This window comes from Phyllobates terribilis, unplaced genomic scaffold (assembly GCF_046119375.1).
Source record: "Phyllobates terribilis strain yellow unplaced genomic scaffold, ASM4611937v1 Scaffold_11__3_contigs__length_659146591, whole genome shotgun sequence".
Taxonomy (NCBI): domain Eukaryota; kingdom Metazoa; phylum Chordata; class Amphibia; order Anura; family Dendrobatidae; genus Phyllobates; species Phyllobates terribilis.
Window position 1 is genome coordinate 634,756,603 of NW_027362771.1, and position 72,089 is coordinate 634,828,691.

At 45.0% G+C, this 72,089-nt stretch overlaps 1 protein-coding gene and 1 pseudogene across 1 annotated transcript; one reads left to right on the forward strand and one right to left on the reverse strand.

Annotated features, from left to right (window-relative positions):
- Positions 1 to 424: 424 nt before the first annotated feature.
- LOC141167541 (olfactory receptor 10A7-like) lies at positions 425 to 4,064 on the forward strand. Its single transcript, XM_073654934.1, has 2 exons — positions 425 to 583; positions 3,138 to 4,064. The coding sequence occupies exons 1-2, from the start codon at positions 425 to 427 to the stop codon at positions 4,062 to 4,064; spliced, it is 1,086 nt and encodes a 361-aa protein (XP_073511035.1).
- A 35,115-nt stretch (positions 4,065 to 39,179) lies between these two features.
- LOC141167542 (olfactory receptor 1M1-like) lies at positions 39,180 to 40,108 on the reverse strand (annotated as a pseudogene).
- Positions 40,109 to 72,089: the final 31,981 nt, after the last annotated feature.

Below are 72,089 nucleotides of genomic sequence, written 5' to 3' on the forward strand. Positions count from 1 at the left end.
GGGCTTCCCGCTGGAGAATTCTCTTATTCCAATCTCCCCTCCTGATAGACTGTTCCACAACCTCCAAAGCTCTAAATGAGATACATTCAACGTCACCCCCATGCTTTGAATTCACATGCCTGGCAAGTGGTGTGTCCCTGCCGTGTCTTATATCTCCAAGATGTTCACCAATTCGAACACGTAGTTCACGTTTGGTTTTCCCAATGTAATCCATTGGACATGTACACATACAGAGATATACCACTCCTGACGTTCTGCAGTTCGCAAAACCTCTCATGTCGTACACCCGGTTTGTCACTGCACTTTTGAAGCTCTTTGATGGTGTCACAAATTTACAGAAAGAGCAGTGCCCACACCTAAACGTTCCATTAGACCTGTTTTGTAGCCAAGTATCCCCCCTTTTTTTCCTTGGAGTAAAGTGGCTATGTACAACGGCATCCCTAACCGATCTCCCTCTCCTATACGTCACCGAGGATGTTTTGGAGACAAGGCTCGCCACATCTGGATCGACCTGCAAAATACTCCAATGTCTTTTAAGGATATCCATGACTCGTCTCGACTGATCATCATAGGTACCGATCAGGTGTGTCATGGATTCAGAGTCAGGTCTATCCCTTGGGGTAAGAAGGGATGATCTATCTATTTCCTTTACTTGCTGATACGCCCTGTTAATTACTCGTTCAGGGTACCCCCTCTCATGGAATCTCCCTGATAATTTACATGACTCAGACTGGAAATCATTCCACGTGGAGCAGTTCCTCCGTATTCAAAGGAACTGCCCCTTGGGAATGCCCTTCTGATAATGGCCTGGCAGGTGGTGCAAATGGCCTTTTTGGGGTTTTTGGCAGAGTCTTTAAAAAACAACCATACTCGGGAAGACCTAACAGTTGTACTGGCAACTTCTTTTGTGTTGGTGTTACGGGGAACGGCTGCCTGCCTTCTGTCTCCGGCCACCACACTGCTTCTTCCTGCCTGTTGGGGTGCTCTGCTTCCCTCCCCCTGTGTGCTGCTGTCCTCGCTCTGCATGTCCTCCTGCCAGGTTGTGTCAGTTACTATATCATCCACCACCTCATCTTCCACTTCCACACCCTGGTCCTCCTCCTAACTTTATGGCAATTGTGTCTCATCATCGTCCACCTCTTGTGACACTTTCCCACTGTCTCCTTCGTGTAACCGTGGCTGCTCAAATATTTGGGCATCGCTACATGCTATCTCCTCTTGACCCGCTTCAAGTGGACCAGGCGGGAGACCCGAATCTATAAATGAAAAAATGAACAGCTCTTCAGAGTATCCAAGAGTGGGATCAGTTGTCTCCGGGCACTCGGAATGGTGGGAGGAAGGAGGATCACTGTGAGGAATATGCGGTCCAGACTCACGGCTACTGAGACTTGACCGTGTGTAAGACAGGGTGGTGGTGGTGGTGGCTAAGTGACTGAAAGCATTATCCGCTATCCAACCAACAACCTTTTGACACTGCTCTTGGTTCAATAATGGTGTGCTGCGGTCCCCTAGAAATTGGGACAGGAAACTCAGGCGAGAAGATGTGGGTGTTTGTTGTGACACAATTTCGGCTTGCCCATGGCCTTGTCCTCGGCCTCTGCATGCACCATTACCCTCACGTCCAGTTTCCCGTCCCTCGCCACGTGCCTTGCCCATTTTAAATGGAGGACAGTTTCTTCCACGCTCACTACAAATTACTGAGTTTGGAGTGAATTTATATGTGATCCATGTGAAGTTGAAAACATAGTTTTAAATGCCTGGCCTTTAGGTAAGTAGTTTGACCAGCAGACTGCTGTGAATTATTTCACTGACACACAGAAAGAAATTTTTAATGGAGGCCAGAAATGGCAGTATTTTCTGACAACGTATATGTGATCCGTGTGATGGAGAAAACATAGTTTTAAATAGCTGGATTTTTAGCGATTTAATATGGAAAGGACCTGGCTGTATTCTGCAGTGCCAACAAGCAAATGGTGCAGAAAAACGGTGTTCTCTGGATTTCTTTTTAAGCGAATAATGAGGATTAAGATGTAAAAAAAAGTATTCCTGGCCCCTGAGACCTGGGCCTATTTCCAGAAATGTCTAACATCAGCAGAAGGCAGAACTGGAATGGAGCCTCTTGTCCTATGTGCACTGCAGTCCGCTATATACACTGCCTGACTGCATATATACACTGCCTGCCTGACATCTCTGCAGATGGATGAGTTAGTCCTCAAAAGGACTGTTTGTTAAGATGAATATGTGTAATGTATGGTTTTTCTCCCTACACTACCTAATACACAATCAAATCTCTCCCTAGCTCAGCAGCACCTCTCCCTACACTGTCTGATCTGGAGTGACTGTGACGAGCATGGCGGCGCCAGGTCTGATATAGACCTGATGACGCTGTGCGCCCAGCCTATCACTGTAATGCCCACAACCAACATGGCTACGGCATTACAGTGCATGGCAGGCAATCCCTGCATGTTCATTGCCTTTCTAAAGAGCGCCAAACATGTAGGGAGGGGCCCGAGTTCCCGCCCGAGCAACCCGGAAATACTCGGCGAGCGCCGAGCTTGTTGAGCACGGCTATGCTCGAGCGAGTACTGAGTAGTGGCGAGCACGTTCGTTCATCACTAGTAACTAATAAATTAGATTACTTTAGAAAAGAATCAAACTTTACACATTCTGTTAATACAGTTTAACAGCACCTGATAGGGTATACAGTATTGTGCTAAGCTTTTCTTTATAGCTCACAAGGTGTGCACAGACATATATGTCTCCTCTCTCTTTCTTTTTTAACCTAATGGTATTTCTCTAATACTCCTTTTTTCTACATATAGAAATATTAGTTATTAAGTGAGTATTAAATGGTTTCTTTTACTTGATTTGTCACATGAACACTATAATAAATAGCAGACAACTTGCTTAAACCTATAATCTCAAGGTATTTTGCCATAGATTAAAGATCAGAAACACATAAATGTTCATTGCTTCACAATGTATAACTACCGTAAGTATGTTATGTCCCGTGCAGTACAATATTTATGTCCAGAACATGAATTAGGATAATTTAAATTGAGTTATATGGAAGTGAAGAATAAATGTAGCGTACTTTTTGCCTATTTTACTATAACTACTGTTTATTCTACACACAGGAGAACAATCTGACTGCGGTCACAGAATTCTACATTTTAGGATTTCAAGTCAGTCAAGGTTTAAGAATTTCGTTGTTTGAGTTTTTTTTAGTGATTTACTTGGTGACATTATGTGGGAATCTCTTGATCATCATCCTGGTGTCCACCAGCATGAACCTCCACACCCCAATGTACTTCTTCATCTCACAACTGTCCATCAGCGACATCTTGGTGATCACAGATATTGTCCCTTACATGCTTCATATTTTACTGATTAATGGGGGGACCATTACTTTTATTGATTGCTTCACTCAGTTTTATTTTGTATGTGTTTCAGAAACATTTGAATGTCTTCTCCTCGCTGTGATGTCTTATGACAGATTTGTGGCCATCTGTAATCCTCTCCGTTACACCTCTATTATCACCAGTGCATATTGTGTGACATTGACCATCATCTCTTGGGTATTTGGATTTTCTATTGTTTTGATTTACATCATTACAACAGCAAAACTAAACTTTTGTGGTCCTAACATCATTGACCACGTATTCTGTGACATCATCCCTTTACTAGAACTTGCATGTTCTGATACTTTCATTGTTCACTTGGAGATTTATTTAACATGTATTCCAATTGTCTTCATTCCAGCCACAATCATTGTAGTGTCCTATACTTATATTGTGTTAGCGGTCTTAAAGATTTCATCCAGTACCGGTAGACAGAAAGCCTTCTCCACCTGTAGCTCCCACCTCATTGTGGTCTCCATATTCTTCTGGACTCTATTTAATGTTTATATCATCCCAACAAAAGGCCGAACACTGACCACAAGTAAAATCCTCTCACTGATGTACACTGTGTTTACTCCGTTAGTCAACCCTATAATATACAGTCTGAGAAATAAAGAGATTATAAAAGCTGTGCAAGAAGCAGTTTATAAGTACCAAGCCTAGTAATTTATCTGTAATATTGTCCATATCTCTAAGATTAGACCTGAATGTATTCTAACCCTTTAAGGATCAGGGAACTTTTTTACTTTTGCGCTGTCATATTTTCATCTCATTCTTCCTAGTGCAACAACTTTACTGTTTTATTTGTCAATAAAGACGTATACAGTGGGTATGGAAAGTATTCAGACCTGTTTAAAATTTTTCACTCTTTGTTTCATTGCAGTCATTTGGTAAATTCTAAAAGGTTAGTTTTTTTTCTCATTAAAGAAAACTCTGCACCCCATCTTGACGAAAAAAAAACAGAAACATAGAGATTTTTGCAAATTTATTAAAAAAGAAAAACTAAAATATCACATGGTCATAAGTACTCAGATGCATTGCTCAATATTGAGATATTGAGTAGAAGCCCCCTTTTGAGCTAGTACAGCCATGAGTCTTCTTGGGAATGATGCAACAAGTTTTTCACCCCTGGATTTGGGGGTCCTCTGCCATTCTTCCTGGCAGATCCTCTCCAGTTCCGTCAGTATGGATGGTGAATGTTGGTGGACAGCCATTTTCAGGTCTCTCCAGAGAAGCGCAATTGGGTTTAGGTCAGGGCTCTGGCTGGGCCAGACAAGAATGGCCACTCCTTCGCTATTTTATCTGTGTGCTTAGGGTCATTGTCTTGTTGGAAGGTGAACCTTCAGCCAAATCTGAGGTTTAGAGCACTCAGGAAGAGGTTTTCATCTCTGTACTTGGCTGCATTCAGGTTTTTCTTCAATTGCGAACAGTCATCCTGTCCCTGCATCTCAAAAACCCCCCCATAGCATGATGCTGCCACCACCATGTTTCACTATTGGGATTGTATTGGGCAGGTGATGAGCAGTGCCGGATTTTCTCCACACATACCACTTAGAAGTATCACCAAAAAGTTCTATCTTCGTCTCATCAGACGAGAGAATCTTATTTCTCATAGTCTGGGAGTCCTTCATGTGTTTTTGAACAAACTCTATGCGGGCTTTCATATGTTTTGCACTGAGGAGAGGCTTCCATCGGGCCACTCTGTCATAAAGGTCTGACTGGTGGAGGGCTGAAGTGATAGTTGACTTTGTGGAACTTTCTCCTATCTCCCTACTGTATCTCTGGAGCTCAGCCACAATGATCTTGGGGTACTTCTTTACCTCTCTTACCAAGGCTCTTCTCCCACGATTGCTTAGCTTGGCTGGACGGTAAGGTCTAGGAAGACTTCTGGTGGTCCCAAACTTCTTCCATTTAAGGATTATGGAGATCACTGTGCTCTTAGGAACCTTGAGTAATACAGATATTCTTTTATAACATTGACCTGATCTGTGCCTTGCCACAGTTCTGTCTCTGAGCTCCTTGGGCAGTTCCTTTGAGCTCTTGATTCTCATTTGGTCTGACATGCACTGTGAGCTGTGATTTCCAAATCAAGTCCTATCAGTTTAAATAAACACAGCTGGACTCCAATGAAGGAGTAGAACCATCTCAAGGAGGATCACAAGGAAATGGACAGCATGTGACTTAAATATGAATGTCTGAGCAAAGGGTCTGAATACTTATGACCATGTGATATTTCAGTTTTTCTTTTTTAATAAATTTGCAAAAATGTCTACATTTCTGTTTTTTTTCAGTCAAGATGGGGTACAGAGTGGACTTTAATGTGAAAAAAAATAACTTTTTAGAATTTACCAAATGGCTGCAATGAAACAAAGAGATAAAAATGTAAATGTGTCTGAATACTTTCCGAAACCCACTGTATGAGTTTTTTCTCTGCAGGACAAGTTGTACTTTTGAATGACATCATTCATTTTAGCAGATAATGTATTGAAAAAGCGAAAATAATTCCAATCGAGATGAAATAGTGAAAATAATGAAACTCTTTTTTTCAATCTAAGTAATGAAAAATATTTAGAATATGGTAAAATCATTTTCCGAGACCCATAACATTTTTAGTTTCAACTGATTTTTTTGGAGGTAACACAATTCTGGCGTTTTGATTATTTTTCTCTTTATATTTTTTATCATTCGAGTTTATTAATACCACTGATTAAATGATTAATGGCAGCCTCCTGAGTTGTTGGAGACAGATGACAGCCTGTTTCTTACGTGTGTGGAGGGAGCTCAGGTCCTAAACCCCCTTTATAACTGTAAACCCCTTCCTAGGACATTCATTCATGCTTAAATGCAGGAAGGGGATAAGGCAAGCTTAATTTTTGTCTGTTATTTTATAAGATTTCGCTACAAATTACATTAGTGAAAAATGTGTGTACTACCAATAGGTTATAATTTGTTATGAACCACTTTGACAAATCAGTGACAAACCGACGTCAATATTGTTTGAATATGTCGAATAACAAAGAGCTTTATTTGCCTTGCTCCACTGATCTTCATATTAAAGACCTCATGCTCCTCATAGTCTTAAGGCTTATTTTTTTTAACCTGGTTGAGTTGCAGTTTTATATAAGATTATTCACTTTATCATAAAATGTTAAGATGAATGGGAAAAACAACAAACAAACAAGTTAGGTGAAATGAAAAAAATTCCATTTGTCATTGCATTTTTGGATTTTTTTTGTCATCTTTCAAAGTGTATAATAATTATGGGGTAGCATATTGTTTCAGGTCAGTGCATTTATGGAGATCAGGTAAAAATACTACTGAAATTTGATAAAAAAAAATTAAAAATTGGTGTGTAATCAGGGCCGGGTCCAGATTTTTGTGGGCCTGGGAGAAAGAGTCTCCGTGGGCCTCTTTAACACATATTATGATTCAAGATGCAGCCCTGTGCATGCAACATCAGTCAAATTCCATGTGCAAGAGGAATGAAATGCAACATCACCCCCTTACATATGCAAGTCCCCAACATGCAACATAAACTCATTAACTGAGCAAGCCCCCACAACATGCAGCACATGCATGCATTACTCCCTTCCCTGTGTTAAACCTTCAACATCACCCACTTAAATATGCCAGCCCCCAATGTGCAATATAACTCCCCTATACAATTCCCTACAACATGAAGTGCCATGCATGCATCATCCCCTTCACTGTGCAAGCTCCACAACATGCAGCCCTGTGTATGAAGGATCAGCACATTCCATGTGCAAGACCAATGAGATACAACATCACCCTCCTTCCCTGTGCAAGACCAACAACATGCTACATTAAAGGGGTTGTCCTCTACTAGGAAAACCCCTTCTCATACCCCACACTTGGCCGTGATAAAAAAAAAGTTTATACTCACCTAAGGTGCCATTCCAAATTGGAATACTCGGGTGCTCGACCCGAGCAACGAGCCCAATGTAAGTCTATGGGAAACTCAAGCATTTTTCAGACGGCTCCCCCAGGCGGTCTGCAGTGGGCCTAAAAATTGCCCAAATCAATGGGAACAGTCTCTAATGACATGGGAACAGCATTAGGTAGACCCATGGAAACATTTCTGACTCCCAGATCACTGCTGTCAACAACGTTGTCAGAGGTATTACGCCATTTTTTCGGACTCACAATAAAACATACAAAAACGAATCCAAAATGGATTTTCCTGGGAAATATGTTAAGGAACATCCTTTCCAGGGTAATGACTTGTATATAAGGCAAAATGAATAACCAAAACCAAAAATACTCCTCCACACCATGGGCTATGTTAAAACATAGCGTTTTTGATGCGTTTTTGCACTTTTGCATTGCTTTCAACCAAGACAAATGCATTCACTGTAATTTTAACATTTTACAACCTTATCTGGCCATGTAGTGTGTGACACATCATCAGACACATGCACACAGTGCTGAAAAGACAAGGGAACAGCATGGGGAAGACCTCTGGAAGCATTTCTTACTCCCAGGTCACTGCCTAAAAATGTGCCCATCATAAGTGATCCTTGGCGCATGCGAAGATGCCTCACGCCATGCACCTGACGTTGCAGACTTGCAACAGTCACCATCCACGTCCTTGTCCCAGTGCAGCATTCAGTTGTCCCTATCCCATTCCTTGGAATGCAAGCGCAAGTATGCAGCCAGCCACTCACCCACCCACAGGCTGCAATACTGTACTGCCAAATTTTTGATAGCTGCTTGCACTTGAAATCTGGCCTTTTAGGCTCGTGGAGGTGGAAGCTGTTCACAATCTTATGGTGGCGGCGACCGGGTATCCATACTCGGTCCCCAGCTGCCACTATTTCTCCCGGCATAGTCTCAGCCTTCCACAAGTATGAGTCCCACAACATTACCCGTGCCCTCCCCAGTGCACTTACTGGGAAGGACCGCCTAATGACAAACACGTGGTCAAGTTAATGTGGCCAGGGACGGTGCGGAGCCAGTCCACAGGTTTATTTGCTGGGTTGTATTTCACCATGGCCATATTCTTTAGCTTGGTTAAAGGACTTGGGAAACCATATCTACTCCAGCTGTCATTTCTCCCAGGAAGTCCTTTAAAGCTGCTTTCACTTGAAATGTGGCCTTTTAGGCTCATGGAGGCGGAAGCTTTTCACAATCTCATGCCAGCGGTGGTCGGGTGTCCATACTCGGTCCCCAGCCGCCACTATTTCTCCCGGTATCGTCTCCAACTTCCACAAGCACGGGTCACACAACATTACCCATGCCCTCCCTAGTGCACTTAGTGGGAAGGACAGCCTAACCACAAATGCGTGGTCAAGTGAATGTGGCCAGGGACGGTACGGAGCCAGTCCACAGCTTTTTTTGCTGAGTTGTATTTCACCACATCCATATTCTTTAGCTTGATGAAAGGACTTGGGAAACCATATCGACTCCAGCTGTCATTTCTCCCATGTAGTCCCCTAAAGCTGCTTTTATTTGACATGTGGCCTTTTAGGCTCGTGGAGGCGGAAGCTTTTCACAACCTCTTGCCGGCGGCGGCCGGGTGTCCATACTCGATCCTCAGCCGCCACTATTTCTCCCAGTATCTTCTCCGCCTTCCACAAGCATGGGTCACACAACATTACTCGTGCCCTCCCTAGTGCACTTAGTGGGAAGGACAGCCTAACCACAAACACGTGGACAGGTGAATTTGGCCAGGGACGGTACGGAGCCAGTCCACAGCTTTTTTTGCTGGAGTTGTATTTCACCACAGCCATATTCTTTAGCTCGGTGAAAGGACTGGCATGGAGGGAAACTGTATCTACTCTGGGTGTCATTTCTCCCAGGAAGTCCTTCAATGCAGCTTGTTGCAGAAGAAATGGCAGCCCATCCAACATCAGCTCGCACTTGTTGGTGGTGCTTTGACACACAAACATTTTTCTTTAATTTCATGTTGAGCAATGGCCTGATCTGCAATGCGGTTTGAGAAATAATATGCATAAGCACCTCCGATCCACATTAAAAAAGCTGCCATACAGTGTTCGGGAACCTTCCACCACACTTTTCTTAGCCAGGGCTGCTTCTCGGCAGGGTTGGATGGGCCTACCAGAGAACTGGAGACTCTTCCTGTGGGCCCTGGCATCTCCTTCAGGAGAGTTCATAGCGCCGAGGTGAGACCATGATGATGATGATAGAAGCCAACATCTATTTAGTTTTCTGGAATGCAAGCTCAAATATGCAGCCAGCCACCCACCCACAGGCGGCAATGCTAAACTGTCAGATTTCTGGGCAGCTGCTTACCCTTGAAATGTGGCCTTTTAGAGGCGGAAGCTTTTCACAACCTCATGCAGGCATCGGCCGGGTGTCCATACTTGGTCCCCAGCCGCCACTATATTTCCCGTTATCACCTCCGCCTTCCACAAGCACGGGTCCCACAACATTACCCGTGCCCTCCCCAGTGAACTTACTGGGAAGGACCGTCTATCCACAAACACGTGGTCAAGTGAATGTGGCCAGTGACGGAATGGAGCCTGTCCACAGCTTTTTTTGCTGAGTTGTATTTCACCAAAGCCATATTCTTTAGCTTGGTGAAAGGACTTGGGAAACCATATCTACTCCAGATGTCATTTCTCACAGGAAGTCCTCTAAAGCTGTTTTCACTTGAAATTTGGCCTTTTAGGCTCGTGGAGGCGGAAGCTTTTCACAACCTCATGCCTCATGCATCTTGTCCTTACTCGGTCCCCAGCCGCCACTATTTCTCCCTGTGTTGTCTTCACCTTCTACAAGCGCGGGTCCCTGAACATTACTGCTGGTACTTTTCTGTGGGAATCTGCTTGCCTCCAACCAGCCTGGAATATTTCCAGCAAACAATGGTATGACGCCATGGTATTAGCCCTGCCCCCAGTAACAGTAGTGAAGCTATCCCAATTTCCTTCTCAGGAATTTTATTTTGTAGACTGATTGGCTGCTCAAATACATTCATTTCTCACAAAGGAGCTGAAGATAGAGTGGCAGTATTTGCAAGTTTCTCCAGCCTGTTAGATATCAGAGGGTGAACGGCAGCACATTGTATCAGTAGTTAGCACTGAAGCCTTGCAGCGCTGGGATTGTGGGTTCAAATCCCAGCAATGACAACACCTGCAAGGGTTTTGTATGTTCTCCCCATGTTTTCATGGGTTTCCACCTCAGTAAAAAAGCAGTCATAGAGTGTCCGGGAACCTTCCCACACACTTTTCTTAGCCAGGACTGCTGCTCGGCAGGGTTGGACAGTTCCACCAGAGAATCGTCTAGTGTGCACTGGATTCTACATCAGGAGAATTCATTATAGCACTAATTTTGCAGCTGCTATGGGGCTCTTGAGCGGGGGAGAAAAAAGAGCCCTCAGAATCAAATCCTCTTGTGGGCCCAATGTTTTTAAACCTGAAACAGCTTCTCAGTGGGAGTTGTTTTTCACCACAGCCATATTCTTTAGCTTGGTGAAAGGACTGGCATAGAGGGAAACCGTATCTACTCCGGCTGTCATTTCTCCGTCACCAGGTTCCGTTCATTGTCACACACGACCATACCTGGCTGTATGTTCAGCGGTGAGAGCAACAGAACAGGCTGCTGTGTTACAGCTTTCAACAACTCTGCAGCGCTGGGCGGTTTGTCACCTAAGCATTAGGCATGTTATCTTCAGCACAGCCTGTTGCCGCTTGGCCAAGGCAGTGCAGAAGTGCTTTCAGCTTGTGACTGATGTGGCCATTTTGGAGATGGAGGAGGAGGTGCAGGAACTGAGCAATATGATTATATTGAGGTTACATTGGCGACTCTGTTTTTTATACTAAAGAAAGATCCTAATGTTTTTTTTTTTTACGTTATTTTTTTTAAGACAAATTCATTCACCGTGATATGTCATTTTAACACTTTACAACCTTATCTGGCAATGTGGTGTGTGACACATCATCAGACACATCCTGTTTCATTTATGATGGGGAGACTCTGAAAGTCACAACAACCTATTTTTATAGCGCCATCAGGTGGCCCTTACTATTCTTAAACGGCCAGCAGTTGGCCCTCGCTATTGTTAGAGAGCCATCAGCCGGCTATGCATTTTTGTTCCCATTATTAACGAATGGGTCTCCTATACTGTTATTGCATATGCAGTGACTGCAGGGGCTGTCAAAATTTATATGCAACCCAATACCCGTTTGAAGAGGATGGTATCAGTAAAATAAATGTTCCCATTATAAAGGAGCGGGTCTCCAATAGTGGTAATGCCCATGCTGTGACTGCAAGGGCTGCCAACATTTGGGAAAAATTCCACTAAGAATTTAAAGACACATAGAGCAGGGCCATAGTAGCGAGTACGACATGTTCCCATTAGAAAGGAGAGAGTCTGCTATACAGTTATAGGGTATGCAGTGAGTCCAATGGCTGACCAATTTGGGAAAAACCCCACTAAGAATTTAAAGACACATAGAGCAGGGCCACAGTAACAACAAATTCCCATTAGAAAGGAGAGAGTCTGCTATACAGTTATAGGGTATGCAGTGATTCCAACAGCTGACCAAATTTAGGAAAAACCCCACTAACAATTTAAAGACACATAGAGCAGGGCCACAGTAACAAAACATTCCCATAAGAAAGGAGAGGGTCTCACATAGTGATGGCTTATGCAGTGAATGCAAGGGCTGACAAAAATTGGGAGGCACTCCAATGCCCCTTGTAAGAGACTTAGAGGGCCTCATAAAAAAATGTTCCCATAAAAAAGGGGCGGGTCTCCTATACTTATAATGCCCATGCACTAAGTGTATGGGCTGGCAAACAATTACCCTGGGGGGGTATACATGAACATACTGTCTAAAAAAATTTTTTTACAGTCATTATAAACACCCTTTATAAAAATTATGTGGTTGTTGCATCACGGACCACGGTCACCCAGGTGATATGGTGGAGGAGGATGAAGATGAGTAGAAGTAGGAGGACAAGAGCAAATAGCCAAAATCAGGAAGCGTATACCGATGTGTGCGTGTGAAAAGGTGCATGGGAATACACCTCCCAGAAAAAGACACTGGATTTGAGTTTATGTTACGCTGTTTTCATTCGGTGGTGTTGAGAAGTCTGGCCCAATCCAGCCCTTGTTCATTTTTATAAGAGTCAGCCTGTCAGCAATTTCAGTTGACAGGCAGATGTGCTTATCAGTTATAAGGCAGGGCAGGCCAGGGCCTCCAAGGCATAGAGACCTAGTACATTCCACGTGTCCAGCTTAGATACTCAGTAATTATAAGGCACAAAGGAATCATGAAGTATGTTGGTACGGTCTGCAAGGTACTCCCTCAGCATCTTCCCAAACTTTGCACTCCTTGTGAGAGTACCTCTCGCCTCAGGGCTTGAGAGATGGGAGGGGCTGAGAAAATTCTCCCAGAACTCTGACAGTTTTCCCCTGCCTCTGCTGTATTGGAGATGTGTCTCTCTTGCCTGTAGTCCTTGGTTGTTCAACAAACTATGACCTCTGCTGCCAGCGTTTTCAGATGGGAATTTTTTTAACAGTTTCACAACAAGTGCCTACTGGTACTGCCCCATTTTTGTAGACCTGTCCGCCTCAGGAATAAGAGATATAAAGTTCTCTTGTAGCGTGGGTTTAGAAGTGTCACCAACCAGTAATGATTGTCACCCAAAATTTTGAGAATGCGAGGGTCATGGGAAAGACAGCGTAACATAAACTCAGCCATACTTGCCAGACTACTAACAGGCAAGACTTCCGTGTCCTCACTGAGAGGACGAGTGACCATGCTCTCCTCCTACTTCTCCTCCTCTCTGTCCTCAGGACATCTATGCTGAACAGACGGTATGACAGTTGTGCAGTTAGTATTGTCTATAGCGCATGAAACTAGTTCCTGTTCTTCCTCCTCCTCTTCCTCATTGTCACCCAATCCACATTGGGATGACATGAGGCTGGGCTGTGTGTAATCACCCTGTAGGGTTCCTTGCTCCATCTCATCATACTCCGCCTGCAATGCATCCTATTTGATTGTGAGCAGAGAGCATTTCAGAAGGCAGAGAAGCGGGATTGTGACGCTAATTATGGTGTCATCGCCGCTCACAATCTTGGTGGAGTCCTCAAAGTTTTGTAGGATGGTACATATGTCTGACTTCCATGTCCACTCCTGGGGTCTTATGTGTGGAGTCTGAACTGAATAGCGATGACTTTGTTGATGCTAGTCCTCAACAACTGCCCTATTCTGCTCACAAATCCTTCCCAATATCTGCAATGTAGAGTTCCAACACGTGGGGACATCACACACCAGTCTGTGAGTCAGAAGCTGCAAATGCTGCTTAAGCACGGCAAGGGTGGCAGAAGTTGTAGCTGACTTTCTAAAATGGGCACACAGGTGGCGTACTTTGACAAGCAGATCTGGCAGCTCCTGGTAGGATTTGAGAAACTGCTGAAACACAAGGTTAAGCACATGGGCCAGGCATGGTACGTGTGTGAGCTCGCCTTGCCTCAGAGCCGCCACAGGTTCCGGCCTTTGTCACACACGAACATGCCTGGCTGTAGATTCAGCTGTGTGAGCCTCAGATCTGCCTGCTCTTTCAGATCTGTCCACAACTCTTCAGCATTGTGCGATTTTTCACCTAAGCATATTAGCTTCAGCACTGACTGTTGCGGCTTGGCTGAGGCAGTGCTGCAGTACTTCCAGCTTGTGACTGAGGTGGTCATTTCGGAGATGGAGGCTAAAGAGGAGGAGGAGGCTGTGAAGGATGAGGTGCAGGAGCTGTAGACTGTGGAGGCAACCCTGATTGACCTAGGGCCTGCAATCCTTGGCTTAGGGAGGACGTGTTCCGTCCCATGGTCCGACTGTGTCCCAACTTCCACTATATTAACCTAGTGTGTCGTCAGCGAGATGTACCATCCCTTCCCACAAGCACTTGTCCACGTGTACATGGTTAAGTGGACTTTCCCGGTTACTCCGTTGTTGAAGGCATGGCTAATGTTTTGGGACACGTGCTTGTGTAATGCGCAGACGGCACACCGGGTGAAATAGTGGTGGCTGGGGACTGAGTACTGAGAAATGGCCGCCGCCATCAGGTTGCGGAATGCTTCCATCTCCACGAGCCTAAAAGGCAACATTTCTAGCGCAAGTAGTCGCGAAATGTGGGAATTTAGTAGTGTGGCCTGTGGCGCGCTGGCTGCATATTTGTGCTTGCATTCCAAGGACTGGGGTATGGACAACTGAACGCTTCGCTGTGACAAGGAGATTGATGAGCTTCCTGATGCTGCTACTTGAGATTGTGCAATGACAGGTGCAGGGCCGGAGGCATCTTCGCATGCACCATGGACTGGGGATTGACTTGCATGCACAATAGTGGAAGAAGCAGTGGTGCCACCCGCAGACACTGTTCCTGAACCTGGGGTTCGGCCCACAAAGTCGGGTGCTTTGCTGCCATGTCCTGATCATGCTGGTTGTGATCAGGCTGGTTGTTTTGCTATCCCTGCTGATGCTGTCCTGGCAGGTAGTGCAAATGGCCTTTGTGGGGTTATCGGCAGAGTCTTTAAAAAACAACCAGACTCGGGAAGACCTAACAGATGTACTGGCAACTCCTTCGTGTTGGTGTTACGGGGAACAGTTGCCTGCCTTCTTTCTCCGACCACCACACTGCTTCTTCCTGCCTTTTGGGGTGCTTTGCCTCCCTCCCCCTGTGTGCTGCTGTCCTCGCTCTTAATGTTCTTCTGCCAGGTTGGATCAGTTACTATATCATCCACCACCTCGTCTTCCACTTCCGCACCATAGTCCTCCTCATGACTTTCTGGCAATTGTGTCTCATCCTCGTCCACCTGTTGTGACACTTTCCCACCATCGCCTTCGTGTTACCATGGCTGCTCAAATATTTGGGCATCGCTACATGCAATCTCCTCTTGCCCCGCTTCACGTAGACTGGGCATGAGGCCTGAATCTATAAATGGAAAAGTGAACAGCTCTTCGGAGTCTCCAAGTGTATGATCAATTGTCTCTGGGCACTCGGCATGGTGGGAGGAAGGAGCTTCAGGGTGAGGAATATGCAGTCCAGACTCACAGCTACTGAGACTTTACCGTGTGGAAGACAAGGTGGTGGTGGCTAAGTTACTGGAAGCATTATCTGTTTTCCAAGCAATAAACTTTTGACACTGCTCTGGGTTCAATAGCAGTGTTCTGCGGTGTTCAATTAATTGGGACAGGAAGGTAAAGCGAGAAGATGTGGGTGTTTGTTGTGGCACAATTTCAGCTTGCCCACGGCCTCGGCCTCTGCATGCACCATTACCATCACGTCCAGTTCCCCGTCCCTTGCCACATGCCTTGCCCATTTTAAATGGAGGACAATATCTTCCACGCTCATTACAAATGACTGAATTTGGAGCCAACTTATATATGATCCGTGTGATGGACAAACCACAGTTTTAAATACCTGGCCTGTAGGTAACTATTTTGAACAGCAAACTAGTGTAAATTGCTTCACTGACACACTGAAACAAAATTTTAATGGAGGTCAGAAATGGCAGTATTTTCTGAAAACGTTTGCTTTTTAAGCAAATAATGAGGATTAAGATCCCCAAAAAAAAATTCCTGGCCCCTGAGACCTTTGCCTATTTCTAGAAATATCTGCAGAAATAACAGCAGCAGCAGACATAACTGGAATTGAGCTTCTTATGCTATATGCACTGCAGTCTGCTATATACACTGCCTGCCTATATACACTGCCTGCCTGATATCTCTGCAGATGGATTAGTCCTCAGAAGGACTGTTTGTTGAGATGGATATGTGTCTCTAATATAGATTGGTACACCTACACTATCTAGAAACAAGAAAATCTGTCCCTAGGTCAGCAGCACCTCTCCTTAGACTGTCTAATTCCAGAGTGACTGTGCCGAGCATGGTAGCCCTAGGTCTGATATACACCTCATGATGCTGTGCGGCCAGCCAATCACTGTAATGCCGCAACCAACATGGCTACGACATTACAGCGAGTGGCAGGCAATCCCTGCATGTTCATTGGCTCTGTAAAGAGCGCCAAACATGCAGGGAGGGGACCCGAGCTTCCACCAAGCAACCCCGGAAATATTCGGAGAGCGCCGAGCATCACGTGCAGCGAGATGCTCGGGCGAGCACTGAGCAGTAGCGAGCATGCTCGCTCATCACTAGTCAGTACTCGTGGTCCCAGCGCTCTGGTGCTGTTGTTGTGACACGTGATCCTGACGCCCAATCAGCACTGGCATCACTGTCCCTACCTTTGGACAAATCGAACGTCAAGAGGAAGTACGGATTGCAGCTGATCTCTGACTTCCTTTTCATGTTCAGTTTGTACGAAAGTGGAGACGGTGACGCCAGCACTGATTGGGCACCCGGGTTACATGCCACAACGATCGCATGGGTGCCTCGAGACCGCTAGTGCCTACACCGCTGGAATGGCAGCAGCACGGGCGGTGAGTATAAGCTTTTTTATTTTGTTGGAGCCAAAAATGGAGTATGATAGGGGTTGTCCTAGTAGTGGACAACCCCTTCCCTGTGAAAGGCCCCTCAACATGCATCACATGCATGTATCACTACCTTCCGTGTGCAATACCCCAAACATCATCCCCTTACTTATATAAGCCCCCACAACCTGCAGAACTATGCACACAGGATCTGCACATTCCGCATGCAAGACAAGCTACATGCAACCCTCCATGTAGTAACCAGGTCCACTTTTTTATACCCCTAAAACACAGTATCAGACCACTTACACTTTTTCTTATACATAAAAACTAAAATACATAATTCCGGTCTCCATGCACACACATTATGCAGCTCCTCAGTCCTTTCAGGATCTGTAGTGAAGTATCACCTCATCTCCAGCAGCCTCAGCAGCACCACGCTGCTTCCTGGTATCAGGTCCACACTCAACTGGAGGATGCCCCGCCCCTTCCAATCACATCATAACCTCCAGGAGCAACTACATTCTAGACGCTATCCAGAACAGCATTGTCTCTGATGGCCAGTGGGCCCCCTGTTATTCCAGGGCCCCTGCACTTGCCCGGGGCCGGCCTTGTGGGTAATAACTATTATATTTTTCTGTTGATGGATCTAAATGGACCTTTTTTCTACATTTTCACCTGTAGTATTAACCCATTCACCCCAACCTGTTTTCATCTTCCTGATCAGGCGAAATGTTTAATTTCTGACCAGTGTCCCTTTGAAATAATTCAACATATCCCAGTGATTCTGATGTGTTTTTTTTTTCATTACACACTGTACTTTATATTAGTGGTAAATTTTGGTCAATATAATTTACATTTACATTTGATGTAAATTTTGAAAAATTCACAATTTTCAAACTTTTATTCTCTTTACGCCCTCAATTTTTATGCCCTTAAAAAAGATGATCATACAACTAAAAATAGTTAAATGACATTTGCCACATGTCACCTTTACAACAAAATAATTTTTTAAACAGATTTTTTTGCTAGGATGTTAGCAGGGTTAAAAGTTTATCAACAATTTTTCCAACCAAATAAAAAAAAACATTTTTTAGGGACCACATCACATTTGAAGTTACTTTGAGGAGCCTATGTGACAGAAAATACCCCAAATTGACTCCATTTTAAAAACTGCTCCACTAAGATTTTAATTTTTCACAAAAAATGTCACTTTATTGTCTAATGTTTCATTTTCAAAAGAGTAACAGGAGAAAATGCAATTTGTTGTGCAATTTGTTAAATACTAATTATAGTTATTCTTTTTAACTCTCAATTCTGTATTCGGTATATTTGTTGATGTTAGAACCCTCCTGTTTTTTCCATCTTGTGTTTTGTGGTCACGTGACCATCTGCCTTTAGATTCCAGCTCCGTCCTTCTGGCTGTTCTGGACTTCAGTGTTTGACTGTTTCTCTAGCCTGGTGCTTCGGTGCCTTTCTCTGTTAGTTCACTTTGTCCTTTTGGGACCTCTAGTACCTTTTGTCAGTTTGTGTTATTGTGTTCTGCAACAACTTCTCTGTTTAGGGGGTGTCCCATTTTTGTCCCAGTCCTTAGTTCTTCTAGGGACCCCTTCCTTAATGCTATAGGTCTTCGTTCAGACTAGCTGAGGACTTAGGCGGGTCTGTTCGCTAGGAACAGACAGCCCGATACATCGTAGGGATTCAGCTTAGTCTTACTGTAGGGACAGCTTTCCCTTATCTTTCCTTAGTTCATGTTGCAGATCATAACAGCTGACATGACATTTAGATTATTCTTATACACTTAGCATGGGTGGATGTATGCCATATGGACTTTCATGAATGGACATTATGGACATTATGTAAGACATATACATTGCTACAGGACATTCGGGGAGAGGCTGGTCACTTTTTACTCAGCATTCTCACCATTCGGGGGTCTCTAAGCTCAGCAACTGACAGGTGCTCCTGGGCCCACAATATCTTAGACTTCGACACTAATGAATAAGCAGCTGACACTTACTCCTACGGTCTACTGTAACTTGGATGGAAACTCATGGACAAGTGGCAGATAAAACTTCTACACAGAATCCACAGAAATAAGGATGAATAAACCACAACCAATTTAATGAAATAACCATGGGAGTAATTCACATATTTAGTATTTTGCTGTAATGATTCTTTTTGAGAATAATACAAATAAACCATTACATTTTTCAATTATCATGATATTTTCTTTGGAGCAATGCATCTGGTAAGAAGTCTTGAATAAATAAATAATTAAGAAATATCCAAAATATGTATATTTAACAATGGCAAGCTGCTGTGATAAATGAATTTTTTTCGAAGATTGCACGGGGGGTGGTGTGAATTGATGACCCAAGCACAAGAATAAAGTTTCTCGTTATCGGATGAACCTAGAATCTTCTGATGAGGACTAACAAGTGCCAGACATACTATAAGTGCCAGATGTGCGGAGAACAGACGTTCTGAGGACCAGAGCCTAAGGTAGTCTAACAAAGGATCTACAAGCTGAGATATCTAAAGGTAAGAAAAATGAATATTACTACTTCTTTTTCTAAACAAACTAAACAAAGATTTACATCTTTAGATGAGTCTAACTTAGAAGTTTTATGGCTCAGCTTATATGTTGAATGGAAAATGGAAAAAATAAAGTTAAATTCTAAGCTGGTGTCCTTTAAAGATAAAAAGAGAAATTGATGTTGGCTGACGTATTTCATAAGTTTGTGTCAGAGAAATCCAAACAAGACTGTGCAAAGATAGGGTGAAAGGATACTCACGATTTTGATGTAATGCAAGTGATTTTGCCTATAATGAAGAAATTCAACAAAATGAAAGTGGCCTTTGTCTGATGCCTTAGGAAATTATATAGGAGGAAATGTGGGAGGAGGCGTAGGAAGTGACCCATGAGGAACTGTCATAGGAAGGCGATAGGAAGGCTAAAAATATAAGAAAAGTTAAAATCTACAGAAGCCCAGCTCCAAATAAAAGTTAGAATTATTTTTTTTTAAATTATGCAAAATCATACCAAAATATGATTTCAAAATGTATGTGTGTAGAAATTAAGAGATATTTGAGACCTTTGCTGATAAGTTTGATTTAACCAATGAGAAGAACAATCAGTTACTTAAAATGTGGCTTCCTGTGACTTTTTCCAGACACCTAATAGACAGATTGAGATATTTGATCTCATGTGCAACCAGACTTTGATATTCTCGAAAAAATTAAGAATTTGCCTGAAATAATGTAGGTTTACATTCATGTCCATATTTGAACGGTTTTACCGAACTCTCATTGAAAATGTCAAATCACAACCGATGATTAAAACATTTGTGAATAAGTTTAGTGTTTTTTTTATTCTGTCACTTGTCCTCCTGTGTCACAAAGAAATTCTCTATTTGAATGTGCACAATTGCTTGATATTGCTAGAAAACATCAGAACTGTGAAAGGAACATAAATAGAGCTACATTTGTAAAACCAGAAAGGGTAAAATCTTATCAAAAGCCAATATCAATCTCTCCTGAATTAAGTCATAAAATCTATGAAAAACGTATCTACAGTATCTATCTTTATCTATTATCTGCACAACATATTTCTATATTTTTTTAGCAATTATTATTTCTTGATTTAGTTAATGTTTTTTCAGGAAGATTAACATTTAGAATCATTTTACCCAATTATAATGTCATAGTATTCAATGTTATTTTTTAATGGTTACATAGAGAGGTACAGACATCTTCAGATAAATTTATGATACAAATTGATATGAAATTTATACAGACATTTATAAATAATTATTTTTCATTTTGGTTTTGATATATGAATAATTTTACAGCATAATATTTTCTAGTATTAAGGAGAAATGTGTTTTTGATCCTGATTACATAATCACATACGATCAATACTTATTCTTCACACATTTTAATAAAGAAGAAGCAGAAATAATGTACAATGGTATAACTATCTGGTATAATAACTTAAAGTAGTATATTAATGAGTAATTCTTTACACTAAAGAATGGTATTACATGCAAATGCGCATACCTTGATTATTTTGTTAATAGGAGGTTAGGACAGATAAGAAATCATCCAGATAATGGAAATATTAAGGGTATGTGTTACGGAGAATATAACTACTCTGCATTTGTCATCAACACATATCAAGGCTTTATTTTTATTTTGATTTTTATTCTTATTTTCTTTCTTACTTTATTTTTATTTTTCATTCATTAAAAAATACATGTTGCTTTAGCCTCATTTTTATAAGGGTAAAAGGAAAAAGTGAACCCTGAAATTTCTTGTGGTGTAAAGCTACTGTTTGGGCACATGGCAAGGCTCGGAAGGGAAGGAGCGCCATTTTAATTCTGGAGGGCAATTTTGGCTGCAATAGATGTGGATGCCATGTTGCTTTTGAACAGCCCCGACATGTCAAAACAGCAGACTCTCCCACAATTTACACCATTTTGGAAACTACACCTCTTGAGGAATTCATCTAGGGACATAGTAATCATTTTTAACCTTCAGGCGATTCACAGAATTGAATAACTTTGGGTTGAGTAAAAAAAAAATATTTTTTCCACTAAAATGTGACTTTGGGCCAAGTTTGCAATTTTTGAAAAGGAATAAAAGGAAAAAATGAATAGTACAATTTGTTAGGCAATTTCTCCAGAGTACGCAAATACAACATGTGTGGTTGAAACTACTTTTGAGGCACAGTGCAAAGCTGAGAAGGGAAGGATCGCCATATTGGAGTTCAGAATTTGCTGGAATGGTTTGAGGGTGCCTGTTCACATTGGCAGAGCCCCTGACATGCCAGAATAGCAGATCATCCATAATTGACCCCAATTTAAAAACAACACCCCTCAATGAATTCATCTAGGGATGCAGTGAACAGGATGACACCACATGTGCCCCACAGAATTTTATACCATTGGTTAGTGAAGAAAAAATAATTACATTTTTTTTACTGCTAAAATGTTGTTTAAGCTCAAAGTTTTAATTTTTTACAATAGCTAATAGGAAAAATGGAGAGTGAAGTTTGTTGTGCAATTTATCCTGAGTGTGCCAATAGCCTGTATGTAATTGGGAACTACTTTTCAGACCCAGTGAAAAGCTGACAAGTGAAGGAACGCCTTACTGGAGTGCATATTTTGCAGTCATGTTTAACGGGTGCTATGTCATATCAGCAAAGCCCCTGAGGAGTCAGACCAGCAGAAACACCCATAACTGATGCCATTTTACAAACTTTACCTCTCAATGAATTCATTGAAGGGTGCAGTGATCATATTGACACCATAGGTGTGTCACAGTATTTTATACGATTGAGCAGTGAAGAAAAAATAATTACCATAAAAATTTTGTATTTGCCACAGATTTTACATTTGCACATGGGAAAGTGGGTAAAAATAGCATCTAAGTTTGTCACACAACTTCTGCTGAATGTGGCAACACCTCATATGTGGCTGTAAAGTACTGCTTAGCCGCAATATGAAACTTGGGAGGGAAAAATTGCTATTTCACTGTTGGTGTGAACAAATTTTCACAGAATAAGGCTCCATAAACTAAGCCTTTAAGTGCCAGAAGAGAAGAATCCCTCCTCAAATGACCCCATTTTAAAAATTATACCCCTCTGGGAATTTATCTTCTTCTAGCAGTTATGGATGTTGTTGAGTGAAAATTGAAAATCTGTCATTGTAGTGCCCAGTACATTGTAGTGCCCATACATTGTGCCCAACTCATGCCTCTGGAGTTGCACACCCCATAAATTAAGCAGGATGAACAAGTATGTGTGGATGTCCATTAAAGACATCAGGTGGAGGTACACATCTGGGACTCTGGGTTCTAGGTGATCTGTCTATATAGAGTTACAACCTCCCTCAGCCCTACTACCTTCCAGTTGGGAGTTACCCCCAGTGTTGCGTTTCCTTAACGTATTCCACAGGTCCTTGCTTAGGAGATTTGACAGGCCTCTGGAGCATATGTCATTACCATCTCTGTCGGTCTGTGTTGACCGTGACCTTGAGGACCAAGGGTCTATGGACATGAAAACTGGTGTTTCGAGGTGTCCCTACCGTACTTCATTTCTGGACAAGTCCAGCCTTGAGAGTCCTGAGGCCCCTTGTAGAAAAGGGGGTACTGTCACAAATCTTTAGGGATTCGTGGCAACTCTGGGTTGCTGTAATTTAAATGTTGTTTTTTTCCCTTGGTCCAGCCAGAGTTGATGTCAATCTCTTGCTGGCAACGTTCATTTTGTCCGATCAGCTAATGTTTGGTGGTAACTAGTAATGAGCAAGCACTAAAATGCTCGAGAAGTCATTGCTCGGCTCGAGCAAATTGGAATACTCGAGTGCTCGGTCCGATTAATGAGCCCAATGTAAGTCTATGGGAAACTCAAGCATTTTTCCGGCGGCTTCCCACGGCGGTCTGCAGAGGGGTTAAAAATTGTACAAATCGATGGGGACAGTGCTCAAATGACATGGGAACGGCATGGGGAATAACCTTGGAAGAATTTATAACCCCTAGGTAACTGCTCTCAACAATGTTGTCAGAGGTATTACGTCACTTTTACGACTCACAATAAAACATACAAAAACGAAACCAAAATGGATTTTCCTGGGAAATATGGTAAGGAACAATCTTTCCAGGGTAATGACTTGTATATACAGCAAATTAAATAACCAAAAACAAAAATGCTCCTCCACAGCTTGGGATATGTTCACACATAGAGTTTTTGATGCATTTTTGCACTTTTGCATTGCTTTCTAGTGTTGAGCCACCCCCGTAGTGTTCGAGTTCGGTTCGGTTCGTCGAACACCCATGTGTTCGCCGAACTGTTCGTCGAACTGTTCGTCGAACACCTTCGAACACCGTTAAAACCAATGGCAGGCAAACAAAAACACATAGAAACACATAGAAAACACCTTCAAAGGTGTCCAAAAGCTGACAAACTGCTCAGAAGACATAACTAACACATGGAAAAGAGACAAGTACATATAGTCATGCGAAAATAAAAGAGGTGGAGGAGTAAAAGGAGGGGGAGACACAGATATAGGCATGTCATGCCCTTCTAAAATCCAAAAAGTGAGAAGCCGACACGGCCAGTCCGCTCCTGCCCGTGCCACCTCCGTGTCGCCGGGTTTGTGCCAGAGCCGCGGTGAACCCTGACGGCCAGCCCCCCTCTCCCAATACTGGTGCCTGTCCGCTGGTGGGTCGAGCGAGCCCCCGTGTGGTGGAGGCAGCTCTAAGCTTTTTAATTTAAATTGTCTCTCTAATTTGAATGAATACACTTTAAATCCATTTACAAGGATCTATTGGAGGGCAAGTCTCATGCCAGCAGCCACGGTAATTCCAGCTCCAGTAGCGTCCACTAAAGCTGCTGCAGTTAAAAAGCTTTTATAAGGATCGAGCTCGGCTGTCCACCGCAAGCATCCTACTGCCAGTCCCAGCCCCTATGCCTTGGGGTGCCTCCTGATGCTCTTCACTAAGTAGCCCATGGTCCCGAAGCATTTCCTCTGAAAAAATTAAGTGTCTAAACTACAGGTGGTGTAGCTTGCTTAACAGCCGGGATAATCCGCTGACTAGCAGACACTGCTACTAGGCACAAAGTATTTCCTGGGCTAGATGCAGTTAAAAATGTGTAATTAGATACTCTCGTTGGATGCTGAGAAAGCATTCCATAGAGTCTCCTGGCACGCCATATATGATTCTCTTAAAAAGCTTGGGGTAGGGGTCTAGGGGACCCTTTTATAGCCAAAATCACGGCCCTGTATCGCAATACGTCACCTAGGCTGAAGATAAATGGAACTGTAGCACCCTGAGGGCTCCTTTGCTACAGACGTATTGCACCTCACCCAGAGGTGTGATATCTCACTCTCAGGTAAGGATGGAGTGTGGATCAGGACCCGACACCTGCATGCATTACACCACATTGCCGTGGGGCAGGGCGACCAATATGCCCCTGAGATGGGCACGACAGTCCCTGTCCCTGGCTGGAGTGGGGGGAGGGAACACTGAGGAATGGGAACCCTGTAGTGCAGGAGCAGGGAGGAAGCAGTTCCTGGGTGCATTGAGAAGGGAGTATAAAAGGTGGGCACCATCTTAGTTCAGTGCAGAGAAGTCTGAGCAGAAGTGGCAGGGAGCAGGGGCTCTGCATGAGCTCTGCTCCGGAGGCGGGCCTAGTAACAGAGGCCCAGGCCTGGAAGAGGGAGAAGGAAGGAAGAGGAGCGGAGAAGGCTCCAGGAATGAGGAATGAAGGGATCCCAGGGGTGCGGACGGGCGAGTCGCCACCGCACGCCCGAATCCACCTGCGTGGAGGGGTCAGGCCAAAGGGGGAGACCGGTCCCCGAACTAGTGGAGGCAGGAAACGACCCTCAGCTAGAAACCGGAGGCTCTGACATTTTATGTGGCGCAGCCCCTTGCTACACCCGCTAGGAAGGCACCACATAGGGTCAGGGAAACTGGCGCCGAGTTTACCAAGAGGAGGCCCGAGGCAGCCGGACAGAAGTGTTGGTAAGAAAGGCCAGACAAAGGACACACAAAGGGGGTCTTGTGAAGTGCTCCAAAGTTATCTGGGAGTTGTCTGAGCCCCTCACCTGGTGAGCACAGTACGACGTGGGCAGCCGTTACCTGCAGACGTGGTCTGGATAATAAGAACTGTGAGTAAAGGCCCTGGACTGCATCACTGACTCCGTGTCGTTACTGCTGCTGCCCTGCACCATCACCCCCATCCTCCACATACACTGCCCTGAGGCTATACTCCTCCCGTGGGGAGTTATGCTACGCTCTGCTGCACCCACAACACCAGCCTCAGCGGTCTGCCCTGTAGCGGCGGTTCACTCTGACCGCAATCCACGGGTGGCGTAGTCGGACATTTAAACATCAAAACCACATAAATAGTTCCGCCACTGGTTTGACAGCCATGAGCCACGGAACCGGGTCGCCGCCACGAAGACTACAACCACCAGCATCCACCAAAAAGGGTCCGGCTCCGGGTGTCCCAAGGCCCAGGGGGTGAGTCAGAACATTTTCATCACCTTTCACAATCACCAATGGGACAAGGCAGGGATGTCCTCTGTCCCCTCTCTTATACATCCTAGCGACGGAGCACCTGCTCTCATCAATTCGCCATAACCCCAATATTAGGTGGATTGAGGTGGGAGGCACCGAGTACAAGTGCTCTCTATTTGCTGATGATGTCCTAGTATATATCACTCAATCACATATATCCATCCCTGCTGTTATGGCTGAAATAGATCACTTTGTTACATGGTAAAATTTTAAAATCAATGCAGCGAAGTCTGAGGCCCTCGATGTCTCCCTCCCCAAATCCATATAGGATTCCATCCAGTCCAACTTTCCCTTTGCCTGGCCCTCACAGGGTATCAAATACTTAGGAATTCCTATTCATAGAGACCTCTCCCATCTATGTTATCTTAATTTTGGGCCCTTTATTGAACAATTCCATACAGACCACGGTTGGCAAGTTAGAACTGTAAGATTCACTACGTGAACCACTGGTGTTTTGTGGAAAAGCACATGTACACTGCGTTCCAAATTATTATGCAAAAAGTGTTTAGGAGTGATAAGGGAAGAATTTGTTTGTTTGTCAGTTAAACTCATTGATGGTGATGTGTGTCAGGGCTCTTTATATCACTGTAAGCAATTGCAGACACCTGTGCTAATTAGTTTGGCAGGTGTGTCCAATGAAAGGCAAGACTACTTAAGAAGGCTCTCTCACATTATTAAGCAGCCTACATTTTCTGCCAAAATGGGAAAGAAAAAGGATGTGTCGGCTGCTGAGAAGCAACAAATTGTGGAGTGTTTAGGTCAAGGCATGACTACAATCAACATTGTGCGATGATCAGGATGAAGTGTCTTGGCAATCAAGAAGTATGTAGCTGATTCACAGTACACACGTGTGCGTGCTGATAAGGGCAAATTGAGGACTCTTTCCTACAGGCAATTACGTCAGGTTGAAAGACCAGCGGCAAAAAAGCCTTGTCATAGCAGCAGACAAGTTTTTGAAGCTGCTTGTGCCTCCAACGTCGCCCGAACAACAAGATGCAGGGTCCTTCAGAGGTTTGCAGCTGTGCATACGCCATCCTGTCGACCTCCTCTATCCACTTCACACAAGCAGAAACGGCTCCAGTGGGCCAAACATTACATGAAGACTGATTTCAAAACTGTTTTGTTCATGGATGAGTGCCGTGCAGCGCTCGATGGTCCAGATGGATGGAGTGGAGGATGGCTGGTTGATGGACACCCCACGCAAACACGGCTACAGCGCCAACAAGGAGGAGGTGGAGTAATGTTTTGGGCTGGAATCATGGGGAGAGAGATTGTCGGCCCCTTTAGGATCCCTGAAGGCGCTAAAGATGAACTCCATAATGTATGTGGATTTTCTCAAACAGCACTTCCTGCCATGGGTCAAGAAGAAGAACCGTGTATTTCACAGCAAGATCTTTTTTCTGCATGATAATGCACCATCTCATGCTGCACATAAAACATCTGCATCTCTGGCTGATATGGGCATAAAAGGGGACAAACTTATGGTGTGACCCCCATGCTCCCCTGACCTCTACCCCATTCAGAACCTTTGGAGCATCATTAAAAGGAGTGTCTATGATGGCGGGAGGCAGTTCACATCTAAGCAACAGCTCTGGGAGGGTATTCTGTCCTCATGCAAAACAATTGAAGCAGAAACCATCCAAAACCTGACAAATTCAATGGACGAGAGAGTTCAGAAGCTCCTTTCGAACAAGGGGTCCTATGTGAAAATGTAACATCACCTAGAATAAAGTTTTGAGTTGAAAACTGTTTGATTTCAGTTTCTAACAACCTGCTAATGCTTATAATTTCAAAAATGACCATTTTTTTGGTCTTTATTAAAATGAAAAGGTTGATCGAAAAGTTTGGGGGATCTAAGAGTGTGACAACCCAGTAGTCATGATTACTTCGAATTCTGACAATATGAGGGTCATGCTGCAGGTAGTGCAGCAAGAAGGCACTTATGTGTCTTGCGCATCTCGGAGCCCCAAAATTATTTTCCGGGCTAGATGCAGCTAAAAATTATTTTTAATTTTAAATCTGGTGGAGCTTATTATAGATGGCCTAATGGGATCAGTGCTGCACACTGCTACAAAGCCCAAATTATTTTCCAGTCAAGATGCAGATAAACATGATTAGTAATTTGAAAGCTTAAAACGGTTGGTAGGGTGATTTTAACCAATCATCAAGCTTTTACTCTCCCCAGGATGACACAGGGGTAGAAAAGTCGTTTCGGATCCATGATTTGTTCATCTTTATGAACATGAGTCTGTCTACATTATCAGTGGAGAGCAGCGTGCGCTTATCTGTCAGCACACCACCAGCAGCGCTGAACACACGTTCAGACAGAACGCTGGCTGCGGGGCATGACAAGATCTCCAAGGCGTAAGTGGCTAGCTCCGGCCATTTATCCAGATTGGAAGCCCAAAAAGAGCAAGGGTCCAGTGACACAGTCGTGGCTTCAATGTTTACTTGGAGATACTCCTGTACCATCGTCTCTAGGCGTTGACTATGTGTCAGACTTCTTGTCTCCTGTGGCCTTGCAAAGGATGGGCTAAAAAAGTGGTGAAATGATTCCGCAAAATTGATGTTACTAGCAGATACTGTGGTTCTGTTACGGTTTGAGTGCTGAACACTTGACGGTCCCACGGTTGGCAAGTTGGAACTGTGAGATTCACTACGTGCACCACTGGTGTTTTGTGGAAAAGCACATGTAAGATTCTGCAACAGTCTCTGCTGATACTCCTGCATGCGTGCATCCCTTTCTATGGCAGGAATAATTTTGGCAAATTTACTTTTGTACCAGGGATCTAACAGTGTGGCAACCCAGTAGTCAGGATTATTTCTAATTCTCACAATTCGAGGGTCATGTTGCAGGTAGTGCAGCAAGAAGGCACTCATGTGTGTTGCGCATCCAGGAGCACCAAGTCCCTGTTGTGTTGGTGGCGAGGTAACAATCATGCTTCCTTCCTCTGTCCTATCCCCCCAACCTCGCACAACAGAAATGTGATCAAGGTCTCCCTCATCTGATGAGTCTTCCATCAGTTCGTCCTCCATTTCTTCCTGGGCTCCTGCACCTTCCTCACTAGTTTGGCTGCTACCATGCGCCCTGATAAAACCATCTCCCCCACCCTCACATGCCTGCCGCCTTGGTGCTGCCGACCGTCTGGACCTTGCAGATGTTAGCCCTTCCGCATACAACTCCTCCTCCTCTACTTCCTCCACCTCCTCTTGTGCCACCACCTGACTCCGAATTCTGTTTAACATGTGCTCCAGCATGTAAATCAATGGAATAGTCATGCTGATAATGGCATCATCAGCACTAAACATCTTCGTCGCCATTTCAAAACTGTGCAGAAGGGTGCATAGGTCCCTGATCTGAGACCACTCCTCCAGCGTGATTTGCCCCACCTCTGGATCTCGTTGGCCCAGGCTATACGTCAGAACGTATTGCACCAGGGCTTGTCGGTGCTGCCACAGTCGCTGCAACATGTGCAGAGTTGAATTCCACCAGGTAGGCACATCGCATTTTAGCCGGTGAAGTGGCAGGCCCATCGACTTCTGTAGAGATGTAAGTCGCTGAGCTGCGGGATGAGAACGGCGGAAGTGAGCACACAGCGACCGTGCCCTCTGCAGAAGGCCATCTAGTCTGGGATAGTGGGCTAAAAATTGCTGGACAACCAGGTTCAACACGTGAGCCATACAAGGCACGTGTGTGACATTGCCCCGGCGAAGGGCTGCACCCAGGTTTGCAGCATTGTCGCACACGGCCTTCCCTGGTTTCAGGTCCAGTGGAGACAGCCATTCATGAAATTGGTTCTCCAGAGCTGACCACAACTCCTCAGCTGTGTGACTCACATTTCCCAGACATTTCAAAGTAAAAACCGCCTGATGACGTTGAGCCCTACTGCCAGCATAGTAAGGAGGTGTGCAGGATCCCTTCTGCGCAGTTAGAAAGCTTGTGGCATGACCAGACAGGCTTTGGGTGCAGGTGGAAGACCGAGAGGAGGTTGAGGAGGCAGAAGCAGTGGAGGAACTTTGACATAAAGAGGATTGACGCACAACTCGTGGGGACGGCAAGACTTGGACAGCAGCCCCTTGTCCTGCTGTCACCATAGTTACCCAGTGCCCAGTCAGCGACATGTAACGCCCCTGTCCATGCCTACTCGTCCAAGTGTCTGTGGTGAAATGCACCCTGTCACACACAGAGTTTCTCAAAGAAGCGGTGATGTTGTGTGCGACATGCTGGTGGAGCGCAGGCACACCTTTCTTTGAGAAGTAGTGCTGACTGGGCATCTGGTACTGGGGCACTGCGACGGACATAAGGTCTCGAAAATCCTCTGTGTCCCACCAGGCGGAAAGGCAGCATTTCTGTAGTCAAGAGCTTGCAGATGGTGAAATTCAACCTCTTAGCTTTCTCATGGCTAGGAGGAAATGGTCTTTTACTTGTCCACAACTGAGGGACCGAGGGCTGGCTATTGTGCTTAGACGGGGTTGATAAGGGTGTCCCCGGCAAACTGCCGGTCTGTGAGGAAGATGCAGGCGGACATGTTAGGTTGCCTTGATCCAAAGGTGGTGCTATCGATGTCGGACAGCGCTCAACACCAGCTGGTGTTACCACCTCCAAAGAAAATGATGACCTGCCAATCACGCTGGCTGTTGCGGGTAAAGAGGTGGCAGGTCTGCGCCCCAAAACAGGTGTGACTGCTGTCCCCCCAGTCACAGAGGATGAAGAGGCCGCGGATGCACAAGATATGGCAGACGGTGGTTGGCCCGGCCGGCTAGGCCGCATTGTAGCACACTGAGCTTCCCACTGCAACTTATGCTTCATGTCCATGTGCCGGTTCATGCATGAAGTACTCAAACTATGTATTTTTTGGCCTCTACTTAGCTTTTGCTGACAAATGTTACAGATAACACGAGTTGGATCATCTTTATCGATCTGAAAAAATGCACAGGCTATGCAAGGCTTAGCACCCATGCGACCTGAAGAGCCACCACGACTTGTGGTGAGAGGCAGAGTTGTGTTTGAGGATGCAGTTGTTGACGTGCTTCCAGTACTACGTCTCTGTCCAGGAAGGCGCAACCTGACCTCGTCGTCACTAGCATCTTCCTCCACCTCCTCTGCTGACCTCATCTCTTGGCTGACTGTGGGTTGACAGTAAGTGGGATCTCCAACCTCATCATCATCACCCTGTGTGTTATCACACCCGTCGTCCTCAGAGCCAACCTGTTCCTGCCCTGACAAAAAACTAAAGTTGTCGCTCCAATCAGGTATTTGAGTCTTATCATCGTCTTCCTCATTGTCTCCACCAACAGGAGTTACAGTTTGGGAATGAGGGTCTACATTATGGTCAGAACCTTCTGCGTCTGGTCCTGGATCCGACTCATAAAGATTCTGGGCATCAGTGCAGATCATTTCCTCGTCTGGATTCACAGAAGCGCTGGAGTCGACCTCTGATTCCCAGGCTATAGTATTAGTAAACAGCTCTGCAGACTCAACCATCTGTTCTACCTCATACTCAGACGGGCAGCTGGAGATTTGGGAGCTGTGAGGAAGCAAGTGCGATTTGGGTGACACCTTTGAGGACTGGAGTATTTGTGATGTTGAAGTTGATGTGGAGGAGAGCCCACTTAAAGGAGCACTTGATATCCGTTGAAGCACCTGCTGTTTTTGTGCCTCATCTGGAATTTGTAGCGATTGGCGTGGCCGTAAGAAAGGGATCTTATCACATTGTCCGCTAAAAGAAGTAGACATTTTAGTTTGGCTGGAAGATGGTCTTTCTTCTGCAGGTGTTACTGTTGCTTTAACACCTACCCCACGGACACAACCTTTTTTCCCCTTCCCAACACGCCTATTCCCCTTTCCACCAGCAGCAGGCCTTTTTCCACTCATTTTTGTGGTTAACTAATTCACAACTCTGGAGTTGTTTGCACAAAAAAACAATGGATGGTAACCGAGCAGAGCTGAGTGGCCAAACTGTGGTATTAGGCCAAAACTATTGGCTGGGTTAGATGCAGAAAAAAATTATATTCAATTTGCAACCTGATGGAGGTCAGTATAGATGGACTAATTCAACAAGTCCCACACACAGCTAGAAGCCCAATATTTTTTCAGAGGTAGATGCAGAAAAAAATATATTCAGTTTGCAACCTGATGGAGGTCAGTATAGATGGACTAATAAAACAAGTCCCACACACAGCTAGAAGCCCAATATTTTTTCAGAGGTAGATGCAGAAAAAAATATATTCAGTTTGCAACCTGATGGAGGTCTGTATAGATGGATTAAGAGAACAAGTCCCACACACAGCTAGAAGCCCAATATTTTTTCAGAGGTAGATGCAGAAAAAAATATATTCAGTTTGCAACCTGATGGAGGTCAGTATAGATGGACTAATACAACAAGTCCCACACACAGCTAGAAGCCCAAATATATTTTAAGAGGTACTGTAGATGCAGATAAAAATTAGTTTTAATTTGCAACCTGATGGAGGTCAGTATAGATGGACTAACAGAGAAAGTCCAACACACTGCTAGAAGGCCAAATCTTTTTTCAGAGCTAGATGCATACAAAAAATTATTTTGAATTTGCAACCTGATGGACGTCAGTATAGGTGGACTAATAGAACAAGTCCCACACACTGCTAGAAGGCCAAATATTTTTTCAGAGCTAGATGCAGAAAAAAATTATATTCAGTTTGCAACCTGATGGAGGTTTGTATAGATGGATTAATAGAACAAGACCCACACACAGCTAGAAGCCCAATATTTTTTCAGAGGTAGATGCAGAAAAAAATATATTCAGTTTGCAACCTGATGGAGGTCAGTATAGATGGACTAATACAACAAGTCCCACACACAGCTAAAAGCCCAATATTTTTTCAGCGGTTGATGCAGAAAAAAATATATTCAGTTTGCAACCTGATGGAGGTCAGTATAGATGGACTAATACAACAAGTCCCACACACAGCTAGAAGCCCAAATATTTTTTCAGAGGTACTGTAGATGCAGATAAAAATTATTTTTAATTTGCAACCTGATGGAGGTCAGTATAGATGGACTAATAGAGAAAGTCCGACACACTACTAGAAGGCCAAATATTTTTTCAGAGCTAGATGCAGAAAAAAATTATATTCAGTTTGCAACCTGATGGAGGTCAGTATAGATGGATTAATAGAACAAGACCCACACACAGCTAGAAGCCCAATATTTTTTCAGAGGTAGATGCAGAAAAAAATATATTCAGTTTGCAACCTGATGGAGGTCAGTATAGATGGACTAACAGAGAAAGTCCCACACACTACTAGAAGGCCAAATATTTTTTCAGAGCTAGATGCAGAAAAAAATTATATTCAGTTTGCAACCTGATGGAGGTCTGCATAGATGGATTAATAGAACAAGACCCATACACAGCTAGAAGCCCAATATTTTTTCAGAGGTAGATGCAGAAAAAAATATATTCAGTTTGCAACCTGATGGAGGTCCGTATAGGTGGACTAATAGAACAAGTCCCACACACTGCTAGAAGGCCAAATATTTTTTCAGAGCTAGATGCAGAAAAAAATTAGATTCAGTTTGCAACCTGATGGAGGTCAGTATAGATGGACTAATAGAATGATGCTATGCCCAAAAGATTTTACTTCACTAGGTGCAGTAAAAAAATTGGTATTCTATACACATGTGGTATATCTTGCAACACAGATAGGCTACTCCACTGACTAACACACTCTGCAATAGGCCAAAAAGGATTAGCTTTGCTAGATTCAGCCAAATGCTGTGATAAAAACTTGCACAGCACTGGCACAGACCTGCCTGGCAAAAACTGATAGGAACTGATGTAACCTAGTCCTGAAAAGGACTCCAATTACAATTAGTCTTTACTCCCACAACCTATCTATTTAAGAGCACAGACCTGCCTGATAAAAGTCGTAGGAAATGCTGTAACCTAGTCCTTAAAAGGACTGCAATCACAACTATTCCCTACTCCCAAGCTATCTGTATATTTGTGCGAAAATTGGCTTGAAATTAACAAGGTATAGCGCACACAGCAACAGCGGTGCCGTCTAACACGCAGCTGCAGCAGTGAGAAAATGGTGGCGACGGGGAAAATGGCTTGGTCTTATAGGGCAAGGACATGTGACATACACTGCCAATGACACATGCCCTTGCTTGTGTGAAAAAAAGCACTTCGCTCCGTGTGTGCGCTGCTGATAGGCTGACAGATTGCACCTCCCCACTGTAAATGCGGGAAAGAGAAAAAAAAATGGAGATCTTCATTGTTCCTGCAGAGATCCATCCCCTGCCCCTCCCCCCACCCCGCTGTACACTCAAACTGCATATTAACATTAATTTTCATCATTACTGAGAAAAAATCCAGTTATGATTTTGGTGCACGAACAGTTATCGAACATAACCTCGAACAGCCGAATTTTTCTCAAATTGTTCGTGCCGAACGGCTCGAACACCGCCCAAAACAGCTCGAATTTGAGATTGGCGAACAGTTCGAGTAGAACAACGCTCATCTCTATTGCTTTCAACCAAGACAAATGCATTCACCGGGAAATGTCATTTTAACATTTTACAACCTTATTTGGCATTGTGGTGTGTGACACATCATCAAACACATCCTGATTCACTTATGAAGGAAGGATTGTGAAAGTCATAAACACTCTTTTTACAGACTTATTATTCTTAAAGGACCAGCAGTCGGGTATGCTTTGTTGTTCCCATTATTAAAGAGTGGGTCTGATATACTGTTATTGCATATGCAGTGACTGCAAGGGGTGCCAAAAAATTGGATGCACCCCAATACCCTTTTGAAGAGACATAGAGTAGGGTCTCAGTAAATAAAATGTTCCCATTATAAAGGAAAGGGTCTCCTATAGTGATAATGCCCATGCTATGACTGCAAGGACTGCCAAAAATTTGGGAAAAACTCTACTAACAATTTAAAGACACATAGAGCAGGGCCACAGTAGCCAGTATGACACATTCCCATTAGAAAGGAGAGTGTCTGCTATACAGTTATAGGGTATGCAGTGAGTCCAACGGCTGTCAAAATTTAGGAAAAACCCCACTAACAATTTAAACAAACAAAGAGCTGGGCCACATTAATGACATGTTCCCATTAGAAATGAGAGGGTCTTCTGTACAGTTATAGGGTATGCAGTGAGTCCAACGGCTGCCAAAATTTAGGAAAAACCACAACATCAATTTAAAGACACATAGAAGTGGGCCACAGTAACATGTTCCCATTAGAAAGGAGAGGGTCTGCTATACAGTTATAGGGTATGCAGTAAGTCAAACGGCTGCCAAAATGTAGGAAACACCCTACTAACAATTTAAAGACATATAGAGCTGGGGTATAGTAACGAGTATGACATATTCCCATTAAATAGGAGTGGGTCTCCCATACTGTTTGCCTATGAGTGAATGCAATGGCTGCCAAAAATTTGTAGGAACGCAAATGTCCCTTGCAAGAGACGTAGAGGTCGGAGGGCCTCCTGAAAACAATGTTCCCATTATTAGGAAGTGTGTCTCCCATACTCTTTACCTAAGCAGTGATGCAACGGCTGCCAAAAATTTGGAGGAACTTTAATGCCCCTTGCAAGAGATGTAGATATGGTGATATGGTAGATATAGTGATGATATGGAGGAGATTGAGGAAGATGGGGATGAGGAGAAGGAGGAGGTTAAGAGCAAATAGAAAAAATCAGGAAGCGTATACCCATGTCTGGGTATAAGACAGAGGTGCATGGGAATAGAGTTAGACCTCCCCAAAAAAAACACTGTATTTGAGTTTATGTTATCATTCGGTGGTGTTGAGAAGTCTGGCCCAATCCAGCCCTTGTTCATTTTTGTAAGAGTCAGCCTGTCAGCATTTTCAGTTGACAGGCAGATGCGCCTTTCGGTTATAATACCACCAGCGACACTTAAAACCTGCTCTGACAAAATGCTAGTGGCAGGGCAGGCCAGGACCTCCAAGCTGTAGAGAGCCAGTTGATGCCACGTGTACAGCTTGGATACCCAGGAATTATAAGGCACAGAGGAATCACGGAGGATGTTGGTACGGTCGGCAAGGTACTCCCTCAGCATCTTCCGAAATTTTTCCCTCCTTGGGAGTGTACCCCATGCCTCAGGGCCTCTGCGATGGGAGGGTCTGAGAAAACTGTCCCAGAACTTGGACAGTGTTCCCCTGCCTCTGCTGGATTTCATTTGTGTCTCTCTCGCCTGTAGTCCTTGGTTGTCCAACGAACTGTGACCTCTGCCGCCAGCGTTTTCAGATGGCAATTTTTTCAAAAATTCCACAACAAGGGCCTTCTCCTACTGCACCATTTTATTAGGCCTGTCATGCAAAGTAATAAGAGACAGAAAGATCTTCCTGTAGCGTGGGTCTAGAAGTGTCACCAACCAGTAATGACTGCCACCCAAAATTTGGACAACGCAAGGGTCATGGGAAAGGCAGCATAACAAACTCAGCCATGTGCACCAGACTGCAAAGAGGCAAGACTTCCGTGTCCTCACCAAGAAGATGACTGATTATTCTCTCCTCCTCCTCCTCTTCCTCATCCTCTCTGTCCTCAGGCCATCCACGCTGAACAGACGGTGTGACAGTTGTGCAGGTAGTACCGTCTATAGTGCATGAAACTAGCTCCTTTTCTTCCTCCTCCTCCTCTTCCTCATTGTCACCCATTCCACGTTAGGATGAGATGAGGCTGGGCTGTGTGTAATCACCCTGTGTGGTTCCTTGCTCCATCTCTTCGTGCTCCCCCTGCAATGCATCCACTTTAATTGTGAGCAGAGAGAGTTTCAGAAGACTGAGAAGCGGGATGGTAATGCTAATTTTGGCATCATCGCCGCTCACCATCTTGGTTGGGTCCTCAATGTTTTGGAGGATGGCACAGATGTCTGACTTCCATGTCCACTCCTGGGGTCTTATGTGTGGTGTCTGAACTGAATACCGATGACTTTGTTGATGCTGGTCCTCAACAACTGCCCTCTTCTGCTCACAAATCCTTCCCAACATCTGCAACGTTGATTTCCAATGTGTGGGGACATAGCACACCAGCTGGTGAGCCGGAAGCTGCAAACGCTACTGAAGTACGGCAAAGGTGGTGGAAGCTGTAGCTGACTTTCTAAAATGGGCACACACGCGGTGGACTTTGACAAGCAGTTTCGGGTAGGTTTTGAGATACCGCTGACGCACAAGGTTAAGCACATGGGCCAGGCATGGTACGTGTGTGAGCTCGCCTCGCCTCAGAGCCGCCACCAGATTCCAGCCATTGTAACACACGACCATGCCTTGCTGTAGGGTCAGCAGTGTCAGCCACAGATCTGCCTGCTCTTTCAGAGCTGTCCACAACTTTTCAGAGTTGTGTGATTTGTCACCTAAGCATTTAAGCTTCAGCACAGCCTGTTGCCGCTTGGCCGAGGCAGTGCTGCAGTGCTTACAGGTTGTGACGGAAGTGGTCATTTCAGAGATGGATGCTGAAGAGGAGAAGGAGAAGGTGCTGGAGCTGTTGAATTTGGTGACAACCCTGACTGACATCCCAAGGTTGGACTGGGTACCGGCTTCCACTATATTAACCCAGTGAGTTTATCCTGTACAGACGGTGCTCTTCTTCCTGCCATCTGTGTAGTGCTGTGCAGCAGAAAACTTGTGTGCAGGTGCAGGGAATGCAGAGTGACTGCGCACAAGTTAGGCTAAACAGACAGCAGGAAGAAGAGCGCAGTCCGTACAGGGTAAATTGCACAGGCACCGCATCCGGCTAGGAACTGCATATCACAGGGCCCCCTGTGACGTGCTGGGAAGTTGGGTTTTGTATGAAAATGCTGCTAGTTGGCGGGGATTTCTTGGCATCCCCCGGGTGCAAAGCTTGGCAGAACGAATTTAATAAAAAGGTATTTCACAGCAATCAGATAGCTAATATGGGCCATACAGGTAAGTATATATTCACATTCCCAGGGGTGACAGATTCCGTTTAACCTCTATTGCTATTGCATCTTTGAGTGAAAAAAAAATGAATGTCGTAAACTTTTCGCCTAAATGTCATACTTACATTAAATCAATCCAGGAGAGGACATGAGCAAATTTGCACAAAAATGTTGCGACTTTTAAAAAGACAGAAGAGATTAATCAAACTGAAACTTTTGTAAACCTCAAACCACCCCTACAATGATAAACATTAAAAAAAATAGTCAAACACATAAAAAATAGACTTTAAACAGGAGGAAATTGAAAGAAAAAATATTCAAATTGGTAAATAAAAAAAAATTAGATAATGTATCGAGACCTTTGTGTCACCCACTGATATACCCCCTTGTTTTCTCATTAAAAAGCTAAGGAGCAAAATGTGCAAAAGGTTCTTATCTGATGATTAAACTTGTGTATAACACAACAAAAATCAAGCTTAAATTTGTCAGCTGCTGCAGTCCCACGGGTTAAAAAAATCTAGAAATGCCAGAAGAGATGGAGATCCAAGAGAATAGTCTAGGACAGGGTTCCCCAACTCCAGTCCTCAAGGCCCACCAACAGGTCATGTTTTCAGGATTTCCTTAGTATTGCACAGGTGATGGGATTGTTGCCTGTGCAGGTGATGGGATTATCACCTGTGCAATACTAAGGAAATCCTGAAAACATGACCTGTTGGTGGGCCTTGAGGACTGGAGTTGGGGAACCCTGGTCTAGGATATAAAGTAGACTTGAATTGACTTGATTCAGTTTTATTATCAATGCGTTTCAAAGACTCCAGACGTCTTCATCAGGATATAAACTCATACAAAAAAGCCTGAAACATTTGTATCCTGGACAATCCTTTCTGATCTCCACCTATCGTTTCTCTTCTGACATAGTCTTCTCAGTCTCTTTTGTTGGCATTCCTCAAAGTGGATTTCCTTAAGGTCAATGGTTTCATACTTTTCTCATTCTCATTAATGCCCTGCCCCTTCATTTTTTCTGTCTGTAAAGCCATATATTCAAACTGTTGACATCTTCTGATTTTTCTAGCACAAAAAAAATTCTAAATGAGAAATATGTTATTTCCTTAATCTAAAAGGGTTTGTCTTGTAACCAGTTGCAATACACTTCAATTGTGATCCACACTATTTCTTAAGGCTTCATTGCATCTCCATGATCTACCCTCATTGAATGATGTGTAGAAAATATATACATCTGGAAGAGAAGAAAAGCTGGAAATGAGATGAAAATGTTAGAAAGGGGGGAGATAATCTAACAAAAGTATAATGTTAAGAAATTTTAGCTTTTTGATTCATTGACAACAGTAGCTAATTTACAGACAAGTACAAAGTATCAGAGATATTTCTGAATAGGTTTCTGTAAAGCTGTCTTAATGTCTTTGTTTCTAAAACTGTAGATAATGGGATTCATTAGTGGAGTAATAACAGTATAAAGAAATGATGTGATTTTATTAACATCTGACGTCTGATAACGTTTTGGAACACCATAAACACCAAATATGGTCCAGTAGAATATGAAGACCACAGCGAGGTGGGAGCTACAGGTGGAGAAGGCTTTCTGTCTGCTGACATTAGATGGGATCTGTAAGATGGCACGGATAATCTTCCCATAAGAAATAACTATTATTAAACTGGGAATAATTATAAATGGAATACTAAGTAAATATAATTGTATTTTTATAGGAAATGTATCAGAACAGGCAATGTCTTGTAAGGGAACAAGATCACAGAAGAAATGGTCAATGATGTTTGGACCACAGAACTTTATCCTTGAAGCTGCTAATATGTCGATGAATGCAGTGAAAAAACTGAGAAACCAAGAGCTGAGGACGAATCTCACACAATGAGCATATGTCATAATAGATGAGTAACGGAGGGGTTTACAGATGGCCACATATCTGTCATACGACATCACCGTGAGAAGAAGACATTCAAATATTTCTGCAGTACAGAAAAAATAAAATTGAGTCAAACAGTTAATAAAAGTAATTGTCCCCCCCTTATTTAATATAATATGAAGCATATTGGGGACGATATCTGTGGGTAACAAGATGTCACTGATGGACAGCTGTGAAATGAAGAAATACATTGCAGTGTGGAGCTTCTCACTGGTGGACACCAGGGCGATGATCAGGAGATTCCCACATACCGTGGCCCAGAATACTACAAAAAGCAGACAGAAGAGTAAATTTTTTGGTTTGCAATTCCATGAAAACCCAAGAGGACAAACTCTATGACATCAGTCTGATTGTTAACCTGCATAACAGATAAAAGAATAAATACAAAGCAAAAAAAAAAAAAGTAAATCAAATAAGTATGCATGATATAGTAAAATTGCATAATATAGAGTCCTGGATCTCCAGAAAGCAAAATGAATCAATTATTTTATTCTGAAATACAGATTAACACATTTCAGAGACCTACAATACAATAAATCACTTTAAACACCGGACATGTTCAGACTTGTTCGTTTGTTTTACTCCAGTAGCGAGGCGAGAAATGAACTAGTCGCGCAGCTGAGTTAATGATGGACTGGTGTGAGAGTGTTAGCAGGTAGACCACAGAGGAGGGTATTGCAGTAGTCGAGGCGGGAGATGATGAGGGCATGCACAAGCAGTTTAGAAGAATGAGGGTTGAGGAAAGGACGGATTCTGGGCGAGGTCTTTAACGCCAAAGGAAGAGAAGATCCTTAGTAGGAGGCAGTGGTCAACTGTGCTGAAGGCAGAGGACAGGTCAAGAAGAAGGAGCACAGAGAATTGTCTGCTGGCTTTGACTGTAAGTAAGTCGCTAGTAATTTTGGTCAGGACAGTTTCGGTGGAATGGTGGGGGCGGAAGCCAGATTGTCGGTTGTCAAAGAGGGAGTTAGATGAGAAGTACGAGGAAAGTTCAACGTGAACGTGTTGCTCAAGGAGTTTGGAGGCAAATGGGAGCAGTGATATGGGGCAGTAGCAGGACAAGGCGGTTGGTCGAGGGATGGATTTTTGAGGATTGGCATGATTGTGGCATGTTTGAAGGAAGCGGGGAAGGTACCAGAAGTTAGTGATAGGTTGAAGAGATGGGTTAGGGATGAGATGAGTGTGGGGGTGAGGTTGGGGAGGAGATGGGATGGGGTCAAGTGTGCAAGGGGTGAGGTGTGATTTGGAGAGGAAATAATTGATGTCCCCTTCCGTGATGTTGGAGAGGGAGGTTATGGGGGAGGGGCAATGGTCAGGAAAACAAAGGGGTTGTGGTGTTCAGACAGTAAAAATTTGACTTGTTTGGTTGATCTTGTTTTAGAAGTATGTGGCAAACTCCTCAGCACAGATGATTGAGGTCGGAGGGGGTAGTGGACGGCAGAATAGAGAGTTATAAGTGTTGAATAACTGTTTGGGGTTAGGATAAGGAAGATGTGAGGGTTGAGAAGTAGGACTGTTTAGCAGAGGAGAGGGCTGATTTGAGTGTGAGTGTTGCTTGTTTGAATGCAGTGAAGTCATCTTGCGAATGTGTTTTCTTCCAATACCGCTCTGCAACCCTGGATGCTTGCCAAAACTGTTTAGTGAGGTTGTTGTGCCAAGGTTTCCTATTGACTCGTCACACTCTGCCATGCAATAGCTGATGCGAGAGTGGCATTGTAGAAAGCAGTGGTGCTGTTTGTGTTGTGTAGTGAAGATATGGATATCAGTGGTAGAATAGAGTCACATAGTGTGTGAGTGTCTAGATGTGCAAGGCTTCTGCGGGGGTGTGCTAGTTGCTAGACATGGGTGACAGGTGAGGATGACAGTGATGAGAACGTGAGTAGATGGTGGTCAGATAAGGGTAGAGAGGAGGTTGAGGAGTTTGATAGGGAGCAGAGTCGGGTGAAGATGAGGTCCAGTGTATGTACGTCTGTTTGGGTAGCTGAGGAAGACCACTGAGTAAGTCCAAAAGATGAGAAAGTGACAGGAGTTTGGATGCTGCTGACTGGCGAGTGTCAGTGGAGATGTTGAAATCGCCCATGATGATTGTGGGAATGTCAGCAAAGAGAAAGTAAAGAAGCCAGATGGAGAATTCGTCAATAAAGACAGTGACCGGGCTACGGGGTCAGTATATGACAGCCACTTGGAGAGTAGTTGCAGACAGAGTGGAATTCAAGATAAGGGAGAATAAGGGAGGGTAGAGGAGGGGTAGGACTAAAGGTGCAGTTGGTAGAAAGGAGAAGACCCACTCCTCCACCCTGTCTGTTACCAGTGCGGGGAGTGTGAGTGAAGTGGAGGCCACTATAAGACAGCGCAGGAGGGGAGGCAGTGTCAGAGGATGTCAACCATGTCTCTATGATGTTCAGGAAAGAGAGATTACGAATGATAAAGAGTGCTCCAGAGAGAGGGAGCAGGGGGCCGGGTGTCAGGGGCACAGTTTTTACATAGGAGAGATTGCGGTCGTTTGTAGTTGTTTGGAAGAGATAGGAGGGGGAATTGGTGGGAGGTGTAAGCTGTGGGGGTCCAGGAGTGGGTGATATGTCGCCATCAGTGAGGATAAACAGAGAGAGGGAGAAAAGGTGAGAGAAGGAGAGTGTCAGGCTTTTTTTCTTTTTTGGTAGAATAGATCTGAGGTTGAGGAGCATGTCAGCAGATGAGATCAGGTGGGGAGGTAAGAGGGAAGGAGAGATGATTATTTGGCTGGAGAGTGCTGGGGTTTGGGGATAGTGAAGGAGAGTAAGGATTAGTGGTACAAAGACAATAAGGGCATATGTAAGCATAGTGAAGGTTTATGTAAGTAGTTATTCATACCTTCTAGTCACTTCTGGCCCATCTCTGGCATATTTATAGTTAGACCCTTAAGAATGACCCTTCAGAGCTAGACCGGTCTTAGCCAGACCTGAGTCTCTGGATATAAGAAACTCTTAAAAGCACATGGAGTAGACAGGTATGATCATAAGGCAGAAGGGAGGAGCCGCAGGGATACTGGACACAAAGCAGAGGGTGGGAGAGGGGAGTAATTAGGAGCCAGAGGCTAAATACATTCAGGAAATAGACAGATGGGGACCAGTTTGTGTTGAGATCAAAGGTTTGTGGTGATAAACAAGGATATAGACAGATTGAAATAAGCAGAGATCAATGGGTACAGCAGATATTGGGTGCAGGACACATATCAAGGATATAGACAGATTGAAATAAGCAGGCATCAATGGGTACAGCAGATATTAGGTGCAGGACACATACCAAGGATATAGATAGATTGAAATATGCAGGGATCAATGGGTACAGCAGATATTGGGTGCAGGACACATACCAAGGATATAGACAGATTGAAATATGCAGGGATCAATGGATACAGCAAATATTGGGTGCAGGACACATACCAATGATAAAGACAGATTGAACTAAGCAGGGATCAATGGGTACAGCAGATATTGGGTGCAGGACACATACCTGTGGATAAAACAAACAGATGGTCAGATAAAGAGTGGTGGCGAGGGGTTATATTTCTGTCATATTTCTAATTAGACCCTTAAGAGCGACCCTTCAGAGCCAGACCAGTCTTATCCAGACCTGAGTCTTTGGTTATATATATTCTTCTACCATAATTCATGAAATCTTTGGAAGACACATCTGTGCTAAGGTAAATCCAACAATCACTAAATCTTAGCACTGTAAAAGAAGCAAACAGATGATTTTATCATGTTATGTATGGGACAATGATGGCGGAGAAGACCTTGCTTGACCTATCTAGGCTGGCACAAGAAGGAACTTCCTACTGAGTCTTCATCCATATGCCACCACCAACTCTTTACTGTCCAGAATAAGGTCTAGATCAGGAATTTACTGGTAGTATTAAAAAATTAATAGCATTTTGCCTTCAACACTTAACAAAATTATGAAAAAATTGAAATTTTACTTACATTCTATAGCAAATCGTTCGTGTGGATGACTTTGACTGAGATAGTAAGAAAGTTTTCCTACATGTACTATCTCCGTAAGAATTGTTTGTACTTACGTAAGATATGTCCATATTCTTCTTACTCTCTCATGAGTTTAGAAGAAATAAATCACAACATAAAAGAAAAAAAAACCTTCAACAATTCAGTTTCTATAAGATGATGTGACATAAGCAAAAACAATTGCTCATAGAATAGAAGCTATGACATGACATCCAGCACAGTATATATATATTCTAAGCTATTACCTCTATGGAGATGAAGTCTTTGTCTCCAAGGTCTCCTGAGGTTTAGTTTAGAGATTAATCTAGAAATAATTCACAGCTTATGACTGAGCCTAAAATTAAATGTAATATTTTTGCTTGGTTTATGCATAGCTTTGTGAAAATGGCTCTTAGCCATCATCCTGTTAACAAACATTATAGAGCTTAGAAAGGTAGGACTCATTGGCCTCGTAAAACTTTCAATGCTGAAAACATGTGATATGTCATGATTTTAAATATGTTGAAAATGTTAAAAAATTGGAGAGCTTGGAAAAACGTATTAATAAGAAAATATAAGAAAGTAAGCATTGCTTACACTTTGATACCTCTGCTGTTCCAACGCGACCTCTCTCTGCTGCTTCCCTCCAGTCTTAGTTGATAGGGCCGCAGTAGTCTCGTCCCATCAACAACCTTTGACTACTGCAGCCATTCACTGGCCTCAGCGGTGTTGATAAAGCAGATAGCACAAGAGTTTTGGGGAAACTGATTGTCTGTAGTGGTTTCTTGTTGTGGAAGGGATGTGATTGCTACAGTTTTGCCAACAAAGAACTCCAAGGAGCAGCAGAGTCAAACACTTAAGTAGCAGAGACATACCCCTTACCAACATACAGTACAGACCAAAAGTTTGGACACACCTTCTCATTTAAAGATTTTTCTGTATTTTCATGACTATGAAAATTGTACATTCACACTGAAGGCATCAAAACTATGAATTACCACATGTGGAATTATATACTTAACAAAAAAGTGTGAAACAACTGAAAATATGTCTTATATTCTAGGTGCTTCAAAGTAGCCACCTTTTGCTTTGATGACTGCTTTGCACACTTTTGGCATTCTTTTGATGAGCTTCAAGTGGTAGTCACCAGAAATGGTTTTCACTTCACAGGTGTGCCCTGTCAGGTTTAGTAAGTGGGATTTCTTGCCTTATAAATGGGGTTGGGACCATCAGTTGTGTTGTGCAGAAGTCTGGTGGATACACAACTGATAGTCCTACTGAATAGACTGTTAGAATTTGTATTATGTCAAGAAAAAAGCAGCTAAGTAAATAAAAACGAGTGGCCATCATTACTTTAAGAAATGAAGGTCAGTCAGTCCGAAAAATTGGGCAAACTTTGAAAGTGTCCCCAAGTGCAGTTGCAAAAACCATCAAGCGCTACAAAGAAACTGGCTCACATGAGGACCGCCCCAGGAAAGGAAGACCAAGAGTCACCTCTGCTTCTGAGGATAAGTTTATCCAAGTCACCAGCCTCAGAAATCGCAGGTTAACAGCAGCTCAGATTAGAGACCAGGTCAATGCCACACAGAGTTCTAGCAGCAGACACATCTCTACAACCACTGTTAAGAGGAGACTTTGTGCAGCAGGCCTTCATGGTAAAATAGCTGCTAGCAAACCACTGCTAAGGACAGGCAACAAGCAGAAGAGACTTGTTTGGGCTAAAGAATACAAGGAATGGACATTAGACCAGTGGAAATCTGTGCTTTGGTCTGATGAGTCCAAATTTGAAATCTTTGGTTCCAACCACCGTGTCTTTGTGCGACGCAGAAAAGGTGAACGGATGGACTCTACATGCCTGGTTCCCACCGTGAAGCATGGAGGGGGAGGTGTGATGGTGTGGGGGTGCTTTGCTGGTGACACTGTTGGGGATTTATTCAAAATTGAAGGCATACTGAACCAGCATGGCTACCACAGCATCTTGCAGCGGCATGCTATTCCATCCGGTTTGCGTTTAGTTGGACCATCATTTAATTTTCAACAGGACAATGACCCAAAACACACCTCCAGGCTGTGTAAGGGCTATTTGACCAAGAACGAGAGTGATGGATTGCTACGCCAGATGACCTGGCCTCCACAGTCACCAGACCTGAACCCAATCGAGATGGTTTGGGTTGAGCTGGACCGCAGAGTGAAGGCAAAAGGGCCAACAAGTGCTAAGCATCTCTGGGAACTCCTTCAAGATTGTTGGAAGACCATTTCCGGTGATTACCTCTTGTAGCTCTTCAAGAGAATGCCAAAAGTGTGCAAAGCAGTCATCAAAGCAAAAGGTGGCTTCTTTGAAGAACCTAGAATATAAGACATATTTTACGTTGTTTCACACTTTTTTGTTAAGTATATAATTCCATATGTGTTAATTCATAGTTTTGATGCCTTCAGTGTAAATGTACAGTACAGACCAAAAGTTTGGACACACCTTCTCATTTAAAGATTTTTCTGTATTTTCATGACTATGAAAATTGTACATTCACACTGAAGGCATCAAAACTATGAATTAACACATGTGGAATTATATACTTAGCAAAAAAGTGTGAAACAACTGAAAATATGTCTTATATTCTAGGTTCTTCAAAGTAGACACCTTTTGCTTTGATGACTGCTTTGCACACTATTGGCATTCTCTTGATGAGCTTCAAGAGGTAGTCACCGGAAATGGTCTTCCAACAATCTTGAAGGAGTTCCCAGAGATGCTTAGCACTTGTTGCCCCTTTTGTCTTCACTCTGCGGTCCAGCTCAACCCAAACCATCTCGATTGGGTTCAGGTCTGGTGACTGTGGAGGCCAGGTCATCTAGCGTAGCACCCCATCACTCTCCTTCTTGGTCAAATAGCCCTTTCACAGCCTGGAGGTGTGTTTGGGGTCATTGTCCTGTTGAAAAATAAATGATGGTCCAACTAAATGCAAACCGGGTGGAATAGCATGCCGCTGCAAGATGCTGTGGTAGCCATGCTGGTTCAGTATGCCTTCAATTTTGAATAAATCCCCAACAGTGTCACCAGCAAATCACCCCCACACCATCACACCTCCTCCTCCATGCTTCACGGTGGGAACCAGGCATGTAGAGTCCATCCGTTCACCTTTTCTGCGTCGCACAAAGACACGGTGGTTGGAACCAAAGTTCTCAAATTTGGACTTATCAGACCTAAGCACAGATTTCCACTGGTCTAATGTCCATTCCTTGTGTTCTTTAGCCCAAACAAGTCTCTTCTACTTGTTGCCTGTCCTTAGCAGTGGTTTCCTAGCAGCTATTTTACCATGAAGGCCTGCTGCACAAAGTCTCCTCTTAACAGTTGTTGAAGAGATGTGTCTGCTGCTAGAACTCTGTGTGGCATTGACCTGGTCTCTAATCTGAGCTGCTGTTAACATGCGATTTCTGAGGCTGGTGACATGGATAAACTTATCCTCAGAAGCACAGGTGACTCTTGGTCTTCCTTTCATGGGGCGGTCCTCATGTGTGCCAGTTTCTTTGTAGCGCTTGATGTTTTTTGCAACTGCACTTGGGGACACTTTCAAAGTTTCCCCAATTTTTCGCACTGACTGACCTTCATTTCTTAAACTAATGATGGCCACTCATTTTTCTTTACTTAGCTGCTTTTTTCTTGCCATAATACAAATTCTAACAGTCTATTCAGTAGGACTATCAGCTGTGTATCCACCAGACTTCTGCACAACACAACTGATGGTCCCAACCCCATTTATAAGGCAAGAAATCCCACTTATTAAACCTGAGAGGGCACACCTGTGAAGTGAAAACCATTTCCGGTGACTACCACTTGAAGCTCATCAAGAGAATGCCAAGAGTGTGCAAAGCAGTCATCAAAGCAAAAGGTGGCTACTTTGAAGAACCTAGAATATAAGACATATTTTCAGTTGTTTCACACTTTTTTGTTAAGTATATAATTCCACATGTGTTAATTCATAGTTTTGATGCCTTCAGTGTGAATGTACAATTTTCATAGTCATGAAAATACAGAAAAATCTTTAAATGAGAAGGTGTGTCCAAACTTTTCGTCTGTACTGTACAATTTTCATAGTCCTGAAAATACAGAAATTTCTTTAAATGAGAAGGTGTGTCCAAACTTTTGGTCTGTACTGTATTCCTCACTGTGATCCTCCTTCCTCCCACCATGCCGAGAGCCCGGAGACAACTGATCCCACTCTTGGACACTCTGAACTGCTGTTCACTTTTCCATTTATAGATTCGGACCTCCCGACCGGTCCACTTGAAGTGGGGCAAGAGGAGGTCGCGTGTAGCGATGCCCAAATATTTGAGCATCCAGGGTCACACAAAGGAGATGGTGGGAAAGTGTCACAAGAGGTGGATGATGATGAGACACAATTGCCAGAAAGTCAGGAGGAGGACCAGGGTGCGGAAGTGGAAGACGAGGTGGTAGAGGATATAGTAACTGACCCAACTTGGCAGGAGGACATGCAGGGCGAGGACAGCAGCACACAGGGGGAGGGAGGCAGAGCACCCCAACAGGCAGGAAGAAGCAGTGTGGTGGCCGAAGATAGAAGGCAGGCAACCGTTCCCCATAACACAAACACGGAGGAAATTGCCAGTACAACTGTTAGGTCTTCCTTAGTCTGGTTGTTTTTAAAGACTCTGCCGATAACCCCAAAAAGGCCATTTGCACCACCTGCCAGGCCAGCATCAGAAGGGGTGGCAAAACAACCAGTCTGACCACCACGAGCATGATCAGGCACATGGCAGCAAAGCACCTGACTTTGTGGGCCGAACCCCAGGGTCCATGAACAGTGTCTGCAGGTGGCAACATTGCTTCTTCCACTGTTGTGCATGCAAGCCAATCCCCTGTCCATGGTGCATGCGAAGATGCCTCCTGCCCTGCACCTGTCGTTGCGCACTCTCAAGTAGCAGCATAAGGAAGCATGTCCATGTCCTTGTCCCAACGCAGCGTTCAGTTGTCCATACCCCAGCCCTTGGAACCAAATCGCAAATATGCAGCCAATGCCCCACAGGCCACATTACTAAACTCTCACATTTCACACTGCTTGTGCTCGAAATGTTAGCTTTTAGGCTTGTGGAGACGGAAGCATTCCGCAACCTGATGGCGGCAGCCGTCCCTCGGTATTCGATCCCCAGCCAACACTATTTCTTCCGGTGTGCTGTCCCCGCATTACACAAGTGCTTGCTGGCAGGGATGGTACATCTCGCTGAGGGCACACTGGGTTAACATAGTGGAAGCAGGGACTCAGTCAGACCTTGGCACAGAACACGTCCTCCTGATGGCAAGGATTGCGGGCCCTAGGTCAATCAGGGTTGCCCCCACGGTTTACAGCTCCTGCACCTCATCCTCCTCCGCCTCCTCCTCCGAAATGGCCACATCATTCAAAAGCTGTAACCACTGCAGCACTGCCTCGACCAAGCGGCAACAGGCTGTGCTGAAGCTAATATGCTTAGGTGACGAACAGCACAATGCTGAAGAGTTGTGAATAGCTCAGAAAGAGCAGGCAGATCTGTGGCTCACACCGCTGAACCTACAGCCCGGCATGGTCATGAGTGACAATGGCCGGAACCTGGTGGCGGCTCTGAGGCGAAGCGAGCTCAAACACGTACCATGCCTGGCCCATGTGCTTAACCTCGTAGTTCAGTTTTTTCTCAAATCCTACCCAGAGCTTCCGGATCTGCTTGTTAAAGTACGCCACCTGTGTGCCCATTTTAGAAAGTTAGCTACAGCTTCCGACACCCTTGCCGTGTTTCTGCAGCGTTTGCAGCGTCCGGCTCACAGACTGGTATGTAATGTCCCTACGCATTGGAACTCTACACTCCAAATGTTGGGAGGGATTTGTGAGCAGAAGTGGGCAGTTGTTGAGTATCAGCATCAACTAGGCCATCGGTATTCAGTTCAGACTCCACACATAAGGCCTCCGGAGTGGACATGGATTTCAGAAATATGTACCATCCTCCAAAACTTTGAGGACTCCACCAAGATGGTGAGCGGCGATGATGCCATAAATAGCATCACCATCCTGCTTCTCTGTCTTCTGAAATGCTCTCTGCTCACAATCAAAGAGGATGCATTGCAGGCAGAGCACGATGAGATGGAGCAAGGAACCATAAAGGGTGATTACACACGGCCCAGCCACTTCTCATACCAACGTGGATTAGGTGACAATGAGGAAGAAGAGGAAGAGGAAGGACAGGAGCTAGTTTCATGCACTATAAATAGTACTACCTGCACAGCTGTCATACCATCTGTTCAGCTTGGATGGCCAGAGGACAGAGAGGAGGAGGAGTAGGAGAGCATGGTCAGTCATCCTCTCAGTGAGGACACGGAAGTCTTGCCTGTTAGTAGTCTGGCAAGCATGGCTGAGTTTATGTTACGCTGTCTTTCCCATGACCCTCGCATTCTCAAAATTTTGGGTGACAATCATTACTGGTTGGTGACTAGAGATGAGCGTTGTTCTACTCGAACTGTTCGCCAATCTCAAATTCGAGCTGTTTTGGGCGGTGTTCGAGCCGGTCGGCGAACACGAACAATTTGAGAAAAATTCGGCTGTTCGAGGTTATGTTCGATAACTGTTCGTGCACCAAAATCATAACTGGATTTTTTCTCAGTAATGATGAAAATTAATGTTAATACGCAGTTTGAGTGTACAGCGGGGCGGGGGGAGGGGCAGGGGATGGATCTCTGCAGGAACAATGAAGATCTCCATTTTTTTTTCTCTTTCCCGCATTTACAGTGGGGAGATGCAATCTGTCAGCCTATCAGCAGCGCACACACGGAGCGAAGTGCTTTTTTTCACACAAGCAAGGGCATGTGTGATTGGCAGTGTATGTCACATGTCCTTGCCCTATAAGACCAAGCCATTTTCCCCGTCGCCACCATTTTCTCACTGCTGCAGCTGCGTGTTAGACGGCACCGCTGTTGCTGTGTGCGCTATACCTTGTTAATTTCAAGCCAATTTTCGCACAAATATACAGATAGCTTGGGAGTAGGGAATAGTTGTGATTGCAGTCCTTTTAAGGACTAGGTTACAGCATTTCCTACGACTTTTATCAGGCAGGTCTGTGCTCTTAAATAGATAGATTGTGGGAGTAAAGACTAATTGTAATTGGAGTCCTTTTCAGGACTAGGTTACATCAGTTCCTATCAGTTTTTGCCAGGCAGGTCTGTACCAGTGCTTTGCAAGTTTTTTTCACAGCATTTGGCTGAATCTAGCAAAGCTAATCCTTTTTGGCCTATTGCAGAGTGTGTTAGTCAGTGGAGTAGCCTATCTGTGTTGCAAGATATACCACCTGTGTATAGAATACCAATTTTTTTACTGCACCTAGTGAAGTAAAATCTTTTGGGCATAGCATCATTCTATTAGTCCATCTATACTGACCTCCATCAGGTTGCAAACTGAATATAATTTTTTTCTGCATCTAGCTCTGAAAAAATATTTGGGCTTCTAGCAGTGTGTGGGACTTGGTCTATTAGTCCATCTATACTGACCTCCATCAGGTTGCAAATTAAAAATAATTTTTTTCTTCATTTAGCTCTGAAAAAATATTTGGGCTTCTAGCAGTGTGTGGGACTTGTTCTATTAGTCCTTCTATACTGACCTCCAGCAGGTTGCAAATTGAATATAATTTTTTTCTGCATCTAGCTCTGAAAAAATATTTTGGCTTCTAGCGGTGTGTGGGACTTGGTCTATTAGTCCATCTATACTGACCTCCATCAGGTTGCAAATTAAAAATAATTTTTTTCTGCATCTAGCTCTGAAAAAATATTTGGGCTTCTAGCAGTGTGTGGGACTTGGTCTATTAGTCCATCTATACTGACCTCCATCAGGTTGCAAATTAAAAATAATTTTTTTCTTCATTTATCTCTGAAAAAATATTTGGGCTTCTAGCAGCGTGTGGGACTTGTTCTATTAGTCCATCTATACTGACCTCCATCAGGTTGCAAATTAAAAAAAAATTTTTCTGCATCTAGCTCTGAAAAAATATTTGGGCTTCTAGCAGTGTGTGGGACTTGGTCTATTAGTCCATCTATACTGACCTCCATCAGGTTGCAAATTAAAAATAATTTTTTTCTGCATCTAGCTCTGAAAAAATATTTGGGCTTCTAGCAGTGTGTGGGACTTGGTCTATTAGTCCATCTATACTGACCTCCATCAGGTTGCAAATTGAATAAAAAAATTTTCTGCATCTAGCTCTGAAAAAATATTTGGGCTTCTAGCGGTGTGTGGGACTTGGTCTATTAGTCCATCTATACTGACCTCCATCAGGTTGCAAATTAAAAATAATTTTTTTCTGCATCTAGCTCTGAAAAAATATTTGGGCTTCTAGCAGTGTGTGGGACTTGGTCTATTAGTCCATCTATACTGACCTCCATCAGGTTGCAAATTAAAAATAATTTTTTTCTGCATCTAGCTCTGAAAAAATATTTGGGCTTCTAGCGGTGTGTGGGACTTGTTCTATTAGTCCTTCTATACTGACGTCCAGCAGGTTGCAAATTGAATATAATTTTTTTCTGCATCTAGCTCTGAAAAAATATTTGGGCTTCTAGCGGTGTGTGGGACTTGGTCTATTAGTCCATCTATACTGACCTCCATCAGGTTGCTAATTAAAAATAATTTTTTTCTGCATCTAGCTCTGAAAAAAAATTTGGGCTTCTAGCAGTGTGTGGGACTTGGTCTATTAGTCCATCTATACTGACCTCCATCAGGTTGCAAATTAAAAATAATTTTTTTCTGCATCTAGCTCTGAAAAAATATTTGGGCTTCTAGCAGTGTGTGGGACTTGGTCTATTAGTCCATCTATACTGACCTCCATCAGGTTGCAAATTAAAAATAATTTTTTTCTTCATTTAGCTCTGAAAAAATATTTGGGCTTCTAGCAATGTGTGGGACTTGTTCTATTAGTCCTTCTATACTGACCTCCAGCAGGTTGCAAATTGAATATAATTTTTTTCTGCATCTAGCTCTGAAAAAATATTTGGGCTTCTAGCGGTGTGTGGGACTTGGTCTATTAGTCCATCTATACTGACCTCCATCAGGTTGCAAATTAAAAATAATTTTTTTCTGCATCTAGCTCTGAAAAAATATTTGGGCTTCTAGCGGTGTGTGGGACTTGGTCTATTAGTCCATCTATACTGACCTCCATCAGGTTGCAAATTAAAAATAATTTTTTTCTGCATCTAGCTCTGAAAAAATATTTGGGCTTCTAGCAGTGTGTGGGACTTGGTCTATTAGTCCATCTATACTGACCTCCATCAGGTTGCAAATTAAAAATAATTTTTTTCTGCATCTAGCTCTGAAAAAATATTTGGGCTTCTAGCAGTGTGTGGGACTTGGTCTATTAGTCCATCTATACTGACCTCCATCAGGTTGCAAATTGAATAAAAAAATTTTCTGCATCTAGCTCTGAAAAAATATTTGGGCTTCTAGCGGTGTGTGGGACTTGGTCTATTAGTCCATCTATACTGACCTCCATCAGGTTGCAAATTAAAAATAATTTTTTTCTGCATCTAGCTCTGAAAAAATATTTGGGCTTCTAGCAGTGTGTGGGACTTGGTCTATTAGTCCATCTATACTGACCTCCATCAGGTTGCAAATTAAAAATAATTTTTTTCTGCATCTAGCTCTGAAAAAATATTTGGGCTTCTAGCGGTGTGTGGGACTTGTTCTATTAGTCCTTCTATACTGACGTCCAGCAGGTTGCAAATTGAATATAATTTTTTTCTGCATCTAGCTCTGAAAAAATATTTGGGCTTCTAGCGGTGTGTGGGACTTGGTCTATTAGTCCATCTATACTGACCTCCATCAGGTTGCAAATTAAAAATAATTTTTTTCTGCATCTAGCTCTGAAAAAAAATTTGGGCTTCTAGCAGTGTGTGGGACTTGGTCTATTAGTCCATCTATACTGACCTCCATCAGGTTGCAAATTAAAAATAATTTTTTTCTGCATCTAGCTCTGAAAAAATATTTGGGCTTCTAGCAGTGTGTGGGACTTGGTCTATTAGTCCATCTATACTGACCTCCATCAGGTTGCAAATTAAAAATAATTTTTTTCTTCATTTAGCTCTGAAAAAATATTTGGGCTTCTAGCAATGTGTGGGACTTGTTCTATTAGTCCTTCTATACTGACCTCCAGCAGGTTGCAAATTGAATATAATTTTTTTCTGCATCTAGCTCTGAAAAAATATTTGGGCTTCTAGCGGTGTGTGGGACTTGGTCTATTAGTCCATCTATACTGACCTCCATCAGGTTGCAAATTAAAAATAATTTTTTTCTGCATCTAGCTCTGAAAAAATATTTGGGCTTCTAGCGGTGTGTGGGACTTGGTCTATTAGTCCATCTATACTGACCTCCATCAGGTTGCAAATTAAAAATAATTTTTTTCTGCATCTAGCTCTGAAAAAATATTTGGGCTTCTAGCAGTGTGTGGGACTTGGTCTATTAGTCCATCTATACTGACCTCCATCAGGTTGCAAATTGAATAAAAAAAATTTCTGCATCTAGCTCTGAAAAAATATGTGGGCTTCTAGCGGTGTGTGGGACTTGGTCTATTAGTCCATCTATACTGACCTCCATCAGGTTGCAAATTAAAAATAATTTTTTTCTGCATCTAACCCAGCCAATAGTTTTGGCCTAATTCCACAGTTTGGCCACTCAGCTCTGCTCGGTTACCATCCATTGTTTTTTTGTGCAAACAACTCCAGAGTTGTGAATTAGTTAACCACCAAAATGAGTGGAAAAAGGCCTGCTGCTGGTGGAAAGGGGAATAGGCGTGTTGGGAAGGGGAAAAAAGGTTGTGTCCGTGGGGTAGGTGCAGAAGAAAGACCATCTTCCAGCCAAACTAAAATGTCTACTTCTTTTAGCGGACAATGTGATAAGATCCCTTTCTTACGGCCACGCCAATCGCTACAAATTCCAGATGAGGCACAAAAACAGCAGGTGCTTCAACGGATATCAAGTGCTCCTTTAAGTGGGCTCTCCTCCACATCAACTTCAACATCACAAATACTCCAGTCCTCAAAGGTGTCACCCAAATCGCACTTGCTTCCTCACAGCTCCCAAATCTCCAGCTGCCCGTCTGAGTATGAGGTAGAACAGATGGTTGAGTCTGCAGAGCTGTTTACTCATACTATAGCCTGGGAATCAGAGGTCGACTCCAGCGCTTCTGTGAATCCAGATGAGGAAATGATCTGCACTGATGCCCAGAATCTTTATGAGTCGGATCCAGGACCAGACGCAGAAGGTTCTGACCATAATGTAGACCCTCATTCCCAAACTGTAACTCCTGTTGGTGGAGACAATGAGGAAGACGATGATAAGACTCAAATACCTGATTGGAGCGACAACTTTAGTTTTTTGTCAGGGCAGGAACAGGTTGGCTCTGAGGACGACGGGTGTGATAACGCACAGGGTGATGATGATGAGGTCGGAGATCCCACTTACTGTCAACCCACAGTCAGCCAAGAGATGAGGTCAGCAGAGGAGGTGGAGGAAGATGCTAGTGACGACGAGGTCAGGTTGCGCCTTCCTGGACAGAGACGTAGTACTGGAAGCACGTCAACAACTGCATCCTCAAACACAACTCTGCCTCTCACCACAAGTCGTGGTGGCTCTTCAGGTCGCATGGGTGCTAAGCCTTGCATAGCCTGGGCATTTTTTCAGATCGATAAAGATGACCCAACTCGTGTTATCTGTAACATTTGTCAGCAAAAGCTAAGTAGAGGCCAAAAAATACATAGTTTGAGTACTTCATGCATGAACCGGCACATGGACATGAAGCATAAGTTGCAGTGGGAAGCTCAGTGTGCTACAATGCGGTCTAGCCGGCCGGGCCAACCACCGTCTGCCATATCTTGTGCATCCGCGGCCTCTTCATCCTCTGTGACTGGGGGGACAGCAGTCACACCTGTTTTGGGGCGCAGACCTGCCACCTCTTTACCCGCAACAGCCAGCGTGATTGGCAGGTCATCATTTTCTTTGGAGGTGGTAACACCAGCTGGTCTTGAGCGCTGTCCGACATCGATAACACCACCTTTGGATCAAGGCAACCTAACATGTCCGCCTGCATCTTCCTCACAGACCGGCAGTTTGCCGGGGACACCCTTATCAACCCCGTCTAAGCACAATAGCCAGCCCTCGGTCCCTCAGATGTGGACAAGTAAAAGACCATTTCCTCCTAGCCATGAGAAAGCTAAGAGGTTGAATTTCACCATCTGCAAGCTCTTGGCTACAGAAATGCTGCCTTTCCGCCTGGTGGACACAGAGGATTTTCGAGACCTTATGTCCGTCGCAGTGCCCCAGTACCAGATGCCCAGTCGGCACTACTTCTCAAAGAAAGGTGTGCCTGCGCTCCACCAGCATGTCGCACACAACATCACCGCTTCTTTGAGAAACTCTGTGTGTGACAGGGTGCATTTCACCACAGACACTTGGACGAGTAGGCATGGACAGGGGCGTTACATGTCGCTGACTGGGCACTGGGTAACTATGGTGACAGCAGGACAAGGGGCTGCTGTCCAAGTCTTGCCGTCCCCACGAGTTGTGCGTCAATCCTCTTTATGTCATTTTTCCTCCACTGCTTCTGCCTCCTCAACCTCCTCTCGGTCTTCCACCTGCACCCAAAGCCTGTCTGGTCATGCCACAAGCTTTCTAACTGCGCAGAAGGGATCCTGCACACCTCCTTACTATGCTGGCAGTAGGGCTCAACGTCATCAGGCGGTTTTTACATTGAAATGTCTGGGAAATGTGAGTCACACAGCTGAGGAGTTGTGGTCAGCTCTGGAGAACCAATTTCATGAATGGTTGTCTCCACTGGACCTGAAACCAGGGAAGGCCGTGTGCGACAATGCTGCAAACCTGGGTGCGGCCCTTCGCCGGGGCAATGTCAGAAGTGGAGGACGAACTGATGGAAGACTCATCAGATGAGGGAGACCTTGATCACATTTCTGTTGTGCGAGGTTGGGGGGAGAGGACAGAGGAAGGAAGCATGATTGTTACCTCGCCACCAACACAACAGGGACTTGGTGCTCCTGGATGCGCAACACACATGAGTGCCTTCTTGCTGCACTACCTGCAACATGACCCTTGAATTGTGAGAATTAGAAATAATCCTGACTACTGGGTTGCCACACTGTTAGATCCCCGGTACAAAAGTAAATTTGCAGAAATTATTCCTGCCATAGAAAGGGATGCACGCATGCAGGAGTATCAGCAGAGACTGTTGCAGAATCTTACATGTGCTTTTCCACAAAATACCAGTGGTGCACGTAGTGAATCTCACAGTTCCAACTTGCCAACCGTGGGACCGTCAAGTGTTCAGCACTCAAACCGTAACAGAACCACAGTATCTGCTGGTAACATCAATTTTGCGGAATCATTTCACCACTTTTTTAGCCCATCCTTTGCAAGGCCACAGGAGACAAGAAGTCTGACACATAGTCAACGCCTAGAGACAGGAGTATCTCCAAGTAAACATTGAAGCCACGACTGTGTCACTGGACCCTTGCTCTTTTTGGGCTTCCAATCTGGATAAATGGCCGGAGCTAGCCACTTATGCCTTGGAGATCTTGTCATGCCCCGCAGCCAGCGTTCTGTCTGAACGTGTGTTCAGCGCTGCTGGTGGTGTGCTGACAGATAAGCGCACGCGGCTCTCCACTGATAATGTAGACAGACTCACGTTCATAAAGATGAACAAATCATGGATCCGAAACGACTTTTCTACCCCTGTGTCATCCTGGGGAGAGTAAAAGCTTGATGATTGGTTAAAATCACCCTACCAACCGTTTTAAGCTTTCAAATTACTAATCATGTTTATCTGTATCTTGACTGGAAAATAATTTGGGCTTTGTAGCAGTGTGCAGCACTGATCCTATTAGGCCATCTATAATAAGCTTCACCAGATTTAAAATTAAAAATAATATTTAGCTGCATCTAGCCCGGAAAATAATTTTGGGGCTCCGAGATGCGCAAGACACATAAGTGCCTTCTTGCTGCACTACCTGCAGCATGACCCTCATATTGTCAGAATTCGAAGTAATCATGACTACTGGGTTGCCACACTCTTAGATCCCCCAAACTTTTCGATCAACCTTTTCATTTTAATAAAGACCAAAAAAATGGTCATTTTTGAAATTATAAGCATTAGCAGGTTGTTAGAAACTGAAATCAAACAGTTTTCAACTCAAAACTTTATTCTAGGTGATGTTACATTTTCACATAGGACCCCTTGTTCGAAAGGAGCTTCTGAACTCTCTCGTCCATTGAATTTGTCAGGTTTTGGATGGTTTCTGCTTCAATTGTTTTGCATGAGGACAGAATACCCTCCCAGAGCTGTTGCTTAGATGTGAACTGCCTCCCGCCATCATAGACACTCCTTTTAATGATGCTCCAAAGGTTCTGAATGGGGTAGAGGTCAGGGGAGCATGGGGGTCACACCATAAGTTTGTCCCCTTTTATGCCCATATCAGCCAGAGATGCAGATGTTTTATGTGCAGCATGAGATGGTGCATTATCATGCAGAAAAATGATCTTGCTGTGAAATACACGGTTCTTCTTCTTGAACCATGGCAGGAAGTGCTGTTTGAGAAAATCCACATACATTATGGAGTTCATCTTTAGCGCCTTCAGGGATCCTAAAGGGGCCGACAATCTCTCTCCCCATGATTCCAGCCCAAAACATTACTCCACCTCCTCCTTGTTGGCGCTGTAGCCGTGTTTGCGTGGGGTGTCCATCAACCAGCCATCCTCCACTCCATTCATCTGGACCATCGAGCGCTGCACGGCACTCATCCGTGAACAAAACAGTTTTGAAATCAGTCTTCATGTAATGTTTGGCCCACTGGAGCCGTTTCTGCTTGTGTGAAGTGGATAGAGGAGGTCGACAGGATGGCGTATGCACAGCTGCAAACCTCTGAAGGACCCTGCATCTTGTTGTTCGGGGGACGTTGGAGGCACAAGCAGCTTCAAAAACTTGTCTGCTGCTATGACAAGGCTTTTTTGCCGCTGCTCTTTCAACCTGACGTAATTGCCTGTAGGAAAGAGTCCTCAATTTGCCCTTATCAGCACGCACACGTGTGTACTGTGAATCAGCTACATACTTCTTGATTGCCAAGACACTTCATCCTGATCATCGCACAATGTTGATTGTAGTCATGCCTTGACCTAAACACTCCACAATTTGTTGCTTCTCAGCAGCCGACACATCCTTTTTCTTTCCCATTTTGGCAGAAAATGTAGGCTGCTTAATAATGTGAGAGAGCCTTCTTAAGTAGTCTTGCCTTTCATTGGACACACCTGCCAAACTAATTAGCACAGGTGTCTGCAATTGCTTACAGTGATATAAAGAGCCCTGACACACATCACCATCAATGAGTTTAACTGACAAACAAACAAATTCTTCCCTTATCACTCCTAAACACTTTTTGCATAATAATTTGGAACGCGGTGTACATGTGCTTTTCCACAAAACACCAGTGGTTCACGTAGTGAATCTTACAGTTCTAACTTGCCAACCGTGGTCTGTATGGAATTGTTCAATAAAGGGCCCAAAATTAAGATAACATAGATGGGAGAGGTCTCTATGAATAGGAATTCCTAAGTATTTGATACCCTGTGAGGGCCAGGCAAAGAGAAAGTTGGACTGGATGGAATCCTATATGGATTTAGGGAGGGAGACATCGAGGGCCTCAGACTTCGCTGCATTGGTTTTAAAATTTTACCATGTAACAAAGTGATCTATTTCAGCCATAACAGCAGGGATGGATATATGTGATTGAGTGATATATACTAGGACATCATCAGCAAATAGAGAGCACTTGTACTCGGTGCCTCCCACCTCAATCCACCTAATATTGGGGTTATGGCGAATTGATGAGAGCAGGTGCTCCATCACTAGGATGTATAAGAGAGGGGACAGAGGACATCCCTGCCTTGTCCCATTGGTGATTGTGAAAGGTGATGAAAATGTTCTGACGCACCCCCTGGGCCTTGGGACACCCGGAGCCGGACCCTTTTTGGTGGATGCTGGTGGTTGTAGTCTTCGTGGCGGCGATCCGGTTCCGTGGCTCAGGGCGGTCAAACCAGTGGCGGAACTATTTATGTGGTTTTGATGTTTAAATGTCCGACTACGCCACCCGTGGATTGCGGTCAGAGTGAACCGCCGCTACAGGGCAGACCGCTAAGGCTGGTGTTGTGGGTGCAGCAGAGCGTAGCATAACTCCCCACGGGAGGAGTATAGCCTCAGGGCAGTGTATGCGGAGGATGGGGGTGATGGTGCAGGGCAGCAGCAGTAATGACACGGAGTCAGTGATGCAGTTCAGGGCCTTTACTCACAGTTCTTATTATCCAGACCACGTCTGCAGGTAACGGCTGCCCACGTCGTACTGTGCTCACCAGGTGAGGGGCTCAGAAAACTCCCAGATAACTTTGGAGCGCTTCACAGGACCCCCTTTGTGTGTCCTTTGTCTGGCCTTTCTTACCAACACTTCTGTCCGGCTGCCTCGGCCCTCCTCTTGGTAAACTTGGCGCCAGTTTCCCTGACCCTATGTGGTGCCTTCCTAGCGGGTGGAGCAAGGGGCTGCGCCACATAAAATGTCAGAGCCTCCGGTTTCTAGCTGAGGGTCGTTTCCTGCCTCCACTAGTTCGGGGACCGGTCTCCCCCTTTGGCCTGACCCCTCCACGCAGGTGGATTCGGGCGTGCGGTGGCGACTCGCCCGTCCGCACCCCTGGGATCCCTTCATTCCTCGTTCCTGGAGCCTTCTCCGCTCCTCTTCCTTCCTTCTCCCTCTTGCAGGCCTGGGCCTCTGTTACTAGGCCCGCCTCCGGAGCAGAGCTCATGCAGAGCCCCTGCTCCCTGCCACTTCTGCTCAGACTTCTCTGCACTGAACTAAGATGGTGCCCACCTTTTATACTCCCTTCTCAATGCACCCAGGAACTGCTTCCTCCCTGCTCCTGCACTGCAGGGTTCCCCTTCCTCAGTGTTCCCTCCCCCCACTCCAGCCAGGGACAGGGACTGTCGTGCCCATCTCAGGGGCATATTGGTCGCCCTGCCCCACGGCAATGTGGTGTAATGCATGCAGGTGTCGGGTCCTGATCCACACTCCATCCTTATCTGAGAGTGAGATATCACACCTCTGGGTGAGGTGCAATACGTCTGTAGCAACCGAGCCCTCGGTGCTACAATTCCATTTATCTTCAGCCTAGGTGACGTATTGTGATACAGGGCCGTGATTTTGGCTATAAAAGGGTCCCCTAGACCCCTACCCCAAGCTTTTTAAGAGAATCATATATGGCGTGCCAGGAGACTCTATGGAATGCTTTCTCAGCATCCAACGAGAGTATCTACTTACAAATTTTTAACTGCATCTAGCCCAGGAAATACTTTGTGCCTAGTAGCAGTGTCTGCTAGTCAGCGGATTATCCCGGCTGTTAAGCAAGCTACACCACCTGTAGTTTGGACACTTAATTTTTTCAAAGGAAATGCTTCGGGACCACGGGATACTTAGTGAAGAGCATCAGGAGGCACCCCAAGGCATAGGGGCTGGGACTGGCACTAGGATGCCTTGCGGTGGACAGCCGAGCTCGATCCTTATAAAAGCTTTTTAACTGCAGCAGCTTTAGTGGACGCTACTGGAGCTGGAATTACGCGGCTGCTGGCATGAGACTTGCCCTCCAATAGATCCTTGTAAATGGATTTAAAGTGGATTCATTCAAATTAGAGGGACAATTTAAATTAAAAAGCTTAGAGCTGCCTCCACCACAGGGGGGCTCTCTCGACCCACCAGCGGACAGGCACCAGTATTGGGAGAGGGGGGCTGGCCGTCAGGGTTCACCGCGGCTCTGGCACAAACCCGGCGACACGGAGGTGGTACGGGCAGGAGCGGACTGGCCGTCTCGGCTTCTCACTTTTTGGATTTTAGAAGGGCATGACATGCCTATATCTGTGTCTCCCCCTCCTTTTACTCCTCCACCTCTTTTCTTTTCGCATGACTATATGTACTTGTCACTTTTCCATGTGTTAGTTGTGTCTTCTGAGCAGTTTGTCAGCTTTTGGACACCTTTGAAGGTGTTTTCTATGTGTTTCTATGTGTTTTTGTTTGCCTGCCATTGGTTTTAACGGTGTTCGAAGGTGTTCGACGAACAGTTCGACGAACAGTTCGGCGAACACACGGGTGTTCGACGAACCGAACCGAACTCGAACACTACGGGGGTGGCTCAACACTATTGGTGACACTTCTAAACCAACGCTACAAGGAGAACTTTATATCTCTTATTCCTGAGGCGGACTGGTCTACAAAAATGGGGCTGTACCAGAAGGTTCTTGTGGCGGAACTATTAAAAAAATTCCCATCTGAGAACGCTGGAGGCAAAGGGCACACTTCTTTGGACAACCAAGGAGTACAGGCGAGAGAGAGACATCTTCAATCCAGCAGAGGCAGGGGAACACTGTGAAAGTTCTGGGAGAGTTTTCTCAGCCCCTCCCATCGCACAAGCCCTGAGGCGTGGGGTAGAGAGAAAAAAACGAGTAAATATCTGTGTTTGTTGACAGTGGAGCTAGAGTCTGCGTGGTTGATGCAGAGTTTGTGCGAACTCATGGTCTTGATTGCTGTACTTTAGCTAAGCTCATTCATATCTTCAACATCGACTCAGTGCCACTTGCACAGAGAGCTCTCACTCAGATTGTACACGGTGTAAAACTGAGGGTGGGGTCAGTCAATTGTGAGATAATTCCTTGCTATGTACTGGACTATCTTCCACCCCAATTATTTTGGATCTACCCTGGTTGGTGAAACATAATCCATTGGTGGAATGGCAATCCAGTGAGATCATTGAGTGGGGAGATTACTGACATGACAAATGTTTAAATATTTCCCTTTCTACAGTCTCTACAGAGACCATACCTGCATTTTTGTCTGGTTTTGACGATGTTTTTTCTGAGAGGGTGTGTCAGGATTTGCCTCCTCATCGTACTAATGACTGTCCTATTAACCTGACCCCGGAGCTAAACTACCAAAGTCCAGACTGTATAATATTTCTGACCCTGAGAGACAAGCCATGAAGGATTTCATTGTGGAAAGTCTGGAGAAAGGACATATCAGACCCTCATCTTCGCCAGTGGTGGCAGGGTTCTTCTTTGTGAAGAAAAAAGATGGCGGTCTATGTCCCTGTTTAGGTTTCAGGGAATTAAATCAAATTACCATTCTGGATCCATAACCTCTTCCTCTGATTCCAGATTTGTTCAGCCAGGTTATGGGATCTAAGGTGTTCTACAAGTTGGATTTAAGATGAACCTACAATCTTGTTATAATCAGAGAGGAGGATGAATGGAAAACAGTGTTCAATACCCCTGAAGGGCATTTCAAGAGTCTGGTTATGCCTTTTGGTCTGACCAATGCAACTGTGGTATTCCAACATTTCATTAATGATATTTTCCATGATTTGGTGGGCAGGTTTGTGGTGGTTTTACAGGATGATATTTTGGTTTACTCACCTTATCTTGAGACACATCGGGGGCATGTTAAACAGGTGCTTCAGATATTAAGGTATAACAAACTATATGCCAAGCTAGAAAAGTGCAATTTTTGGGGTACCTGTTGTTATCTTCTGGTTTTCGGATGGATCCGGAGAAGATCCGTTCTGTCCGTGATTGGGACCATCCCAAGAACCTGAAGGTTCTACAATGTTTTCTGGGCTTTAGCAATTTTTACCGGAAATTCATCCAAAATTATTCAGTAATTGTGAAACCCCTCACTGACATGACAAGAAAGGGGTCTGATTTTTCCAAATGGTCAGATGCCGCCATGCAGACTTTTTCTTCCCTAATAAGCTGTTTTGCCACAACACCTATACTCTCAATCAACCCGATGTTTCCCAATACTTTATTGTGGAAGTTGATGCATCGGAGGTGAGGGTTGTGGCTGTGTTGTCTCATGGTTCGTCCCCTGGTAAATGGCGCCAATGCGCTTTCATTTCTAAGAAATTATCTTCGGCTAAGAAAAATTATGATGTCAGTAATAGGGAGCTTTTGGCGATTAAATTGGCGTTCGAAGAACGGCAACATTGGTTGGAGGGGGCTGTGCATCCTATTACTGTTATCACAGACCATAAGAACCTGTCATATCTCCAGTCAGCTAAACGTCTCAACCCTAGGCAAGCTAGAAGGTCCCTGTATTTTATTAGGTTCAATTTTGCTGTCACTTTCCGTCCAGGGGTCAAAAATGTCAAGGCTGATGATTTGTCCTGGATCTTCCCTGGTGGTGGTGACCATAAGAAACCTGCCCCAATTTTACAGAAGGGGGTAGTCATTTCGGCATTGTACCCTGAACTGGAGTGTGAGGTGTTGGAGGCCAGGGGGTTGCCCTGGCCTCCTGCCCTTCAGTAAGGGTATTTTTACCATCTAATCTGCACCGCAATGTAATTAAGGAACATCACAACTCTTTGCTCGCTGGTCACCAGATGATAAGGCAACTGCGGACCTAATTTCTCGTCGTTTTTGGTGGCCAGGGTTGCATCGGGATGTGGTTGAACACGTATGTGCTTGTAGCATTTACGCGCGTTCTAAAGTATGGCATACCCATCCTTCTGGTACTCTTCTTCTGCTACCTTTTCCTAGCAGGCCATGGAATACACTTTTCCATGGATTTTATTACTGACCTACTAGTATCTAAAGGCAAAACTGTGGTTTTGGTGGTTGTAGATAGGTTCAGTAAAATGTTTCATTTTGTCGCATTACCTGTACTTCCAAATGCCAAGACTCCTGCTCAGGTGTTTATTAGTGTTGAGCAAGCACTAAAATGCTGGGTGCTCGAAGATCGGGCCGATCTCACTGGGAGAAACGGGTGCTCGACCCGAGCAATGAGCCCAATGTTAGTCTATGGGAGACCTGAGCATTTTTGTGGCGGCACCCCCGGCAGTCTGTAGAAAGCTAAAAAGTGCCCAAAACAATAGTGACAGTGCTCAAATGACATGGGGACAGCATGGGGATCTCCCCAGGAAATATTTCTGACCCACAGATCACTGCTGTCAACAACGTGGTCTGAGGTATTAAGCCACTTTTACGGGCTCACAATAAAACGTTCAAAAACGAAACTGAAACTGCTTTCCTGTGAAATATGTTAAGGAAGCTCCTTTCCAGGGTAAAAACTTGTGTTTAAGGTAAAATAAATAACACAAAAAAAAAATACTCCTCCACACCTTGGGCTATGTTCACAAGTAGCATTTTTTATGCGTTTTTACACTTTTGTATTGCTTTCAACCGTGACAAATGCATTCACCGGGAAATGTCATATTAACATTTTACAACCTTATCTGGCCATGTGCTGTGTGACACATGCATACAGTGCTGAAAAGACATGGGAACAGCATGGGGAAGACCCCTGGAAGCATCTCTGACACCCAGGTCACTGCCTAAAAGTGTGCCCATCAGAAGTGATTCTTGCCGCATCAGAAGATGCAGACTTGTAACTATCCCTGTGCAAGTTCTTGTCCCAGGGCAGTGTTCAATTGTACCTCCCCCATTCATTGCATTCCAAGCGCAAATATGCAGCCAACCACCCAACCACCCACAGGCTGCAATACTATACTACTAGCTTGCACTTGAAATGTGGCCTTTTAGTTTGGAGGAGGCCGAAGCTGGCCACTACATGGCTGCGTACGTGGTGAAGTCTCCATACTCAGTCCCCAGGCACCAATATTTGTCCCGGGAACCTTCCCCACACTTTTATTAGCCTGGCCTGCTTTAGGGCAGCATTGGATGAGCCCACCAGACAACCAGAGTCTCCTCCGGTGGGCCCTGGCTTCTCCATCAGGTGAGTTGAGAGTGCCAAGGTGAGGAGCTTGATGATGATGATAGAAGTTAGCGTCTGTTTTGTTTTCTTAGAATGCAAGCGTAAGTGTGCAGCCTGCCACCCACCCACCCCCAGGCTGCAATACCATACTGCTAGCTTGCACTTGAAATGGGGCCTTTTAGTTTGGAGGAGGCCGAAGCTGGCCACTACCTCATGGCTGCTTCGGCAGTGAGATTTCCATACTCAGTCCCCAGCCACCACTATTTGTCCCGGGAACCTTCCCCACACTTTTCTTAGCCTGGCCTGCTTTAGGGCAGCATTGGATGAGCCAAACAGACAACCAGACTCTTCCAGTGGGCCCTGGTTTCTCCATCAGGGGAGTTGAGAGTGCCAAGGTGAGGAGCATGATGATGATGATAGAAGTTAGCATCTGCTTTGTTTTCTAGGAATGCAAGCGAAAGTGTGCAGCCTGCCACCCACCCCCAGACTGCAATACCATGCTGCTAGCTTGCTTACACTTGAAATGACGCCTTTTAGGCTTGTGGAGGCGGAATGTGGCCACCACGTCATGGCTGCGTCGGCGGCCTGGTATCCATTCTCAGTCCCCAGCTGCCCAGTTGCCGGGTGTCCACGCTTGGTCCCCAGCTGCCAGGGGGCGGCCGGGTGTCCATAATCGGTCCCCAGCCGCCCCACGACCAGGTGCCCACACACAGTCCCCAGCCGCCTGGGGGCAGCTGGGTTTCCATAAACGGTCCCCATCTGCCCCTATTTGTCCCGATGCGCCATATACACAAGAGTGCATACCAAAACATTGCCTGTGCCCTCCCCAGTGCAATTAGTGGGAAGGACAGCCTAACCACAAACACATGGACAAGTGAATGTGGCCAGCGATGGTCCATCTCACTGACGCCTTCACACTGGGTAAATATTGTGGAAGCCGGGACACAGTTGGACACTGGGATGCAACACATCCTCTAGACATAGAGGATTGCAGGTACTGGGTCAATCAGGCTTCAACACAAAGTTCATAAGGTAGACAGCAGCAGTGGTCGGCTTCCTACACAATGAGTAAATTATTCATGATCATGAGGCCATCCATCTCCTTAGCTTTCTGTTCCTTGGAATGCAAGCGCATGTATGTAGTAGCGGCTAGGCCTGAGGTGGTCAGCGTTTTGGCGCATATCCTACCTACTCCGAGGATTTCTGGATGTTTTCCTGCTACTATCCCAGTTCTATGACTCCCATTAAAACAAAGCTTCAGGTGATGAATGATGGATCAGGTGGCGGCAAAGGAGAAAGAGCAAGAGGAACAGGGACCATTCACATCAATATCAGGCCAGTCAACCACACATGTTTTGTAGGATATGTTTCTGTACCAAAAGGAGCAGTTCGGCTACACAGTTATAGGGCATACAGTGAGTGCAATGCCTACCAAAAATTTCGAGGCACTCCAATGTCCCTTGGAAGTGACATGGAGGTCAGAGGGCCTTTACTAAACCATTTTTTCCATTTGTTGGCCTAAGCAGTGAATGGTAGGCTTTCCAAAAATTATGAGGAACTGCAATGCCCTGTTATGAGGACGGTTGCAAACAAACTTTATTATAATGGAATGAAACCGACCCCGGGGTCCGCAATGCAGCCTGGTGGACTGCGGCCAAACACCTTCCGGGTGAGAAGGAAAACAACCAACTTAAATATAAACCCTTCCGCAGTAGACACTAGGGCGCTTGGAATATAAACCCTTCCGTGTTACAGCACACAGGAATGGGTATAGCGGTTCGCTCAATCTCCGTTAAATGCACGGGAGATGTGTGACTGGGGAAGTAGCGGTAGCCCTCTTAACTACACAGGGGCTGGCAAGTAGACACTAGGGTGAAGGTGTGATACCCGACCGATATACGTGCTCTCAGCTGGCGTGCTACCGGGCTGAGGGAACCCAGTCCACGTGGCTCACAGGCGGTACCGGGAATACGGCGTCTGCATACAGCTCGGGGTGTATGGCCACTCCCTTGTCAGAGCCTGACCGCCGGGCGAAGCAACCTGCCTATTTCCACTAACCTGCCTATTTCCACTAGACCTGCCTATTTCCACTACAGCTCACGGGGAGCTCAAACGCCCAAGCGTACACACTACACCACCACTGCTCAAATATCAGAGCACGCCGCCATGTTTGTGGGCGGGCCTTTTAAAGACTAAGCCCTGCCCACCGTCATACCATTGGTGATGTCACCCGTGACCAATCAGGCGTTGCCAGGTCACCGGATCAGCTGGTTCCCGAACCACCAATCACGGTCCGCCATGTCACGGGCATGCTCAGTGCGATGCATCTTGGACTTAGGCTGACGGAGCCCTGACTCCCTCCGCAACCTATACTTCATACTGCTAGGCACAAACACCCGAGATACAACTTGTGCATAACCCGAAAGGCATGACGAGATACTCGTAAAGACCATCACGAGTGTTAAAGGCTGTTTTCCACTCGTCACCTTCACGGATTCGCACAAGGTTATATGCCCCTCGCAGGTCCAATTTAGTGAAAATGTTAGCCCCTCGCAACCTGTCAAATAGTTCAGAAATCAGGGGTAGAGGGTATTTATTCTAGATGGTGATGGCATTTAGTCCTCTGTAATCAATGCAGGGACTTAAATCACCCTCTTTCTTCTGGACAAAGAAAAACCCCGCTCCAGCAGGAGAAACCTATTTTCTGATAAACCCCCGGGACAGATTCTCTTTGATATAGTCTGATATGGCCTGGGTCTTGGGTACAGACAGGGGGTAAACCCTACAGCACGGGGGCTCCATGCTGGGGAACAAATCGATAGGACAGTCATACGGTCGGTGGGAGGTAAATTCTCTGCGCCCTTTTTGGAAAAGACGTCCGCAAAACTCCAATATTGTACAGGCAGAGAGGACAAGTCAGGAGAAGGCTCAGAGACTACCCTCCGGGTGGCTGTAACCTTACATTGAGACACACAGTTCTTACCCCAAGAAGAAATTCCCCCTGTACTCCAATCAATGTGTGAAGTGTGACAATGTAGTCAAGGGAGACCCAATAACACCTCATCTAATCCCCTGGGGATAATAAGGAAGGAGATAACCTCCCGGTGACCCTGAGGAAACAACATGGTGAAGGGGGGGCTGACTGGTGAGTGATTTGTGTGTCCAGTAGAGCACCGTTGACTGCCCTCATGTTCATCGGCCTTGGCAGTAACTCCAGAGGGATGGCATGCCTCTGGGCAAATGTTGATGACAAAAAATTGCCATCGGCTCCAGAATCCACCCACGCCCTGGCCATAACCATGGTTGTCCCAAAGGACAATGTGTCACACTGTCACAGAATACTGGAGGTAGGGGGCCTAAGCTGACCCTAAGCTGGGGCCCTGACTAATCCCTCATCCTGGAGGTACTGTTAAAGGTACAGAGGTCCAGGCCGCCAGCGTAACCCCTACCTTCTGAGGATCCCTGCACCTAAGTAATCTAGTCCTGAGAAGGACCCCGATCACAACAATTGGGAACCAGAAATAATATGCCCACACACAGTATTTAGACGAACGAGACAGTACAAGGGAAAAACCAAAACCACCTTGCATACAACTTCTAAACAACTACAACAGAGGGAACACCAACGGGAAAGGAGATAAATCATAAAGCGAGGAAAGGAAAAAAACACTTCCAAATACACTTATCTCAGCAACTCCAAACACCACGATCCGCTCTGTAAGTCTGAATGAAAAGCTTTCACCGACACCTCCCAAACAGACCTGCAGGAATATAAAGGAGTCTCACTAAAGAAGCATTGATTGCAGCTGGGCGAGGCTGGACCTCAGCTAGCCCAGAGAGAGAGAGAATTAACTCCTACACTGCCGAGAAAACACAAAGCACCAACAAGTCAGCTGCGAGAAATCAGGCTGTGTACTCGTGACGATCTTCGTGGCAACACACCCGTGACAGTACCCCCCCTTCTACGAGGGGCCTCTGGACCCTCAGGGCCAGGTTTATCCGGGTGAGTCGTGTGGAAGGCCCGAACTAATCGGTCTGCGTTAATATCCGACGCAGGAACCCACATCCTCTCCTCAGGACCATACCCCTTCCAATGAACCAAGTACTGAAGGGACCGGCGATTAAAGCGTGAATCAATGACCCTCGATACCTGGAACTCCAAGTTACCATTGACAACCACAGGAGGGGGAGGTAAAGGTGACGGTACCACCGGCGCCACATACCTCTTAAGCAATGATCTGTGAAACACGTTGTGAATTTTAAACGTAGGGGGGAGGTCAAGACGGAATGCCACCGGATTAATAACAGAACTGATTCTGTACGGCCCGATGAACCTGGGACCCAGTTTCCAGGAGGGAACCTTAAGTTTAATATTCCTGGTAGACAACCATACCTGATCGTTCACACTTAGGTCCGGACCAGACACTCTCCTCCTATCAGCCATACGTTTGTATCGGTTCCCCATAGTATTCAGATTCTTCAGCACCCCTCTCCATACTGAAGCGAGAGATGAGGAAAATCGTTCCTCCTCCGGAACCCCCGAAGAGCCCCCCCTACTGAAAGTACAAAACTGGGGGTGAAAACCATATGCCCCAAAAAACGGGGACTTACCAGTGGACTCGCTCCGCCTATTATTGAGAGCAAACTCTGCCAGAGGTAGGAAAGAAGCCCAGTCCTCCTGGTTCTCTGACACAAAACACCGAAGATATGTCTCCAAGCTCTGGTTCATACGTTCCGTCTGACCATTGGTCTGAGGATGAAAAGCCGACGAGAATGACAAATGCATCCCCCGCCGTGCACAAAACGCCTTCCAGAACTTGGACACAAACTGAGACCCCCGATCAGACACCACCTCGGAGGGTACCCCGTGAAGCCTCACAATCTCCCCAATGAACACCTGCGCAAGAGTTTTAGCATTAGGGAGAGCCGGAAGAGCGATAAAATGTGCCATCTTGCTGAACCTGTCCACTACAACGAGTATGACCGTTTTACCCGAAGACGGAGGGAGGTCAGTAATAAAGTCCATAGACAGATGAGTCCAAGGACGCTCCGGGATCTTCAAAGGTAAGAGGGCCCCAGACGGACGGGTATGTGAGGTCTTAGAGCGCGCACAAACCCCACAGGACGCGACAAAAGTTACCACCTCTTTATGTAAGTTAGGCCACCAAAACCGACGCGAGAGGAGATCCACAGTTGCTTTACTCCCCGGGTGTCCTGCAAAAACTGAGTTATGGTGTGCCTCGATCACCTTTTGTCGCAACTGATCTGGAACGAACAGTCTCCCCGGAGGTCCAACAGGGGCGTCCCCCTGAGCCTCCAATATCTCCTCCTCCAGCTCAGAGCATACTGCCGAAACCACCACCCCCTCCTGAAGAATAGGAATCGGGTCGTCCGTATTCCCGGCCCCAGGGAAACTACGAGATAAGGCATCCGCCTTTACATTTTTAGACCCAGGACGATATGTAACGACGAAATTAAACCTGGTAAAAAACAATGACCACCTAGCTTGTCTGGGATTCAGACGTTTAGCGGACTCCAGATATAGCAGGTTCTTGTGATCGGTGATGACGGTGACCGGATGAACTGCCCCCTCCAAAAAATGGCGCCACTCCTCAAAAGCTAACTTAATGGCCAAGAGTTCCCTATTGCCGACATCGTAATTCCTCTCAGCGGACGACAATTTTTTAGAGAAAAAGGCGCACGGATGCCACTTACCAGGGGACGAACCCTGTGACAATACTGCTCCCACCCCTACCTCGGAAGCGTCTACCTCTACAAAGAATGGCTGAGACGCATCAGGTTGAATGAGTATGGGTGCCGAGGCAAAACATTTTTTCAAGGAGGAGAATGCTTGACAAGCCTTGTCAGACCACCTAGAAAAATCCGTCCCCTTTTTAGTCATGTCTGTGAGAGGCTTAACCATGGACGAGAAATTACGAATGAACTTCCGGTAATAGTTAGCAAACCCCAGGAAACGTTGTAGTGCCTTAAGATTCTCCGGCCGATCCCACTCAAGAACTGCCCGCACTTTCCCAGGGTCCATACGAAAACCGGACGCTGAAACCAGGAAGCCTAAAAACTGGAGTTCCTGTACGGCGAACACACACTTTTCCCACTTGGCATACAGTTTATTATCCCGCAAGATCTGTAACACCTGTCTAACGTGCTCCTGATGAGACACCAGATCCGGCGAGTAAATTAAGATATCATCCAGATATATGACAGCAAACTGTCCCACCAGGTGGCGAAAAATATCATTAACAAAGTGTTGAAACACCGCCGGGGCATTAGTCAGACCGAATGGCATGACAAGGTTCTCATAATGCCCCTCCGGAGTGTTAAAAGCCGTCTTCCACTCATCCCCCTCCTTCATCCTAATCAGATTGTACGCCCCCCTGAGATCCAACTTAGAGAACCATTTGGCGCCCACGATCTGATTAAAGAGATCGGGAATAAGTGGGAGCGGATACGGATCTCGGACCGTAATCCGATTAAGTTCACGGAAATCCAGGCAAGGGCGTAGGCCTCCATCTTTCTTCTTAACAAAGAAGAACCCCGCG

Bases quoted from the DNA above. Each gene is read 5' to 3' on its own strand.
- LOC141167541 (XM_073654934.1), top strand. From the start codon at position 425: ATGTACAACGGCATCCCTAACCGATCTCCCTCTCCTATACGTCACCGA. The intron at 584-3,137 runs GTGTGTCATGGA...TTCTACACACAG, and splicing joins TCATCATAGGTACCGATCAG to GAGAACAATCTGACTGCGGT.